The sequence below is a fragment of the Diadema setosum genome, chromosome 3 (assembly GCF_964275005.1).
Source record: "Diadema setosum chromosome 3, eeDiaSeto1, whole genome shotgun sequence".
Lineage (NCBI taxonomy): Eukaryota > Metazoa > Echinodermata > Echinoidea > Diadematoida > Diadematidae > Diadema > Diadema setosum.
In genome coordinates, this window is record NC_092687.1 from 31,026,207 (window position 1) to 31,098,295 (window position 72,089).

The 72,089-nt window shown below is 39.0% G+C and overlaps 1 long non-coding RNA gene across 1 annotated transcript; it reads left to right on the top strand.

Moving 5' to 3' along the window:
• The first annotated feature begins 30,938 nt into the window (after nucleotides 1–30,938).
• LOC140226513 (uncharacterized) lies at nucleotides 30,939–31,849 on the top strand. Its single transcript, XR_011900974.1, has 3 exons — nucleotides 30,939–30,993; nucleotides 31,527–31,587; nucleotides 31,829–31,849. It is a non-coding gene; the product is annotated as an uncharacterized lncRNA (long non-coding RNA).
• Nucleotides 31,850–72,089: the final 40,240 nt, after the last annotated feature.

Sequence of the window (72,089 nt, forward strand, 5' to 3'; positions counted from 1 at the left end):
ACAAGTTCGAAAATAGCAAATTATTGCCAACCTGATGTACTAAAAACTTTCTTAAACACGACAGATTTTTTCTTTTTTCATCCAGATTAGGAGTGATCTTCATAATTATTATTCCATTGAATTTAAATCTGAATTATGAATATCTATTGTGATTGAGGATCTCTGAACTGCAACAGAGAAATAAAAACACTTGTCTTTTTAGTGACAAAGTCAAGGACGCTGGTAATATAGAGAGTACCCCCCCCCCCTTATTGCTAAACTATTAATATACTAGGTAGCAATAGGATTCTATTTCTCATATATGTATGTTTTTATTTCATTCCTTGCAGATGAAGATGAATATAATAATCCAATAATCAAATCTTGAAAACTCTTTTGAAGGGCATTACCCGTAATTCTAACTAGCTCTTTTGGCTGCCATTAAAGCAAATGCAAATATATTGAATTCCGAAAATATGACCAGTCGGTAAGAACATTTCCTCTTAGCGCCTGTAGTGTAAAAATGATTAATGGAATGATTGTGACATGAACTATGATATTCCATAGCTTTGGACAGAACCTCACTTAAAGGACAAGTTCACTTTCATAAACATAAGAATTGAGAAAATGCAACAATATTAGTAGAACACATCAGTGAAAGTTTGAGGAAAATTGGACAATCGATGCAAAAGTTATGATTTTTTAAATTTTTGTGTTGGAACTGCTGGATGAGGAGACTACTACAGCTTGTGAGTCATATGCGTACAACAGTATAAAGAAAATGTAAAAGAAAATTCAACATATTTTCACTTTTTTCGTACAATAAAAGAGCACTTGACTTGCCTCTTTCCAAAGGCAGGGGGGATAATATTACCCATAACATTTGTCGGTAACGAGTCAGGGGAATGTGTACTTTTTTCAAAAGATGGAATTTTGTGAAATTCTCTTTATATTTCCTTATATTGTTGTACGCATGTGACATCTAAGTTATTCATACACTGCAGTAGTCTTCTCATCCAGCGGGTACTGCACAAAAACTTCAAAAATTCATAACTTTGAACGGATTGTCTGATTTTCCTCAAACTTTCAATGATGTGTTCTACTAACATTGCTACATTCTCTCAATCCTTATGTTTATGAAGGTGAACTTGTCCTTTAAAAGCTTGTGTAGCCATATCATAACAGGCCTTCTCAATCAGCAGTGACTGTGCAGATACTTTAAAAATTCATAACTTTTGAACGAATTGCCCGATTTTCCCCATACTTTCACTGGTGTGTTCCACTAATATTGCGGTATTCACTCAATCCACATGAATATGAAAGTGGACTTGCCCTTTAAAACCCCATATTGAGAGGATTCCCAGGATAGATGTTAATCTTTTTATTCTAAAAGATAATCTCAAATTGTGAAGAATTATCAGATACCAGCTGTTTATGTCAGGGCGAGGTTTCCCCTCCACGCCTCTGCTATCCGACCTCTTCGTTGATCCACTGTGAATCAATGTATATTATAGAGATTCACTTCATAAATTATTATATTTAAAGAAATCACATTGTATTGTAAAGATTTTGATCACCGGTAATGTGAAAAACCTAACGAGAAAAAAAGGGAAATAAGTTTTTGTCATCACTGTAGGGTTACACAGTTCAAATCGGCAAGGTTATGTTCATCCGCCACCAGCCTGCGAGCTGAATGGTGACAATTAGTACCTTATGTTCTCACGTATTAATTGTAAAGCCAGAAATGTTCACCCGCCTGTTTCGCTTTAAGTTTCAAAACTTTTTTGAACCCATATCTCCAACTTTCTGAATGAAAGTTACTAATCAATTTTAAGTTTACTGATAACTGGTACACGGTTTTTACAAACCTCCATACTTCCTGTTATTGAACCTCGATTTTCTCAATATAGTATCCCCTGCACTGCTTTGGCAGGCATTTATCCCTGTACTTGACAGACAAAATTATTTTGTTTTGCAAATCATCTTTGTGAAAGTCAGAGGTGTTCCCACTGACGTGACGTTCTTATTCTATGCATGTGTACTATCAGAATTTTGCAAGAATGTGTAATCGTTCACATGTTTAGTGTAGACACTGAGCGTGGCTACTCTTTCACACCACGACCTACTTATATGTCTGTATGTTAATCAAGCCACTGCAAGTGGCACCTGTGTTTGACGCATGTTGAACGGGTTCCTGTTTGTACACCCTGATTTCCATTCAATATTTGTACTGTATTTTTTTTTCTTCGACGCGTCTTTTAATGGGTACATGGTTAAAAGTCTCGTATTTGATAGTCAATACAGAGGTTGCAAGAAATGTACCTTCACTCCCCCTTTACTCCCCCCCCCCCCTCCCTAACTGGACAAGGGTCACGGTTTTTTGGTTTTCATATAAAGAGACTCTAAAGTTTGTAATGAATTTGTATAATGAATTTGTGTCAACCAATGATTTTATTCAGTTATTTCTGCAACGTAACCATAATTATATATAAAAAACAAACAAATATGTAGTCTTTATAAGTAGTTGTCCACACACGTCTAAAATATAGACACAGGGCGTGGCTCCCCTTCCTCACCACGGTAAAAATATATCCAATATCTTATATCGGTCTTTTGAGCCATCTTTCCTGTTCGTATGGAGGGGTCAAATACTTCGACACTTTGACTCTCATGATCAACTTGTATTGGTTTTATTGTGGCTAAGGATCATGTAAGGCACAATGGCGTTGGTTGAGTAAAAAAAAATAACAAGAAAAAAAAATCATTTAACACATTAGCCACGAAAAGAATGTATGTTTGTCACTACCTTCCAGGAGCCATTAAAAAGCTACCATTCATGAAGATTTATTTACCCTGTTGGATTTATTGACGGGCATCGCCCTTTGACTCGTAAAAAAAGTTACGTAATCTTTGATTGAAAATGGTTGCCTTCAATTGCCAAGTCCACCATTACTGGGAATGGGAATGTCAAAGCACATTCCCATCCGGAGCTCTTTGGTTGACAGTTTTCCTTTTTCTTACAACTTATTGTTATTGAGCAAGAACATCTAAAGTCAACCAATTGTCAACTAAGCTTCCACACATTTTTCCTCTTTCGATATCTAACCGTAGAACTCAATTGTACCTTGTAACATCACTACAAATATATGTGTTGTTAATTACGTGTCTTGTGCGTAAACCAATGTCAGGGCGAGGTTTCCCCTCCACGCCTCTGCTATCTGACCTCCTTGTTGATCCACTGTGACTCCCAACGCTGAGTGTATTGAATGATAGAACCATGGCTTGTTACAACCATTTTTATTTCCTATTATATACATTCATATGTATATATATATATTTTTTTTAATTATTATAATTATTTATTTATTTTTTTTTTTATGGCGGTTATCAAAAAAGTTTAACGGGAAAAAAAGAAAACCTTTTCCGGTCATCATTTTAGGGATACACGGTTCAATTTTGCAAGGTTATGCTCATCCACCACCTGGTCATTCTCCACAGTATGGTGACAGTTTATAGTACCTCATTTTTTCACGTATTGATTGAAGCCAGACATTTCTACCCACATATTTCACTTCATAGTTTCAAAGTGTTTTTGAATATACATTCATGGGTGTCGCATCGCAGGGTCATACACTGCTTGTTGCTTCACTAAAATTACTGTTTTCTCTCTGACAACGTGGCTGAAATGACATCTGAGAAATAATTTTCAGCCTGACGTCGACGATGTCGAGCTCAAGAAACATTGGATAAGCTCTGTTACCACCAACTCCGTTCAAATAACTGAATTTTGTGACAACTTTGAAGTGGTGACGATGCCTGTGACACGACAAGGCAAGGAAGCACGACATCGGACAACAACTGGCCCCGGCAACTCTGCGGTAGATTCCACTCCCACCGGTCCTGAAGGGAGTTCAGCTGGTCACCCAACCGACACCACGAACAATCAGTCAACAGACAAAGGAGACAATGACCTTGATTGTCTCCTATCTGAAAAGATACGGCGTGCCCTCCTTTCTCAACCTGTCATGGCGGCCCTCATTCAAGCCGTGAAAGAAGCCATCTTGGAGGACGTCACTCAACAGGTATACGAGTCCCTCCGCTTGGACATGGAACGACAAGAGAAAGAAGTTCAGGCTCTTTCCAACCAGCTAAAACAACTTCATCGCAGACTTGATGAAGTCAACGAGGAAATCGATCAGGAGCAATATAGTCGTCGAAACTGCTTAGTCATCCATGGTCTCCCCAAGAACGAGAACGACAGCACAGACACCGTCATCTCGCAGTTCGCCAAGACTGAATTGGGCATCGACCTCCACGCCAAGGCCATCGACCGCAGCCATAGACTTACACAGCGACCTCGACAACAAGCCGACAACGCGCGAACAAGTCGACCTCCGAAACCGAGAGCCGTCATTGTCCGCTTCGCCACGTACAACGCGAGGCAACTCGTCTACAAGTCCAAAGCGAAGCTGAAAGGGAAGGGAATCTACATCAACGAATCTCTGACTTCCTACAGGCAGCGGCAGCGCGGCAGCGACTCTTGAGGCAAGCAAAACGTCGCAAGAACGTACAAAGAACGTGGACCCAAGACGGACGAATCACAGTTCTAACCACAGACAACAGGAAAATACCAATAAACACTGTAAACGAGCTCGAAAACCTCGGAAACGTAAAAGTCTGAGACTTCTTTTTCCCTCTCTACCTTCTTCTACTTCTCTCACTCTCTCTATATTTGCAACTGTACATACACATTTTGTAGTTACATTCTCGTCTCATTGGTTTCAATTTCATAAGTGCCTCCGAAATACCCGTGTATCGTTTGTAATGCCTCCGTGCGAAACAATCAAAACGCACTCCTCTGTGTCTCGTGTAAGTCATGGTGCCATTTGAAATGTACACCCTCAAGCATAGCCATTTTTAATGAAACATGTGATTGGATATGTGACAAATGTTTGTTTTGTGAACCTACTTCCACTGCTGAGCGAAATCCTGGTATTGTCAAATCGAATCCGTTATACCCTTGTATATATTGTTCCAAACAGAACTGTTTACGTTATAATTCATTCTGTTGTACATGTAATTCGAATTGTTTCCATTTAATCACTACGATAGTAATGATCAATTTCTGTGGTCATTATTCTCATATTTTAAGTTAAATGAAATTGTTGATGAAGAAAGATTCTCCTCCCTCTCTGTGAATCCAATGAGCATGAACAAGTTTAATCCGATAACCAACGATTTTAATGATGCATTGAGTGCCTACGACAGTGTCAATGACTCCAATTTTTGTAATTATTTGTTCTGTGAAGATTTCCTTCATAAGACCAAGGCAACTTCTGATGATTTTGCATTATTACACGTAAATGCAAGAAGTCTTGTCCGAAACCTTGAAGAATTGGAACTACTCTTATTTGCTGTAGACTACAAATTTACTGTCATTGGTATTTCAGAAACCTGGTTTCGTAATGATACATCAATTGAGTTTTTCTCTCTCAATGGCTATACACTCGTTCATGTTGTCAGACCGAACAGGCAAGGTGGCGGCGTCGCCCTCTATGTAAAAAACGGTGTGGAATTCACACTCTGTTCTAGAATGCCAGCCAGTAGTTGTGCTTGTGATTCACTGTTTATTGAAATACCCCAAACGAATAAATCCATTGTAGTAGGTTGTTGCTATAGAGTACCCAATACTGACATCTCTATTTTCACGCAGATTCTCTCCGACTACCTAAGAGATACCAATATTGGCAATAAAGATTTTTATTTGATGGGCGACTTCAATATTAACTTACTCAATTATGAAAGAGATAACAAAAAAAAAATAGTTTTCTTGAATCACTCTTTCAGTTTGGTTTGTTTCCCTCTATTACAAAACCTACAAGAATTACGCCCCATACAGCTACTCTGATTGATAATATATTTTGTAATTGTATTGATATAAATTACAAGAGTGGTCTTATCTATTCTGATATTTCAGATCATTTTCCTATATTCATGTCAGTAACCGAAACAAACCCCAAATGTCCAACAAAAAATGGACAAAGACAAGATTAATAACCGTGAATAAGATAAATCATTTTATCCAGCAGCTCCAGTCGGTTGATTTGTCTGATATCTATGACATTGACAATGTTAACAAGTCGTATAATACGTTTATTCAAAAATTCTGTCATTTATATGAAATGTGTTTTCCGTTAGTTCGAGTTGCCATAAAGAATATGTCAAAGCCTTGGATAACTCCGGGAATTTTGAAATCAATAAAACGGAAGAAGAGATTGTATAGAACTTATATCAGAAACCCAACTGATAAAACACGCACGGTTTATGTCATGTATAAAAACAGTTTGACGAATATTATTAGAATATCAAAAAAAGAGTATTTTCACAATAAGTTTATCTCTGTAAAAGGTGACATGAATAAGACGTGGAGATACATAAACAATCTGCTTGGCAAAAAGAGTAATAATCTTCCTACAACTATGTATCATCATCAAGATGAACTGAACACCAAAAAGTCTATTTCCGAAGCGTTTAATACTTTTTTAATACTGGAAAACGTATCCGTCAGCATATCCCAATGACATTTAAGAATTTTGATAAATTTCTCCCAAAACAATTCTTCTCTTCTCTTTTTTTGAAACCCACAACAATCTCCGAAATAATAGATATTGCTCGCTGTATGAAATCATCAGCATCGTCTGGACTTGACGAAATCAGCAGTCAAGTTATTAAGAAGTGTATCCATTATATTGCTGATCCTCTTTGTTTTATTTTTAATCAATCCATGACTCAAGGTACGATTCCAGATAGTTTGAAAACAGCCAAAGTAGTTCCCATTTTCAAGAAAGGAGACAAAAACAGTATAGAAAACTACAGACCTATTGCCATTTTACCCGTTTTTTCCAAGCGCCTTGAAAAAGTACTCCACGCCAGACTACACGGTCACCTTGTTCGCAATGACGTGTTGAAATCACAACAATTCGGCTTTAGGAAAAACTACTCAACCGAACTCGGTGTACTGAACTTGGTGAACTCAGTATCTCGCGAAATAGATGCTGGTAACTATTGTGTTGGGGTCTTTATGGATCTTTCAAAAGCGTTCGACACCCTCGACCACCACATACTGTTACGTAAACTGGAATGTTATGGTGTACGTGATATTGCTCTTGATTGGTTCACCAATTACTTGACGAATAGAAAACAGTACGTTGCGGTGGACGGTGTTAAATCCAGTTTTGGTAATCTTTGTTGTGGTGTCCCACAAGGATCAGTTCTGGGACCCCTTTTCTTTCTTGTTTATATTAATGACATTGTATCTTCTTCTAATATAGTCAAGTTTTTATTATTTGCCGATGACACAACAATTCTCGTATCCCACAAAAATCTGAATGATCTGATAACAATAGTTAACGCAGAACTGGTTAATTTATATGAGTGGTTTAATTGTAACAAATTATTTTTGAATCTTGATAAGACCAAATATGTTTTGTTTAGAACAAGAAGCAGAAAAATACCATGTAACCACCCAAATGTATGTATAGGAAGTCACGCTGTGTCAATGGTGGATAATATAAGATTTCTTGGTGTTGTATTAAACGAATATCTTTCCTGGAGGCCTCACATCAGTGACATTTCACTCAAGATAGCAAAAAGCCTTGGTGTTCTTAGAAGATTGAAGCACACTTTACCCCAAACTGTATTAAAAATATTGTATAATAGTATCATAATGCCACATTTGAATTATTGTAATATTATCTGGGGTCATACATACAAAAGTCAACTTCGAAAAATAGAAATACTCCAAAAAAGGACAGTCAGAGTTATAACTCATTCTTGCATTTATGCCCACACCAGCAACCTGTTTTCTCAGCTTCGTGTATTACCTATTACTGATTCGATATCATTTTATTCTTTAGTCTTTATGTATAAGATTCACGCTGGTTTATTACCAAATGTGTTTAATGATTTATTCGTATTAAATAGTTCTGTTCATTTGTATGATACCCGTCAGAGAAACTCACTGCGACAACCAAAGGTACGCACAACATTAGCCCTGTACTCATTCCAAGTAAAATTCCCAAAACTATGGAATGCTCTTCCAGAAGATATAAAGCATAGTTCTACTTTATCACGATTTAAGAGATTGTCCTTGAATTTACTCCTTCCGAGGGAAAATTGAAAAAAAAATATTGTTATCCTATTCACACTTGTACTCACATGAATGAAAATCATTGCTTGCGAGCACTACGTCTATTGTCTATAGTCCATCTATCGCTTATATACTCCCACCTTTCCAATCATACTCACATTGTTTTCTACTCTTCTTTCATCTCTCCTGGATTTTCGCTGTTGTTTTCGATGGTATCTGTGCATATATATGTATTTATATATTATGCATGCCGTTTTTCCCCTTCCCATTCCCACCAAACCAAATGTACAACCTTGAAATGTATATTAATTCTTTTGCTGGTTTGTTTTACATGTATATTGATATTTAAGCATTACTGGGGCCCCTATTTATAAGCACTGCTTCTCCTGGGGTTCCCAAAATCAAGTTTAATTGTTTTCTGCTTTGTTTTTGTTTGCTTTGTATATAGTTATGTATCTTTGTGTATGTTTTTTATTGTATACTCCTAAATTGATGGTGAATAAAACTGAACTGAACTGAACTGAACCCATAGCTTTAAATTTTTAAAGAAAGTCACTAATCTCTTTTAATCTATAACTGGTAAATGGTTCTTTTAAACCTCCCACACTTTTTGGTATTGAACTCCGATTTTTTATTATTATTATTATTTTTAATACAGCACATCCCTCACTGCTTTGGCAGATATTTATCCTACTGTGAACTGTCCGAAAAAAAAATCCCTTTGTTCTACGAATAACCTGTTGAAACTTCGAACCCATTGATAAGACGTCCTTATTATACATGTACAGTAAGCAGTTTCCATGAATGTACAATCGTTCACATGTTGTGTGTCGACACGAGGCGTGGCTGCTTTTTCGCGCCACGGCCGACTGATCTCCAATGGTAATTAAGCCACTGCAAGTAGCATCTGCGTTTGACGCATGTTAAACGGGTTGCTATTAACACCCTGATTTCCATTCAGTATTTCTACTGGTTTTTTTTTTCTCTCTGATACGTGTGTGTGTTAATGGGTGCATGGTTAAAAGTCCCACATTCAATAGCCAATGCAGATGTTGCAAGAAATGTACCTTTACTGTTTACTCCCCTTTACTCCCCCCCCCCCCCCCCCGTATACGGGAAAGTCTCCCTGAACTGTAACTGGGCAAGTGTCACGGTCCTTGAATTCTCTGTCTGTACGTGTTTTAAAACACAACACCTTATACTGAGTGGTCCGGCTATCCCCTGGTGATCTGTTGTAATTGAGTAATTATTGTATCTGTGACCAGGATGGATCTAATTGTACCAAATTTTGTATTGAATATTGAAACCCCACACACATTTGCACTTTGTACACACACCTGCACAGTAGTATGCACTTGCAAAATGCAAATTAGCACCTATGCAGTTGTTGTCTCTCAAATCTCCGGTAATTTACATTTCTGTATTACAATATGGCGTCACAGGTGAATACCCCCGATATTCTTGCTGACGTTATGTCCATGCGCGACAGTAAATATTACACACCCCTTGAATTCAAGGATATTGTACCATATAGTTCAGATAATATTTCACTTCTTCATATAAACTCTATGAGTTTGAATAAAAATTTTGAATATTTGGAAAATATTTTGCACTCTTTAAACAATTTTGAATTTTCTGTTATTGGAATAAGTGAAACTTGGTTACATCAAAACTCCCCAGATATCTTTAATTTACCCAATCATAAATTAGTTAGGGCTGATCGTCAAGGAAAAAGGGGTGGCGGTGTTGTGATTTATATTGCGCAAAATTTACAGTTCAAAATCCGTTCTGAAATCACGTTAAGATATGCAGAAACGTTATTTATTGAAATTGAGAACCCAATCTCTAAAAACGTTATTATAGGTTTAATTTATCGACCCCCTGATCTGAATTGTGAATTATTTTGTGATGAATTGGATTTATATCTCCATAAGATAGGTAATGAAAGTAAACATGTTTTTATTTTTGGTGATTTCAGCATTAACTTTTTCCCCACATCCGATAACAATAATTCCCTTAATTTTATGCATTTAATTTATTCATATGGTTTTATGTCGATCATCAATAAACACACCACGATAAATCCACACTCATCAACTCAGATTGATAATATATTTTCGAATGTGTATAATAATACAATTATGGGGGGGGGGGGGTATATTATGTTCTGAAGTTTCTGATCATTTACCAATATTTTCAATTTGTGAATGTAAATTGGTTCGTAATGAATTACATGATAAAATATGGTATTATAAAGAGTCAAAACGTAATGTGGAATTATTGAAACATAATTTATTTTTAGAGGAATGGACAGATACTTATAGTATTAACAATATTAATTTGGCATATAAATGTTTTAATGATAAATTATTGTATTATTATGGAAACAATATTCCTTTATGTAGAATAAAAAGTAACCGAAGTAAACCAAGAAATCCTTGGATTACAAAAGGTATTTAGAAATCCATAAACACTCGTAATTTTTTGTATAAGTTACATATTTGTAACCCAACTGAATTTAATTTGAATATGTACAAAGTTTATCGAAATAAATTGACAAAATTGATTCGTTTATCCCGCAGATTATATTTTTCTGATAGAATGAAAAAGGTTTCTTCGAATATTAATGCAACATGGAAAATTATTAAAGAGGTAATAGGTAAAAAGCCTGATTCTCCGCCAACGGATGATATCACATTAAACGGTATTAAAACAAATGATCTCAATATGTATGCCAATTCATTTAACTCATTTTTCGTTAACATCGGTCCGGAACTTGCTACTGAAATTAGCAATACTTCTGCTCAAATTACAGATTATCTTTTTGACCAAAATCAAGAGTCTATTCATTTTAATCCAACAAGTCCAAGTGAAATCATTAGTATCATTAAATCTTTAAATAGCTCTAAATCTTGTGGTTCTGATAAAATAAGTATGATGTTATTGAAAGAAATAGTTTATCCAGTCGCAGAACCGTTAAGTTATATATTTAATCTTTCTTTATCACAAGGTATTTTCCCTGATCTGCTGAAAATAGCGAAAGTTAATCCTGTTCATAAAAAAGATGATCCTCATGAAATTAGCAAATATCGTCCTATTTCTTTATTGCCTAGTATATCCAAAATCTTAGAAAAAATTGTTTATAATAGACTTCTGAAATTTATTAATAAGTATGATTTACTTATTCCCAATCAATATGGTTTCAGAAAAAAAATTATTCAACTGATTTAGCACTAATACAAATTTATGACAAAATTACGAGTGCTTTTGCAAACAAAGAACATGTTGCAGGTATATTTTGTGATTTGAGTAAAGCATTCGATACTCTTGATCATTCTATTTTACTCACCAAACTTAGTCATTATGGTATTCGAGGACAAACAATTTTATGGTTTAAAGATTAACTAATAGAAGACAATATGTTATTTTTAATGGTTGTGAATCTGACCCCCTTTTAATTAAATGTGGTGTTCCTCAACGCTCAATTCTGGCCCATTATTATTCCTTCTTTATGTTAATGATATCATAAATACATCCTCTCTTCTGTCTTTTATTCTATTTGCTAATGATACGAATATATTTTATTCTCATAAAGATCTTAAAAATTTAACTAAAGATTTTAAATGATACTTTAAATATTGAAATTAGTAAAGTATCAAATTGGTTTAAGTCTAATAAACTTTCTTTGAATATGAAAAAGACTCATTTTATTCATTTCAAACTTCATTCTCATAATGAAGATACGTTGATACATATTAACATTGATGATATCCCATTAGAAAGGAAAATGAATTCAAAATTTCTAGGAGTATATGTGACCCTGCACCTCAAAACAAACAAAAAGTCGCCAGACATTAATTTTTAGTTAAGACCATATTCTGAAAGAGCAGACTTTAAGCGTTAATATGATGTATAACTCAAATCAAATTCACTCTCCTAACCTATCTAAATATTGGAAAGAAAGCACGAACTCAGGAAAAGTGTGAACTGAGAAAAGAGGATCCGAATTACAGTGTCTATTCAAGCGCTTAATCTTTACTACACCGTGCTGGCTGTGCGATGAATGGGACAAAAAACAGGAAGTAAACCACCAGAGTAACAACAATGAAGGGATTATCAGATTGAACTGAAATTAAGCATGCCTGATTAACACATTCTGTCCATAATTAATGCCAACTTTCAAAGCAGTAGCACTATCCTTTCAAAAGTTATTAGAGTTGAAAGTGAAGAGTGTGGACAAGGTTTTTCAGAAATGAAAAAGGGATTCTAAAGACACACCTAATCACACTATTCTACCAAAAATGTTCGAGATAAACTGCTAAAAAAACACACTTTCCTGCCCGTTTTATGATACCAAATTTTAGTATAATGTAAGAGAAAACCCGCTCTTTCAGAAAATATGAAAAAGTCACGTTCGGCTAGGTTGACCCATTTCACTTATTTTCAGTCCTCACGCAAAATCAGTGTGTGCGACTTTATGTTCGTTTTGAGGTGCACTGTCAGATATATAGATGAAAGTTTCACTTGGAATGAGCATTTACACCATGTTACAACGTGTATTTCTAGAAATATAGGGATAATTTCCAAGCTGAAGTTCTTTCTTCCTCGTTCAACTTTATTTCTATTATATAATTCCTTAATTCTCCCATATATAAGTTATTGCAATGTTGTATGGGGTACTTGCGGCTCTACCAAAATAAATTCTATATTTAAATTACAAAAGAAAGTTATACGTATTTGTACAGGATCGCATTTTCTGGCTCATACTGATTCTTTATTTCATGAGCTTAAAACATTGAAGGTTTTTGATTTGAATATTATTCAAGTAGCAGTAATTATGTTTAAATATGTACATCATCAACTTCCATCATCGTTTGATAACATGTTTAGGTTCAATACTTCTGTCCATTCGTACCCTACTCGTATATGTAGAAATTTCCACCTTTTGAATGCCAAATTATTAGTGACACATAAATCTATAAGACATTCGGGTCCGGATATTTGGAATAATCTCCCGGATAATATAAAGTCTTGTTCAAGTATTTATTCTTTGAAAGCTTCACTTAAAACGATATTTGATACAATTATATTCTCCAAACCAATTGAGCTAACAAATATTCATAGTATAGATTGTCAGCTTATTGTCAATCTCTATTTTCTTCCTTCAACTGCATCTTGCACTCTCACCTGCAACTGCACTGCACTCACCTGATCACCTTCCTCCAAGAGAGTTATGTTGTTGGATAGTCATTTTATGAGGCCTCCATCCATTTCAAGCTTAATCGCTTATGATGGTGGTCTCCTGCATTCAATTATCTCTGTTGTTTACTGAAAAATAGTGTATATTTTATTCTATGTTTCTGTGTATCTACATTGCTCAATGCAATCACCTATGTGTATCTATTTATGTACTGTTATCGATTTATTTCACTGCACTTGTCATTCTTTGTCTTTGTACTTTTTGAAGTTTGCATTTAAATTGCATCTGATTGAATGCAGAAATAAAAGCAAACAAACAAAACAAAACAAATTTACTTGTAACAAGACCAGAGCAAAAATTATTAAGTTCTCCCTGAAATACATGTTAAATCAACATTATACATATGACTGATTTCAAGAATTGCATCTCTTGTTTCTCTTATTGACTTGTGGAAATTCTTACCTGGAGCCTGACAGGAAGAAAGTGCTGCATCAAGGACAAACAATATTCTTCGAATCTTCCACCAAAGAGTGTTCGAGAAAAAACTGCCATAAACACAAATTCACTTCTTCGTTTTAAGATCCCGAACATCATGATAATGTAGAGATTTTAGTGTTTGCTCTCTCAGAAAACATAAAAGACCCAGGGGTGGCTGGGTTGACCCATCTTACCTATTTTCAAACACAAAATCATTGCGTGCAATTTTTTGTTCGTTTTGTGATGAACGGTCACATTTGTAAGCACATTGAAGTACCGAGTGTCTCTTCAGGAAGGTGATCAGATTTTTTTTTTTTCTCCAGCTTCCTCAGTGGAGGTATACCTTATACGTAGCATAAGGCTGTAAACAAATCATGGACAGGGCAATAGGTGTTGAAAAACACACAAAACTTAAGCTTTGATTATATAAGAAGCTAGCTGCTAGACAATGAATATTTTCCCCTGTGATGTGCATTCCGTGCGTACATTAATTTCATGAAAACCCATATTGAAAAACAGAACACCCAACAATTTGAAATCCACCAGGTAAACGTGGAATAACGTAAACAGTGGACGAAATGTACATGATATTTTGACAAATTGGGCATCAAGATGTAAGTAGACATTAGAACCACTGGTTCGGAAACTAATTTATAAGCCCAACTTTCTGTGGAAATAGTGCTAATAAGTGTTATCTCCCAAACAATTGCCTTAAAACGAACTTCAACACTGAAGGTCATATTATTTCAACACAACGATACGGGGGGGGGGGTGACACAATCAAGACATAGGAACGCATTGGGTGTAACCACTCTTGCTCTCTCCCTGCTCCTATTCCCTTCGATAAAGTAAAATAAGATGTAGTCATGACTGCTTAAAGATTTATATATTTTAGGACAACTTCCTAACACTGATATCAAGTTTGGTTTCATCGCCGGTGCTAGTGCAATTGCTTGTTGCCCCTTCTCAAAATCACCAAAAGTGAATATTACATTCTTTTTCCTACATTATAATCGCGTAAGGATCGCCCCATGCCTTCCCGTGCTTTGTGTGTGTGTGTGTGTGTGTGTGTACGGCTATCTCCTCGGAAGCCGTCAGCTCCGGGCCCCCGAGACCGTTGCCGTCGGCAGCAAAAGGGTGTCTTCCATTCCCCGACCGGGTTTCGTCCACGCTTCGCCTCCGTGTCGACGTCGAGAGCGGCACAAAAAACAAAGAAAAACAAAACATGCGCTGGACCCCTGTTTCAGAGGGATAATAGGGTGCAGCGAAAGCTCTAGATCATCTTTCGTGGACACACACCACTGTTGGTGTAGGTCGGTGCCACACACAGGCGCATACGATGTATACGGGTTATTATACAGCTCGCGCCAGCTCAGGCTCAGGTCGCACACACTTAAAGGAGACCTCAGATTTTTGTCATTTGAACAACTATAAATCAGTTATACTGAGGACAGAGTTTCAGAATTTGTGATAATTTGGATGAAGAATAAGAATATTTTCAAAATTTAGAACAAATTGCAATGAACAAGGATGATGACATGGCAGAGTCACCATAGGAATGCATGAGTTGGGGCTCAAGGAAGTAGAACAAAAGAAGAAGGCATGCATAGATTATACCCAGGTGAACTAGCAAGCAAGCGGTATTGTAATGGAATTACACTGCCACATTTCTGAAATACGTGAACCTCTTATGTCATCATCCTTGTTCAGTGTAATTTGTTTACGGTTTTACAAAGTATTGTTTCTCTGCTAAAGAACCACAATAAATTCCACAAGACTGTACATAGAGGTGTCGATTTATGTACTACATGATGTGAAATTATGGAAATCTTCTGGAAAGTCCCTTTAACTCTATGCAATATGTAGCACACGTGGGCGTTCTTTCCCTTGCCCAGCTGATCGCCTGATCGCGGCGACAATGGATATGATACACGCACTATGGGAACGGGCGATATATCGCGGAGCATACGGAGAGTGGCGTGTATGTAGGCCTTTTGAGCCAGTCGCTGTGTTGCATTGCATATCACGATACGTTCTCCGTATATGGGGCGCCAAGTGTTCGCTTGAAAATTCCGTCCAAAAAGACACGAAATTACCTTAAAACTACAGAAATCATACACTGAAATCCATTTCGTTACAAAATGAAATTGTACAGACAATTTCGTAACAAAACAATTTCATTTTGTAACGAAATCTGGTTTAATTCCAAATTAGGAAGTCAGTTATCCATTTTGTTACAAAATGAAACAACAAATTTTATTTTGTAAACAAAATCTCATTTTGTTACAAAAAAGACTTGTGCTTTTTCATTTTGTGACAGAATGGCATGGCAAATATAATTTCGTAACAGAATCTTATTTTGTTCAAAAAAAAAATTCATTTCGTGTACGGTATTGAACTACAAAACAATTTCGTGCATGGAATGGTTCTACAAACTGCATTTCGTGTAGAGGGTCTAACTGAACTGAACTACACTCCCTTTTGTGTACGGAATTGAACAACAAAAGTCATTTCCCTGCAAGGTACCATACGAAATGGATTTCGTTGCACACGGAATGCATTTCGTTCCATATCAAATGGTTCTATGGTCCATCAAACCAGGTTTGGGTGATTAAAATAAAATTGAGGGAGCAAATGAAGGCAAAAATATTTTTGTTTCTCCCATAACGTGGGAAAAGAAATGAAGGGTTTGTGTGCAAAAACCGATAAGTCCATTTTTGAAGATTTTGAAGTACGATCTCTGTCATAAAGTACAAAATAATACCTTTTAAATGATATATTGGTCACTACATAAAAAGGTATATTTTCTAAGTTAAGGTTAAAAGAAGCAAAAATTTTCTTATTATTCTCTTTATTTTTCTTGACCTTTAATCGCAAATATCTCCATTTGGCAAATATGGACTTATCGGTTTCTGCAAACAAACTCTTCAAATATTAAAAAAAAAAAATACGAGGCTCTGAGTCTCATGGATTCCTACGGGTGCGTACTTATTAAGCCTAATGACTATATGATCTCCCCTCCCCAAATAACATGACTATAATGATGATATAATATTATCATTATTATTATTTTCACTAATAACAGTAATAATAATAATGATAAAATATCAACTATAACAATAACAATTATAATGATAATGTCTGAAGCACATAAACGGGTGAGGATAAGTATACATTCAATTCATAAGACGTGCGGACGTGGGGGAAAGAGGGGGGGGGGTTCTATGATCTATGAAACCAAGGTTTGGTGATAAAAGCAAAAAGGAGAGAGCAAATGAGGACTAAAATATTTTATTTCTCAGCACAATATAGCAACAAAAAAATTAGGGGTCTATATAGGAAGTAGTCCTGCTCAGCTATACCGTATTGCTTTTCCAGTTTTCGATTAATTTTTCCCTCAATGTTTGTTTTTGTGTGGGGGTGGTGGTCTTGAGTAGAAGAGAGCACAATTAACTAAATAATGAGAAAACTTTTCTTTTCATTTCAGCAATGATAATGTGCAAGATCGTATATATGAGAAAAAAAGTTAACCCCTCGACCCGTGGATTTCCACGGGTGCTGCTCGTTCTTTTATAATCGGACAAGTCTAATATGAGACGAACAGGTGATTGGAAAATGTGGTCTACAGACCACATGGTTATACCCCACAGGCATTAGACGAAATGGGCATAGCCCATTTGGTAAACTGGACGAACTGATCACGAGGCTAAGTGGATATAGAACTGGTTGGAGACGAAACAGAATTAGACCATGTTGGTTGAGACTAAACGGGCCTAAGACAAAATGGGAGTAGACCAAGTAATCTATCACAGAACGTCAGTACTTCATAGAAATAAAGTTCTGTATCAAGCCATTGCAAATTGAAATGCTTCTGTCAAAGTGGCAAGTTTGGTAAATTTGACACATTTTAAAATGTGAAATATTCACGAGAGGAATGAACTATGGAGTGTTTGATGTCAAATTTGTTAAACCGTTTTACACTGAATTCTAAAATCTCCATAGAGTTAACACAGACCACCTGGTTCCCGTATGGAACGGGTTAAAAGCTAATCCACATACCTTACAGTATTTTCCAAAGCGGGCGGCTTCTGAGAAGAATTGGGCGTTTAAATAGTAGCTCTCCACACTGAAGCTTGAAAGCTGCGGCATATTACACACCCATTTGGCCAAATCTCCTATTGCAGGTTGATGTTTAGTACTCTCACCCGCATCGACGATAACCAATATCAGATGTCGTATCTGCACACAAAAGAATAAGCCAAAATGTCAGTCAAGTTAGAAATTAAACCATGTCTGCCTATCTACATAAAACAATTAGTCCACGCGAACGCTGTGATATCTGATATACCGAGTTATCTTTAGCACAAATCAATTGGATAAATAATTGATTTTATATTAAGTAGGACCTACACTGTAAATTGGATTCCTTTTACTATTCTGATATGGAGGTTTTCTTTGATATCTGCTTGTAAGAGATAGTAGTAACTGATGTATGTACAAGTATATGAATGTAAATGGGTGAGAATTCTGAACGATATACAATTGCCATTGACTGTGATGCTTCCATCTCCAATATCGCTGTTGTAAATTCTACTCTGTTTTCCCAACTGTAAGTATACGAAAATACGAAAATTTGGCGATCCAACTAACGCACATACCCTACAAATTGTATAGGTCTGCTGGCGGTACATGGGACGTAACACTTATGCGAGATTATTGCCGGTTTACTTCAAGCAAGTGCGTCTACTATTTACTCAGAAAGGACAGAGCCCATTAATATATTGGCGATACATGTATTGTTCTCAGTTGTAATAAACTAAGATCTAAAGCAACATGTAGTTTTACTTTCTGTCCATTCCTTATCAAATGCGAACCAAAATTACATGTATACTCTTTTGGACGAACCTCCGAAAAAGAGCACGTCCATGATTATTAAAAACTCATCGAGCGGGGGAAACATCTTGCTCTGATGGCGCAGGTACATCTTATTTTTGGCTCTATATAGCGTCTAGTATCTTTGGCTCCATCTCTCTTCAAAAAAAAAAAAAAGTTTAAAAAATACTATAATACACAAGTCTCGTGTATAAGAGTTTGCTCCCATGCATGCACCTCTTTCAGACGTACGCGAAAAAGTGAAAACTTTAAAAAGAGAAATTATTTCTCCGAAGACAGAAGTCGGCAGTAGCACCACTAAAGTGGAAATATGAAGAACTAATGGTCGTGTCCGTAGTCATTTGGGCTCAATTAAATGTGACATGCCTGACATGATATCGCTGAACTGGCGGCCCGTGTGAAGACAGGATTAGGCAGGTAGAAGCACTGCAAATGGAATATCGACAGACACGGCATAGAGCACATCCATACGGCCAAATCTTCTACCTCAGCGGACTGATAATGAAAATTGTCATCCAAGTCGAGAATCGTCAAGTAAAGCTCTTGAATCTGCAGAAAGATAAACGAACGAGGACCATTCTCGGAAAAAAGGTGTGCAATTACCGTGGTGCAAGCGACAAAAATTCAACGTCAAAGATTTCTTTCATTTTTCATCAACTTAAAAACTTCAATTCCTTAGGAATATAAATTAGAGGGTGATTTTTGAAAGCTAATATATTTTCTAGAAACATTAAAAAAAAGAGTCCTTTTTTGTGCATGTTCAAACCAAATATCAGATACGTTACCGATGGCTGCATCTTTAAAAAAAAAAAAAAAAAAACCGTGATGATTGTCAAGCTTAAACAGAAACAAACATTATGGAAACATTTTTGAGTCAGTCTTGACCTAATCTGTAATAAAAATGATCATAATCTATAAAGTGAAGGCTTATTGAAAATCAAGTACACATGCATATTTTGGCTTAAGATATGTTACCCTAATTTAACTTTTTACCTGCATTATAAGAGAGTTATGTATGGAACCTTATGAACAAGTACTAAACTTCTCGTAAATAGAAAACGCCAGGTAACATCTCTGACAGATTAAATACATTTTGGATCGAAAGAAGAACGGTGTGTGGTAACGCATCTGACGCTTCAGACGTTCGGTTAGTATATACTTTTAAAGGGGATGGCTAGTACCTGATCAGTTGGAATCAGTGGGATTGCTGGTGGATGATTGTTCCAATCATTGTGGATTTATAAGAGTACATTATACATCATTTTACTGTTGTGTGAAAATTTTACGAGACCATTTTGAGTGGTCAAGAAAATGAGCGTTTGGAGAAAACCACTTTCAATGTTTTCTTTCTGACGCAATCGTCATTGAAGGGAGGTGAGGCAGTCTTCACATTTTGACGATGGAAGGTATATGATGTACTGCCTTTTCTACTAATCTATAACCCTATTCAGCTTACTTTGTAAAGCATAACAACTTGCTTGGAAATTATCGAGAGGAGCCTTACCTGACAGTTTGAAGCGTTTGCGCCAAGGGTCTTGTAAAACTCCGTCGGAAATTGTGTCGAAATTATTTCAACTCTCTCCAGCTTACTGTCGGTGCACATTCCCTCCGCCAAGGTACATGACATAGTTCTTCCACACTTGAAACGGTCAATTGATAACGATCTCTAATATAAACGAGTATAAATCGAGAGAAAATTATCAACGAGAGACGAGAGAAGCATTTATTTTCATGATATTTATTTTAGTAAACCACGGCACCGTAGTTTCCATCGCATTAAAAAAAAAAAAAAAAATACCACAACACCTGTGTGTGTGTACCAAAGATTGTGAACATTTTGGTTGAAAAAAAAAATGAGGAAATGTAGCCATCCACAATATCTTCCCGACTTATCGCCATAATATGCCGTTTACATATCCAAGGTGTTGTCACCATGGCAGTGCATTTTCCAAAAACATTCGAAAAATGTCTTGCACATCATCCACATCCTGACACTAATTATTGTGTGAAAGCTTCGTAAGCTTCGTTGAACTTTTTCGATCCCAGTGTTTTCCAAATCAACCGCCGTAATATGGTGTTACATGGCAATGAAGCTTGTGAGTCATGAAAGAATGTGACATGTACATTTACCAAAGGCCAATGTGCGCGAAAACATTTCATGATCATTGCTTAAAAAGCGGAAGTCCTCGATTACCAAAAGTTTTTCCATTATTTATGGCCATGATTATGCCGTCACCATGGCAAGGCGGCAGTTTCCAATACATTCGAAGAAAAAAAAAATAAATACAATGTCTTCCACATCTCTATCCCAAAACCAATGTGTGTGTGCCAAACTTCATGAGCCTTGCTAAAAACTTGAGAAGACTTGCAATGCACGGATTTCATCCCGCAAGCCATGGACTTATCGGATTTTGCAACAAAAAGAATTGTGGACTTAATCGGCCTTTGTCGCAAAACACATTGAAAAGTTTTAAAAAAAATCCTCTTTTATACATATATTTCTAAAAATGAACTACGTACGGCGAGATACGAAATGGATTTCCCGATGTTGATAAGGCAGAACAAGGAAAGTCGACTTTAAAGGTGCATGGTCCCGGTGGTTTAGTCAAATGCATACGCGGGCGCACGGCGCAAGTTTCTTATAGAGACCTACGCTATCGACTCCTCTTTAGCGCTTACGCTGTGGCCCACTTCCCCGAATCCGAAGAAGTCCGATTCACTGTAGTCGATTTTTATCGCGCGCCTTCGTATCTTGTTGTCTACTATCTTTGCTTCGTTGACTTCTCTGCGCATCGCAGATCGCAAATGAAAACGTCATTCTATTTTCTGTGAAAAGCCGATCCCAGTTCGGCTCATGCTTCGGCTGAGGGGGATGACAGCTTCAGCAAACTTCTTTTGTGATGTCATAATTAAAAGCACATATGCGCGCACTCTGGCATTACTACAGACTGCGCGATGCCCAGAGAAGACAACGAAGGAAAGATAGTAGATAACAAGATACGAAGGCGTGCGATAAAAATGGACTCAAAATTGCAACCCTACATGACGATACAAAAGAGAGCTAAGTACAAACTCAGTACACCTAGAAATATCTTTCATTTCCAAAGGTAGTGGTATTTTTATTATCTTAAAAAGATTTAAAAATTATACTCGTAGTTTTTTTTTTTTTTTTTTCGATTGAGGGGATTATTTTGAAGAACGAGATTTTAGAGTACTAAGGATTATTTCGTGGAGGTACACAAAAAAAAAAATTCTGGCTCCAATTCTTTGCAATATATTCCGGTTGTCATATGAATTAAGTGAAATACCAAATGATTGGCGTGAAGCAAATGTTGTACCAGTCTACAAGAAAGGTAATCGATCTACTCCTGTAAACCACCGCCCCATTTCGCTGACATGTATTTGCTGCAAACTAATGGAAAACGTTTTAGCCAGGAAAATTATGAAGCACAGGGACGAAAATAACATCATTTTCCCCCTGCAATATGGCTTCCGTAAGAACATGTCATGTGAACAACAATTACTTGGTTTCACAAGCGATTTACACAGGAACTTGGATGCAGGGCGCCAAACGGATGTTATAATCATGGATTTTTCAAAAGCTTTTGACAAGGTTGGACATGAGCGGCTTTTACGTAAACTGGACTACTACGGTATCAAGGGGAAAACTCTGAAATGGATTCAAAGTGTTCTCAATGGAAGAAGTCAGAGGGTGGTTTTGGATGGTATTAAATCTTCTTCAGTAGCGGTAGGATCTGGAGTGCCTCAGGGGTCGGTTCTTGGGCCTTGCCTCTTTCTGCTTTACATCAATGACTTGCCTGATGGTCTCGCGTCAAAGGTTCGCCTTTTTGCCGATGATGCAATTTCTTACATGACCATCGACAATCAACATCATACGCAAAATCTTCAAGAGGACCTAAACAAAATCGGTGACTGGGCGAAAAAATGGATGATGGATTTGAACACAGATAAGTGTAAGGTTTTGACGATATCCAGGAAAAGAAGTAAGGTGCAACACGTGTATCATCTAAATAACGCCCCTCTTGAATCTGTTGAATCCGTGAAGTACTTGGGTGTAACCATCACTTCCGATTTTAAGTGGACCCAACACATCAACAATACTGTCAATAAAGCCAATAACGTGCTTGCATTTCTAAAACGCAATCTTCGCATAAAATCTTCTGATGTTAAAGCCACAGCTGTCAAAACGTTGGTTCGACTAATTGTTGAGTATGCTTCCACAGTTTGGGACCCATCTACCAAGAACCTAATCCATCAAGTGGAAATGGTCCAGAGAAGAGCTGCGTGATTCACTTTAAATCGCTACCATAACACATCGAGTGTCACCAAAATGCTACAAGAACTTGATTGGACCACTCTGGAACAGCGCAGAGAAAATGACAGGCTAATTGATGTACAAAATACACAATAATCTTACTCCTCTTTCAGCACAGGAGTATATTATCAAACAGGCTACTCAGTTAACGAGAGCCTCGCAACCACACTCCTATCAGGTAACATTTTCGAGAACTGAATCGCATCGCCATTCGTTCTTCCTAAGAACTGTAAGGAACTGGTCCAATTCCCTGTCGTCCGAAATCGTTTCAGCGCCATCTGTTAGTAGAGCGGTTAAGCCCTCAAAATCATGAGAATTGTGCAAAATTTGGCTAAAGCGTGAAACTTTCACCAGTGTTAGTACATGCCATAAAATTTTTTTAAAGATCGGGAGGTAAGTCTGATTTGACCTCTGATGACCTCCAGAGGTCAATGAACTTTAGATATCAGGCTATTGATGTTTGGAGACATTTGTGAATGATAGATGTGGTTATTTTGCACTAAACATGCAATTATACTACCGATGAATCATTTTCTGATTCAACAGAGCATTGACAGGTTTTTACCTTTGACCTCTGATAAACTCTAGAGGTCAATGAACTTTGAATATCAAAATATCGATGTTTTGAGACATTTGTGAATGATATACTGTATGTGGTTATGATGCACTAAACATGCATTTATACTTCAGGGAAACTATTTTCTGATTCCACAGAGCATTGACAGGTTTTTACCTTTGACCTATGTTGACCTTTAGAGGTCAATGACCTCAACATATCATAATATTGATCTGTGATGTCATTGGTTAATGGTAAACATTGTTAAGATGTACAAAACAAGCATAATCTGTCTTACAATGAAATTGTCTTCATATTCTAAAGAACAGACAGGTTTCTACCTTTGACCTCTGATGACCTTGAGAGGTCAATGACCTAAGAATATCGGTATATTGAATTATGACATCATTGGTTGGTGATAAACATGGTAAAGATGTACAAAACAAGCATATTTGTTTTACAGTGACATTGCCTTCATATTCCAAGGCACACAGACAAGTTTCTGCCTTTTTCCTCTGATGATCTCGAGAGGTTAATAACGTGAAAGTATCAGAATAATTTGGCATCATTAATGGTAAACATGATGATGTTCTAGAGAGCATTCGTAGGCCCTGCTTATTAATGAACCATTACCTTTCACCTATGAAAATCACACAAGGTCAAAGACCTCCAATGAAATGCGATGATATTAATATTGATATTGCGATATTTAATAGTTAATTGTTTGAAATGTAGGGCTTACAAACCATGCATTTCTGTTACAAAAAAGTGGCTACTCATTCCGCAGAACTTTTCATGTAATTATCTACATCGGGTATGTGCACAGAGCAAGGGGTGTCAATATGTTTTCACGTGGGGGGGGGGAATTGAAAATATGTGTAAGCATACTGTAAGTTCATGGTGCAAAGAAGTGGAACGCAGGGGAGGGTGGGGGTGGGGGATTGGATTTTTGTAGTTTTCGAACTGAAATCAGTGATTTAGTGCAGCTCTTGTGTAACGTGTGCGTCATCACTTATATGGAAGTTGATGGGATGTGGGCGCATCTCACCCTCCCTCCCCCTCCCGAAGACGAAGTTTTTCAATTTTTTTGAATCTGATGCATACGTTTTGTGGAATATTTGGAAAATTATGGATCGCCAAAGTGTACCAAGTCTATATGGATGGGAACCCAGCAAGGGCAGCGTTGGAGAGGGTAGGGTATTCCACTCCCATTCGAGAGTGCTCTTTTTGAGAAATGAGATTCAACGATCTGGCACACATGCACTTTGAAGGAATATCTCGAAATTTGTATCAGAGAGGTGTAAGTCAGTCATCTATGGAGGAAAGCCAATCCAGGGAAGGATGTGGGTGGAGGTATCCCCCTCCCACATTATGGAGCTTTTGCATTCTTTTGTTTGTAATTCAATGTGCCGCTCTTGGTTGAACTACCATTTTGAAGAAAAAAAAATGTCCATCACCAAATGTGTAGCCATAATCAATGCATGGAGGGGAGTTTGATATAGACAGAGGAGAAAAGCGATAGCGAGAAATTTTGCCTGTTAATCTGGTACATACTGCAGGTGAAATGTTCAGAAAATTTTCTATCAAAAAAGTTTTAAAAAGTCCGCATCTCAGGAAATACTTGGAGGCAAAGTTTTATGACCCGGGCCCACCACTTCCCCTCCCACATTTTCTCGGGAAGCGGGGCAACTGCCTCTTGCCCTCCAAGATGAACTCTCACGCATATATAAGAAAGCCTTTTCATATTTAGAACTCAAATCAAAATATCTCTTAAAAACATTTTTCATAGAATTAGGGAAATTACCAATCTCCAAAGTATGCTACATCTGTGGAAGGAACCAAGCAGGGGAAGGAGTCCATTGGAAGGAGATATTCCCTCTCACAGAAGGGAGATTTTGCATTTCAGAATTATATTTCAACAATCTAATGGACACTCAAAGTGAAAAACTTGAGCAGTTCACTGTCTAAAAAGCTAAAAACAAAACAAAGTCCACATCTCAGAATTTATTGGGGTGGGGGTCAACTACCCCTACCACTACCCCACCCCTCCTCGAAACTGATGCCCCGGTATGTGCATGTGTTTTATTCCACTTGTTGAAAAGAAGAGAGAATTGTAAGAAACGACATTGTTCAGTGGTTGCTATCCCTGTCAAGTATTGTTTATCAATAAGGTGATTTCCTTCCTTGTATACCTTAAGATGATGTAGGCCTGATATTTGCTTTGCACATTATTACATCTATATCTTTTTTAGTATTCTCGCTTATATTTTGATGTGAAAGTTGTTCATTTTGCCATGTGTTTATTTGTACATGTAAAAAAAATATAATCCAAGACTGAAAATGAAACTGATGCATTACTTAATGACTGACATGATGCACATATTGTGTATTTCTATAGCAATGAAAGTGAGCAACTCAAAGGCGTGTACTCATTTCACATGAACATTAGCGATTATCCTCTGACATCAGGAGGATATTGAAAGATATGCATAGAAATGTAAGAATATGGATGTCTCATTGTCTCATTGTTTGCAATGGCCAGCTGTTTATGAAATAATATATATAAAGTATTTTGTGTGTGTGTGTGTGTGTGTGTGTGTGTCCAAAATTAACTTTTAACGTGACGGCTACTACGATAGCCGATCGTTGGTGTTTTTGCAGTCAAGTTTGATGTCAAGTTTGTGACTTCAGATAAAACACATCAGACTCATCATACTCTCTGTTACAACTATAATACTCTTATAACTACTGCCTACGGAGCTCGTGTTACTACCAACTGTCAGGCGTTATCTCGCCGAGTGCGATGTCCTATGACAACGCGACCGGAGCAGGAGGGCGCCCTTATGTGTCCTCTGCTAATATACGGCACTGTCCTCTGCCAGTGCCGTATATTAAGAGAGTCTGGCCAACTCGGTTTTTGGCTTACGTGTTTTGAAACCTGTGATTGGTCAAAAGCTGGTCCCGTGATCTACAGGCGCCATGTCGTTACTGAAGTGCGCTCATATGCAATGCCCATTGTTAACTGTTCCTTATTTGGCTTGGTTATTTTGTTACGTCTGAGCGTACACGCTAATCCTGTGACGCGTAATACGCGCGGTAACGACATGGCATCCAAATTAGCAGTTGGCCAGACTCTCTTAAAAAGGTGCATGGTCCCCGTGTTTTAGTCAAATGCGTACGCGGGCGCACGGCGCAAGTTTCCTATAGAGACGCTATCGACTTCTCTTTGGCGCTTACGCTTTGGCCCACTTTCCCGAGTCCGAAGAAGTCCGATTCACTGTAGTCAGTGGTCCGATCACAGTTCAGCTCATGATTCGGCTGAGGGGGATGACAGCTTTAGCAAACTTCTTTTGTGATGTCATAATAACAAGCACATATGCACGCACCCTGGCATTACTACAGACTGCGCGATGCGCAGAGAAGACAACAAAGGCAAGGTTACCTAGCATCACCTACGCACTTTACTCTTGATGGCAGCTCAACTTCGGTAATCTTCGTATCAATGCTAACGGTGATCGGCAGTGTCATCAACAGCGCCATCTACACTACCGGGACTATGCCCCTTTAAGAGAGTCTGGCCAACTCATAAATTGCACGCCATGTCGTTACCCAGCGTACAGTGCGCTTATGGTTTTAGCGTGTGCGCTTTGGGGTTAGCGCTGGCGTCCCAAAGGCGCAAGGCACTGTGTTTTTGACTTTTTTTTTTTTAGAGAGAGAGAGAGAGAGAGAGAGAGAGAAAGGGTGTAAGTTGGAGGAGGGATATTCATTCATTCCATCCATGTTGAACAAAGCCAACAATCAATCATTTTTACACATTCAAATAGACACAATCACACAGGTATATAAACAATAGGGAAGCTGGTTAAAGGACATTCCTGAATATAAATAATGAAGTAAATTATTGCTGTATAAATAAAAGAAGAATTCACAGTATGTCGTGTCGTAAACTTTCACTAGACTGTAGGCCCCTATGCTATATTGTATATTTAGCAAGTTGTCCAGGGAACAAGAATATTGTATAACAAAATGATACAATGTATATTATTTACAGCTGTACTGTGCACAGACGATAGACGAATTTCACAGTTTTACTGTTTTGCACATAAATAACCATCAATTACCATCATATTTAGTACCATAAACTGACATGAAGGCCTACTAGTATAAGTAGGCCCTAATTCAAGAGGAATACACCTATGTACAATGTATATACAACATGAAACGTCATCGGCGAGTGCATATAAGGGTATGTAAAATGATCTCAAATTGTTTAAAAATAATTAAAAAAAAAGACCTGTAATTGAACAATAATATGAACAAGCACAATTACCTGGATATTGAGTTAATCATGAGGGATATCCTCAGTGACATCAGGGGCGTCACCAGCTTTTTCTCAAGGGGGGTGCGTTTTGACACTAAGGCCCGAATTCACGAAGGTGGTACAAATGAAACCATGGTTTAAACCATGGACAAAAACCATGGAGCGCCAAGTGTCGCACGGAATATTTCGTTACAAAATTGGTCATTTCGTCGACAAAATGACCGTTTCGTTAACGAAATTATCATTTCGTGGACGAAATGTTCATTAAGTTACAAAATGTTGTCATTTCGTTACAAAATAATCATTTCATCGACGAAATGACTGATTTCATAACGAAATATTCCATGTGGCACTTGGCGCTCCATGGTTTTTGTCCATGGTTTAAACCATGCTTTCATTTGTACCACCTTCGTGAATTCGGGCCTAAATGTTTACGAGATTTTTGGACAGACATTTAGAATATTGGAAGCTCTCAATCCCTAGACTTTTACTGTTTTTTTTTCCTCTCACCTCCCTGGAGCGAGCGAGCTTGAAAATTTTGACATTTTACAGTCCAAAAACTGCCATTTGGAGCCATATTTTTTCGGTTTGGAAATACAGGAGGGGTGGGGGCGCAACGGGCGCAACTGCCGGTAATTACTGGCAGCAACATCAGGAGAATTGCATAACAGTTAAATGCGAGCGAGCGAAGAGAGCGAGCTTGAAAATTGTGACATTTTACAGTCCAAACACTGCCATTTGGCATGTTTGGAGCTATTTTTTTTTTTTTTGCTTTGGAAATAAAGGAGGGGTGGGGCGCAACGGGCGCAACTGCCGGTAATTACTGGCAGCAACATCAGGAGAATCGCATAACAGTTAAATGCGAGCGAGCTTGAAAATTTTGACATTTTACAGTCCAAAAACTGCCGTTTGTAGCCATATTTTTTCGCTTTGGAAATAAAGGAGATGGGGGCGCACCGGGCGCAACTGCCGGCAATTACTGGCAGCAACATCAGGAGAATTGCGTAACAATTAAATGCGAGCGAGCGAGCGAGCGAGCTCGAAAATTTTGACATTTTACAGTAAAAAACAAACAAACTGCCGTTTGTATACACACACAACCTAAATGGGTCAATTCCTGGCCTGACTAGCATTAAACTAGTCGAGCACGGTTAGTAAAAATTGCTATACGAACATTATGATAGTAAAATGCGGCAATGCAGCTAGTAATGCTCTGCTGGATTAAATCAGGACATGGTTTACTAACCCAAAGCTAGTCAATCAAGTCTGACTAGCATAAAATTGTATGCTGTACTAGTTTGCAGTGTATACGCCAAGAATTAGTCAAAGTGGAGGAACTAGTGTAAAGCTAGTCGAAGTGGAGAAACTATCATAAACTCGTTGATCTTACGAAAACAGCGCATGTTAGTAAAACTGAAGGAACTACCGTGAACTAGTAAGTCAAGCTGGCAGAACTAGGGTGAATTCCAGTGAATACATATTTGAATGCATTTGGTTAGGCCAATAGAAATTGAGAATTCCCCTGTCATGTGTTTACTTTAAGCCAATCACCAGCCGCAATTTCCCCTGGTTTTGGCGCGGGAAGGTTTACCTGAGCGACGCGTCGCCTGTGCGTGGACGTACTTGTGTGCATATGTGTATACGTACGATGTGCTGTGCGTCTATTTATATATGCATAGGATTTACGTGCGTGTGCAATTGTGAGAATCAGAGCCTGGATGTAATGGACGTGAGAAAATTTCTGTCTTCAAATGGAGTGGGGCGGAGATATTATTCACATTTTTGAAGGTAAGCAAACCATATAGATCGATCTAAGTATAACTTGTTGAGTTTTCGTATTATGGGCTAGTCTACCTCTCCGTAAACGACCATCTAAGTTACCTTACGAATACTAGTAACCCCGGGCCCGTGACGCTCCGTAACGTTAGTGTACACAGTTAGCTACTACTCATTAGTATGGGGCTGGTCGCAGTTACCTTACGATCTAACACCTAGGCGCCTAACAGTTAGAATCCGAGGCCGAAACTCAACTGTTGTTAGGTGTTAGGATCTAGACTAATACTACAGTAATACTTTGAGTCTTTGTGCATGTTGGGATGGAACTCGGCCTATTCGCGGACTATAAAGTCTTTAACTTTTTAACGTTAGAAACGCATTTTTCAAACAAAATAGAGTCTAAGCCTAGACCAGGTTATGATTTCCAAAATTAACAAAAATGAGTGACGAATGTAACCGTCATTGACATTGTACATCTGACATTGTAACTGTGTTAGGGGGCTACTTGTACTTTTGTAGGCACCTATAGGTTATCCTAGAGCGAAGTTGAAAAAATGCCTCTCATGATACATCGATCATCAGGAGCTATCGACTAATAGAGTTCTAAAACTTCTAACGTTAACATTATGCGTTTCAGAAAATATTGGGACACACTGAGTCTAAATTCTCCAGAACGTTAGTCGTAGGCCTAACGTTAACTACTAACAGTGTAATGTTAGATCTTAGAGAAACTAATAGAACTAGACACGGTCTAGTCTACATGTACTTAAGTTGGGGTTCTACCGAGGTAGGGCTTACGCTAAGTCTAACGTGTGTAAAAGTCTAACCGTTAGTCTAAACAAGTCTCACAACCGTTGGCGTTAATTGTAGGCCCTACTCATTTATTCTATTCCAACTAGAACAGCATTAACGTGAAATAGGCCTACTATTACTAACGGGTTAGGCCCAACTAGTATTAGTAGGTAGTCTAGAACTCCGGTTAGGTCCCCACTCACCCTTCACCGCTATAGCTGGGGACTTCTTTCAACCTCCATAGACTTTGCGCATTAGTGGAGACACTCACGCAGAATGAGAGGGGACCGATATCACGATTTAGCCCTAGAACGTAGTAGAAGCATAACCTACACCACTGTTAAACATCTAGGGCCTACATTGAACGGTTTTCCACGATAAGCTATATCCTAGGGCCTAGGTCCGGTTCTCATTGCGGTATTATAGACCTAACGTTAGGCCTACAGTGCAGTGGTATGAACTCTACATGGACTACAAGCATAGCATCATGCACACAGAGATGATCAACTGTAAAGTATGTAGAGGGAGAAGTCTAGTCGAGTTTAGACCACAGTTAGAGATCGACGTATATAAAGCTGTGCTATAATTAACCCTATTTTAACTGGGGGGGGGGGGTCAAATTGACCCCCTTCTCGACATTTCACGCCACAATTCCGCAACGCGCAAAGATTTTGCCGCGTCATTTCATGACTTTTTTTCATTGAAGTCTCCCGCATATTTTGAGACCATTTAAATTTGCGACGTCCGGGTACACCGTTTTGAAGTTACGCAATGTTTTGCATAATTATGCATGTCAACCTGAAAACAGCTCAAATTCATGATTTCTGTGCAAATCCTATGCAAATTGTGGTTTGTTTGTTTGTTTATATAATTGTGATGACCTATGTAGTAAAAAGGACTTTTATTTGCCACCACATTCGAGCATCCACACAGCTGGGAGAATACCATGTGCTATTGCACTCCCACGCCATGTGTGGCAATCATCTAAGTAAGAAATACGATGCATGCACTGTTAAGTGTTAGTCCACTGTGACATCACACTTCTAGCTGAAGATCAACGTGCTCACACATCATGGAGATCGATCCCCCTTTTGGCAGACGACAACGGGTACTATATTTGAACACTGTTTTTTATGAAAGTTACAGGTGACCTTAGGCATTGAAATTTGGCAGAAATCATTTAGTTGGGTCTTTCTAAATATGCTGATCGATGTAGCTAAAAAGTAATTTCTAGCTTTTCTATTGATGCACACTTAGTATTTGTGTGGACAAAACGGAACTGCATATTGTCTTGTGGAGATGAGTTCTAAATCCATTTCTGAACATTGTGTTTTCATGCTTTCCTCCAGATAAAAAGACGTAACATGACAGTTCTTCGGGAGTGATGGTGATTTAAAGGAACTCGGTATAGGGGTCATCATTTGGAGAACGAAGACAGATTGATAGCTGTACAGTCTCTGTCACACCACGAGGGTGCAGATCACCAGATTGAAGAAGTACATGTAACAGATGTGGCCAACGACTAGCCATTGAATGCAGGGTTGACGAATGCTGGAAACACCGGGCCAACATCAGCGAAGGAGCCTCTGAGATATGGACTTCCATTGCGCTAACCCTGCTGTAAGCTATTCTGTTGTTTTCCACGATGATTAGTGAAGGGAGACTAGTTTGAAATTGATTCACATTTATTTTACATTCTTAAGTCTCAGTAATTACATAAGAGGCTACATTAAGAGACTGAAAGCTTTGTTGGTTTTGTTTTGTTTGAAGAAATGATTTTCAAGTATTAATTATTCTTCATGGAGCAGTTTTGGAGCTGCCCTTCTCTCTGAAAATGAAAGCCTTGAGAGGTTAGTACTCGTATTTAAGAAAAATGTGTACTTGCTGTATCGACAGAAGTGAAAACCATGTTATGGTCAGTATTGAGTTGTGTAAGTAGAGCTGAACGTTGCTTATGGCAAATATGTATATTAAATGATTTTGCACTTCAAGTTTATAATGTAAACTGGAGGGACCTATTATCCTCATGCCATGATTTGTATGATTTGTAAAACCTTTAAATTTTACTTATTTGCCCAGGAATTCAACACACACATCACTCCAAGGGGGAGGAGATACTTCAATAGCTGATGGAAGGAGTTCTGACTGCTCCAAGGAGACACCTGCTTATCCAGATCATCGTAGCATATTTCTTGTTGATAATGGAAGCAGAAAACTGTACAGCGTAAGTTCAATTGTTTGAATACTGGTCTGGAAAACCAGTTTCCCATTGTCATGTCTTGTACTATACATTTCCATGCAATATAGCACCATCTAATTTGCCTGTTCACTTTTGTTTTTGTTTTCTCAAATATAGAGAATAACAGTCTAAAATGTGCCCCCCCCCCAAAAAAAAAAAAAAAAAATGAAGGGAACGGTAAGTATAACGTTGTAAATGAAGTGATGGTTATAGATTTAAAAATAAGGACTGATATACTTGTATGAAACATGTAAACAGAGTGTACCTACAAGACTCCGCGCTGACTTATTTTCTTGGTAGCCCCATTGGGCCACATGTAAATGATAATAGTCCTAATACTTATGATATAATTATAATAATGATGAATAAAAAAAAAATGGAAATTGATTTGCCATAAAGTTCGATGGATAATCACATCTTGTATTTTTCTACTAACTGTGCACATCCACACTTAACCCATCTGCATGAAATTTTCATTTGTATTAACTGATATTTGGTGTAAGAAGCACATGAATAAATGTACTTAAAACAGCGGTACTGAATAGCAATAGAAATTAATGCCAAGGAAAAAAAAGCATGAAAATAGTTCAGCCCCTTAAAAGATGGGAATGAGGGTCAATTTTTTGATGTTATATATTTGCTTCGTAGAATATGATTAACATTCTTCTTACTTCCTTTTTAAATTCAGATACCCAAGTAGTGAGCAAAAGACGCATTGAAGCCAAGGCAGTTGCGATGCAGTACTCCACTTTGTGAGACACCACACAAGGTGCACAAGGATATGTAAGTTTATACTCATAAGTTTATGTGATCTACAACTTTGTAGCCCTCTTTAGCAGAAAGCTTAAGTGACATACATGGTATCTTATTCATCTAGCTTGCAAAAACTTTAACATTTTCAACTTTTCTCCAGAGATAGTGGACAGAATTCAACCATACTAGGAGTTGATCATCCTTGTTTAGTTAGGGGGCAAGGACCCAAAGTTATTCAGGATATGGTCATGAGCCCCCCCCCCCCCCCCCCAAAAAAAAAAAAAAAAAAAAAATGGCCTTTACAGGGAAATTAATTGCATCTATGTCTTAATTAAATCATTGGGCAAATATACAGGCAATGTGGGGGCTTTTGATAATCTTTGATGTACATGTTCATAGATGTATACAAGTGTAATAAATTTTGTGTGCAGATTGGTCTGATTCCATGACTTAGGTTGGATGTACGTAAACTCCAACGTAACGTAATGTAACGTAAGCTCCAACATGCCAGTTGCGCCGTTCATTTATTATAAACCTATTCTCGTTTTCTTCCATAAGAATGCCACTACATGTATTTCTACTGCTATCAGATCTTCATCAGTTATAGTCAACTCTGTGCCAAACTGAAATTTGTTGAGACTCGAGAAAAAGCTTTGACCTACAATGCATTCTTATATTTCAGGAGTACCTGTATGACAAGGATCTCGGGATTCATTGAGTATCGTTTGGAGACCTTGAGGAGCGATGACACCACTCATCAACTCAGGCAGAGAGAGAGAGTATTTGCAGCTCCCACCAAGCCCCTGACTGAACACAATTCCAACGTTAGATTAGAAGCCCAACGAGAAGAGACAGCTACCATCGGTGTATAGGCCTACGTACATATCCTTGCTTTTTCCTCTTTTGAGATACATTAAATGCTCCTGTGAAGTTGGAACTTACATTCTTGTTGAAGAGTCAGCCTCATCAGGCTCAGCGGTAGTTTAGCATGAAGCTGTTACCAGGACGTACTGCAGCACTTCAACACTAAAAGTAGAACAGGGCTCGTCGATGAAAAGAGTTTGTTTTGAAACTTCAAGCTGCCCTGAAAACAACCTTATTATAGGGAAGATTTTATTTTCCCAAACAACTGGCAGTATTCACCAAATATTGTGATGACACAAAACGATCCAAATTCTGTATGTTCATCCATGCTTCCTTCCATGTGTCCATCTGTTACAGTTTCAGTAACTTTTTTGAACTTCAATCGTAACCAAACTTGGATAATAGGTGCACTATGGTAACTTTCCCCTTATGACACACTTTGAAGTCACATGACAGGGTCAAAGCCTCAAAAGTCAAAAAACAAGGTCATTTGAGGTATAATTGTTAGTTTATTTTGGTTAACTGTTTCAAATTGCTCCCATTTGAAGAAGTTTTTTGTCAATTAGTGCTAGTTGATATTTAATTTGAATATTAGGTGATCAAATATCAGTAACACAATAAACTGCCTTTAGTCAGAAACTGGCTTTCTGGTGAAAAAAAAAAAAAATTGATCTATTTTTAGGACAGAGACTGGTCGATCCATGTACTGTTTTCAAAATGTGGTCTTAACAACTGCTAGTGAAGTGGGTAATGTTCATTGTGTCTATTTTAAACTCAACTGAGCCAAAGGCTTGAGTGAGCTAATGCGATCGATCGCTTTTTGTTCGTCATGCGTCGTGCATAGACTTTTACATTTTCATCTTCTTCTCAAGAACTGGTGGGCGGATATCAACCAAACTTGGTGGGGATCATTCTTAGGGGGTAGGGACCAAAAGTTGTTCATGTGGAGCATGTGGCCCAGGGGGACGGCCCCAAGGGGAAAAAGGGGGTAATCTTTAAAAATCTTCTTCTCCAGACCCCAAAACAATGCAATTAATATGTTATTTGTACCTATAAAGAATATAGTTTGTTCATGGAAAGACCCAAGTTTCGGTGGTGGGGGCCAAGGGGAAAAAACACATGTCCATCTTCTTCAAACCGGAGTCCAGATTTCAGTCAAACTTGGTTGGGATCATCCTTAGTGGGTAGGGTCCCAAGGTTGTTCATGTTGAGCATGTGGTCGAGGGGGGGGGGGGGGGGCAAGGGAAGATGAAAGAAACTTTTGTGCTCCAGATCCAAAAGCATTATAGGCTAGATATGGTGTATGTGGATATCTTTATAGGTGAAGAATATACGTTCATGACAATACCTCAATACCTATGATAACTCCTTGGAGCTCGGGGGGGGGGGGGGGGGGGGCAGAGGATAGGGCCTGCAAGAGAGGAAAAAAAAATCTTGCTCTCCAGACCCGAAAGCATTACAGTCAAGATACGTTTTAAGTAGATACCTAAAGATGAAGAATATTCATGAAATGTTGTTCATGACAATACCTCGGAAAACCCCTTTGGACAGACTGTTTTGTGTACTAACATCGGTCTTGTACTAGTCTGATTTCATACCTTGATACCACCTTCAGAAATGCATCCTTTCTGTACAAAATGGCATGATATAAAAAGAAAGTCAAAATCTGAAATTTTTAGAGAATTTGTTCCGTTTGTTGTATTTTTAGATCAGATTAATACATTACATGTACCTACATTTGTATTGGATGTTACATCACTGCAAGCCTCATTACATCTTATTCTTATGGACAGTAATGTGTTTGTATGTGAAAGTTTATGAAATATACTCTGTAATAACGAAATTGTATAGGAGCCACACACATTATCTCAATGAGTTATTACTATATGCCTATGTTATAATCATTTGTAAGAAAGCAACCAGAGTCAGATTTCTCTAATTAAATTCCAAAATACATGTACTGTACATTTAGTACACAATCCTTGGGAATGAATTTCTGCTTTAGTTTCAGACTTTGCCTTGCGGCTACTCCTTGACACAGATTTCGAGTTGTATAGCCACATATAATTTATAGTTCTTAATACACTGTACAATAAAACATGCGTTATGAAGCTGAAATAATGAGAAGGATGAGAAAGACTCAAATCAAGTTTGTAGCCCATATTATACCAAAATTATGAATTATAATAAATTTGCTCTCATAGTGTTAAGTTGACTTGGTCATATGATTAAAGCTTTTGTGACTTGATTTGAGATAATTATCATTGAGAAATTTATAATGCATTTGGAGTTGGATTATTATACCTGTCCTAGCTGTAAGATAAAACCAAAATCAACTGCCTAGTTCCTAGTATAGCAAAGTTATTCACATAATTAAAAAAATCGCTCCCATAGACTTTATGTGTACCGTTTCTCTCCCCTCTCCCCCTCACCTCCCCCGCACCTTCATCGGGTTTTTTATGCCTCCGCCACGAAGTGGTGCCGGAGGCATTATGTTTTCGGATTGTCCGTCCGTACGTCCGTACGTACGTCCGTCCGCTTTCGTTTACGCGATAACTTGAGTAATATTTACTGGAATTTTACCAAACTTGGTCCAAGTATGAAGTATGATGGGGCAATGATTTGATTAGATTTTGGGTGAAATCGGCTAAAGGTCAAAGGTCAAGGTCAAATCATGAAATTTATCCATTTTGCGATAACTCAAGACTGTATGGAGCAAATTTCACCAAACTTTGTTGGAGGATGCTGTATGATGGGACAATTACTTGACTAGTTTTTCAGTGAAATCGGACAGAGGTCAAAGGTCAAAGATCAAGGTCAAATCCTAAAATTTATCTGTTTACGTGATAACTCAAAACTGGATGACGCAGCTTTCACAAAACTTGGTCCAAGGATGATGTATGATGGGACAATTAGTTGAGTAGATTTTAGTGACATTGACAAGAGGTCAAAGGTCAAAAGGTCAAGGTTAAATGCTAAAAATGTTGCTATTTCCCCCATATCTATGCACTGCCCACAGTTATTTTCTTGAAACTTAGTGTAGACATGTACTACTGCATAAAGATTCTCCAGAGAGAGTTTCATGTCAAAAGGTCAAAAGGTCAAAGGTTAGGTGAAAATGTTGCAATATCACTTTTCTCGCATATGGTTCAATGTATCTTCATGGAACTTGGTACATATGCATGTACTGACTGGCAGGGATTATCTAGGGAATTTAGGGGTCATGGGTCAATAGTCAGGGGGTCAAAGGTCAAGGTCAACTCCTCAAAATGTTACTATTTCCCTCATAGTATATGCAATGATTGCATTATTAGTTTCAAAATTTAATATATGTACATGTATTACTTAATGGAGATTCTCTTGGAAATTTCAAGCCAGAAGGTCAAAGGTCGAAGGTTAAGGGTCAAAGGTTAGGTTTAAGTTAAAAAAAGAGATATTTTGTACTGTAATTACACACTTTCTTCATATCTTGAAAATTATACTCAATGCATAAACTTGTAATAAGGTCGGTCAGAAGTCAAGTAAAAATTTTCAATTCCCCAAATATGTGTACCTGCACTCTCTAATAGACAATTATAGCAAACCCTGTTCGTGGAAAGTGAACATTCAAGATATTTCTGACAAACCTGCTATTTCGATATTTTGCCAGTTATGTGAAACTGTCATCACACATTGTGAAGACATTGTACTATACACCTATTGGGAGAATCATGCATTATGGCGGAGGCATCAGTCGCCGTAGCGACATTACTAGTTTTATTCTATCACTTGCCATGTCACAATTTCATGTGCTTAATGAGCTCATATAACAATGAATCATAATATAATCTTTTTTTTTGGTCCACCCTTTTGGGTGGCAAGTTCACAACACATGGCCATTTACGGGTTCAATTTTATATAAATGTTGTATATAAGGAGATATGCAGTTGTAGAGCTCAACTCTTGATTTATTTCATGCTTCCCATTGTGCATTGAGTGTTTTTATGTAACCCTGTATATTCATTTGTTTATTCAATGCTGCAATGCAATTTCTTTTCAATTATGTAAGATTCATTTGTGATATTCATGATGCCTACATTAATTTGCTGCATTCGTTGGATGAATAAAATTTGAGATCTTTAACCTGATATTATTGCTTTTGGTTTAATGTATTTTCGTCACAGTTACATTATCTGCATACATGTAATTTCATTTCAGATTCATCTCCGAGACCTTGACTAGCTTTCGCTTGTCACGCATGCTGCACTAGGTTTGGTGAAAGCTAGTCAAAAGGGCCAGACCAGCAATAAGCTAGTCTAGCTGTTTGTACTAGCTCTATGTTAGTGTAACTTGACACCGTCTACACTAGTTTAAAGCTAGTCGTTTTCTAGTCAAGCAGCAATGACTAGCCTTACTCAGCATAGTCCAGCATCCATTACAAGTCTCATGCTAGTCCAGCAGTCATGACTAGCATGGAAATCCAAAGCTAGTAACTTAGTTCAGCAGACATGACTAGCTTTGTGGTAGTCCAGCACTCTTTGACTATCTTTTGCCTAACTAGTCCAGCAATCACTACTAACATGATGAGTAGTTTTATGCTCATTACTAGCTTGATTTCCCTAGTCCAGCAGTGTTAACTAACATCATGACTAGCATTATGCAAGTCCAGAAGTCATTACTTGCCTTGGCTTACCAAGTCCAGTAGTCATTACTAACTTCACGGTAGTCCAATAAGCAAGTCAAGCTAGCATTACTAGAATAACACTAGTCCAGGGTGACACCATCTGGACTAGCTTCTTTTTAGTCCTGCCTACCAATTTAGGTTGTGTATATTTCTTCGCTTTAGAATTTAAGGGGGCGCATCGGGCGCAACTGCTGGCAAATACTGGCAGCAATATCAGGAGAGCATAATGATTACATTCGAGCGAGTGGAACGAGCGAGCTTGAAAATATTACATTTTACAGTCCAAAAACTGCCGTTCTTTTCTTAGCCATATTTTTTCGCTTTGGAAATTAAGGGGGAAGGAGCACCGGGCGGAACTGCTGGCAATTACTGGCAGCAACATCAGGTGAATTGCATAGCGATTAAATGCGAGCGAGCGAAGAGAGCGAGCTTAAAAATTTTACATTTTACAGTCCAAAAACTGCCGTTCTTAGCCATATCTTTTCGCTTTGGAAATTAAGGGGCAACTGCCGGCAATTACTGGCAGCAACTTCAGGAGAATGGCATTACGACTAAATGCGAGCGAGAGGAGTGAGCGAGCTTGAAAATTTTGACATTTTACTGTCCAAAAACTGCCGTTTGAAGCTATATTTTTCTTTTTTTTCACTTTGGAAATTAAAGGGGGGGGGGGGGGGACGCCCGGTGCGCCCGGTGCGCCCCTCTCCCAGGATCCGACACTGGTAGGCAAGGGTGTGGGTTTATGTTCCTGACTGGGGGAGGTATGACCAGCGAGGTGGCGTCGAAGTGACTAAGCGGGGAAAGGATGTCCAAAATCTGCACTTTAGAGCATCCCCTAAACTAATTGTGCGTGTTTGTTTGTGTGTGTGTATATTATATGTACATGGAAAAGTTAGGAATTAGCCCAGGTCAAGTCTTTTTATTGGCAATGCAAGACATTTTTTACATAGACTAGTATGTAAAGCAACACTGCAAAATCAATGATCTAGCTTTGATAACGAAGCGTACTTCAGGTACAAAGGTGTACATTCTACATTACATTGCGCAACATTGTAGCGACTCTTCGGACGTACTGAGTACACTGCGCACATCCTGCTTATATGCAGAATGCCAACCAGGAATCACGCTGAATCACAATCTTTTGTCGGGTCCGGGCTTTTTGAACAATGTTTCACACAATATACCTATCTAATCATGGTCAAAAGAAATCATAGAAAAATATCTTATATTTTTGATCACCCTTTCATTCAAAAGCAGATTACTAACACTTGAATTACTATTTCGGTAAGTCTTTTTTTTACAAGCGGATTGGGAGGGGGCGCACCCCCCCCCCCCCTCCGTAGTTACACCACTGCTTTTGGGTGAAATAATTGGACAGATATCTTGAATTCTAACAAGAAGGCAAGAAAATCTTTTCATCGCGGGAATTATGATTATGTGGGGTGGGGCAAATGGTGCGCTTGCCTTCCAATATTTTTATGGGGGCAACATTTTTGTTTTCTTTCAAAAGCAAGAAAATCGTCTCATTTCGGGAATTTATGGGGGGGGGGCAAAATTGAAGTATGCTTGCCCCTCCAATATTTTTATTGGGGTAACTTTTTGTTTTTCTGTCAAAAAAAAGATAAGAAAATCTTCTCGTCTCTGGAATTATGGGGGGGGGGTGGGCAAAATGATATGCTTGCCCCTCCATTTTTTTTTCATATTTTTTTAATGAGGCTAAGGCTCGCTCTTGGGCTGGCAATATGGATTGGTCAGAAGTAACGTACATAGACCCTACATACTTGTAAGTAGCACACGTACATGCAAACGTGTATAAGTGCTCCGTGTCGTACGGATGTACAGTACGGTCGATAAATAGTAAACACTGTAGAATACTAATAGATATGAATAAAATCAGTGCTGCCAGAACCAGGGGTGCGAATTGATTTTTTTTTTGTGTGTGTGTGTGTGGGTGTCCCTGGTGCAAAATAAAAATATTTTTTAAAAAATAGAAAAGAGTAATTATTTAGCGTCATGCGATGAGGTCGCTCGCAGACTGATTTTTTTTTTTAAGGATCTGAAGGGGGGTGCGTTCGCACCCAACGCACCCCCCCCCCCCCCCCCGGTGACGCCCATGGACATCCGTACCAAATATAAACTATGATCATGCAGGACCATTGAATGGATATGAAATGAGTTTTCAAAAAATGAAAATGTCCAAATGGCGACCGGTATACCTTCGCCATATTGTTCTTAGCAGATGTAGAGTACGCCTTGACAATGTTACACGACAGTTTCACATATTATTGGCAAAAAAATTGGTCACAAAATTTAATGCGTCGAGTGTTTACTTTCCTTGAACTAGGTGTAAATGGATAAGTTTTATTTAAAAGAGAAGTATTAAGGAATTTGAGCATTTTTTACTCGTAAGTTGTAAAATTTTTTTCATGGCAATACTTTAAAGCGGTTATTTTACAAATCTGCGGAAATTACTGTCATTTTAGTATTTTCACTTTACCTTTGACCATCATGGCCAAAATCTTTCCCTATGCGTCATTGTGTAGTAATGGTAGCTTGCAAATACCGCGTTTGGTTTTAAGTTTGTGCATTGGGTATAATCTCCAAGGTATGGATGAACTGGGTAATAATATTTCAACAATAGATAGTAGAATTTTAACATTTTACCTGACATCGATCCTTGACCTTTGCCACCTCCCATGACCCCCAACCCCACCCCCCCCCCAAAAAAAAAAAAAAAAAATCACAAGCGAATTACGGTCGGGCAGTAAGTTTCGTCTGGAAATACATGTACTCAGCTTCAGAAATTGTATACAGATATGGGGGAAATGGCAGTATTTTAAGATTTTAATTATTATGATTTTGACCGTTCACTTTGAGCATGTTTGCACAAAACATGTTATATGCTAAAAAAAAAAAAAAAAACTTCGTCCACTCCCACATGCACACAATCATGTCAAGTTTCATGGCCAACGATTTCAACAAAATTGATTGCGAATGAAGGACAGACAAATGCCTCAGGCGACACTTCGTACGTTATAGCGGTGACATACAACCTTAATGTGAATCAAAACTTGGATAGTCTGAAAGACACCGCGAGGAATCCAAAGAAAAAAAATCATATAGTAATATCCCGTCACACTCTAATTTCCCACTTCTTTCCTTCGTTTTGGATCTGTCGGAAAGCGGTGCATCATTACACTTGAGCCAGGTCGGTTAGCCCATGCCATGCTGCGCAGGAAAGGCATGACGAATTTTCAGTTTATCGCAGTAAGATATCAAAATATCTTTTGTATACTTCAATAAAATAGACAACGGCAAGGACACTGCACCGTGACTGATACTCGTATTGGGGATGTCCCAAAGGCAAGCAATAATAACGCGTAGCTGCGCATGTTCAACAATGGGCACTGCGTATGAACTCTGCTCACCGCGTGATTGACCCGCGTGATTGACTTTGGTAACGACATGGCGCCTGTAGATCACGGGACCAGCTTTTGACCAATCACAGGCTTCAAAACACATAAGCCGAAACCCCAGTTGGCCAGACTCTCTTAATATACGGCACTGTCCTCTGCTGTATATCGCTGGGGGGCTGCGTCGGTGTCGACGTCGACTAGTCGGGCCCGGTTCGTCGCCGCGTTAAGAATGATATACCTTCTCTCTGTTGACGGCCGTGACTATTAAAGTGCCGGGCAGCGGCTGGTCCCGGACTCAGCTCGTAGTAATGCGGCTGTCTGAGCTTATAGCACTGCGGCTGTCTCAGCTCGTAGCAATGTGGCTGTCTCAGCTCGTCTGCAATGCGGCTGTCTCAGCTCGTAGCAGTGTAAGGATGCGGAACTATTTCCGCCCTTCACCCGTGCGGAAAGTTGCCGTCTGCCCTCGGAGTTGTCGCCCAGTGCCCCATCTGCCAATTCCGCTCAGCAGCAGGACTACTTTAGCCTCGGAGTATCACAGGTTCAATTCCCTCTCGCTTTCTCTCCCACGGCTTCATAGCTCGGATCTTAGCGGAGTCTCATCCTGGATTCCCTCCTATTTCGACGTGGCTGGACACTTCCCAATGGGCACAAACGGTCTTTCCACTCTCGCGTCGGATTAGCTTAGTCATCTCCTATTACTCCTTCACCGCTATTAACTTCTCTTACGCTCCCTCTCTCGCCCTTAACCTTGCATACCTTCTCACTCTCTAATCAGTGCGATTCCCTTAATTCTAACCTTTCACTTCATATCAATACAATATTAATTAACCCGTTATTTGACTACTCGCTTTCCCTTGCCTTATCCTTACTCAAATACCGGGGTGCGGCCCTTATTTATAACCAAATAAATCGAAACAAAATTCGCGGGAAACCCAGCCAAGCATTTCTTACCATGCTGCGAGCAGGGGGCAGCTTGCAAACCCTCGATCTCGACAGCTGTTGGCCTAAAGATTCTTTCTACCCAGACAGTAGCCCACAGTATATACAAGAGGGTAGGAGAAAAAAAAAAACAACAACCTTCCGTGCCGTTTACCTCTGACAACCTGCTAGATCTGTGAGCAAGGTTTCTATACTACACTAGATCTAGTCTACAGACATAAGGTTAGGTAGGTTAGGCATTCCGTTGTTATTAGATCTACTAACGTTAATTCTACTACACTAGATCCCCAATAGGCAGTCTAGCTCAAATTTACTAGATCCTACCTAGAGGTAGATCTGGAAACTAGACTAGATACTAATATTCATTGATTTTTAGGCTTTTAATGATGCCCCAATATAGACGTCTGGATCTAACATTTATCAGACCTAGTACATTGAGGGCCTACGTAGAGAGTGGATCACTACTACTCTCGTATTATTATGAGTAGGAGCGTACGGTAGATCCAGGACCTATTTTCTCTTTCTAATATAGCTGTAAATAAGCCTTCACGCTTTAAACAGACCTAGTAGTATTCTTTACTTTGAATAAAGTTTAGGCCAACATCCCTCAGAGTCAAGGCCTACGCTTACTTTTGGGCACAATGTAGGAACGATGGGATCTGTATTTTATTCAAATTCCTCTACCTCGATTTTTTTTTTTTTTTTGTTTTTTGGTCTCAATATCTGGTGCAGCGTTTACTCAAGACATTTAGTGTAGAGCTCGACCTAGTTAACTGTCGTCTTGTCTGCATCATGAAACTGTAGATCTTATAACACGCCAAAAAAAAAGAAAGAAAGAAAGAAAAGAATTTGAATTTTACCTGTAGACACAGGTTTCTACTTCTAGAAATTTGAAGAGGTTGAGCTAGCAAATCTTCATTGTTTTACACAATATTTCGTTGATAAAATTGAATTGAATTGAATTTATTTATTTAACCACGGTAAAAAGCCTGCTATCAGCTATAAGCTGTTTTTCAGGAAGGCCCTGAAATGATAACAAAACATAGAAGTCATTCAATGAAGAGAATGCACATAAAAAACACAAAATAATCATTACAAACGAACGCCAGAAGAAAAAAAAAATTAAAGAAATTAGAAATGTTGCTATGGCGACCGGTATGCCTCCGCCATAATGCATGATTCTTCTAATAGGTCTATAGTACATGTGGACTATGTGTGATTACAAATGTGTTGAATGTTCACCTTCCTTGACCTATGTTTAATTGGATGAATAGGAGAGCATGTATTTGGGGATTTAAGAACTTTAACTTGACTTTGACCCTTTCATAAGTTTATGCATTGAGTAATTTTCAAGGTATGGAGAAAAAAGTGCAATTTCTGTACATGTATTGAACAGTAAATTGTTATCATTTTCATCTGGCCTTTGACCCTAAGATTTATAAGAGAATCACTGTCAGGCAGAACATACATAAATACGTACTAAGTTTCAAGATAACTTGAGCCACTTCCGAGATATGGAGAAAGAAGTAAGTTCAGCACTTTCACTTGATCTTTGACCTTTTGACCTTTGACCTTCTTGGCAAAAAAAAAAATAAAAATCCCAGAGAATCTCTATTTGGTTAAACATGCATACACCAAGTTTTAAAATAATGATCCTGCTGGCATTGCATACATAAGGGAAATAGTAAAATGTTGAAGTATTGCCCTTGACCTTTGACCCCTGACCTTTGACCCCATGAACCCCAAATTCCCTAGATTTACTACTGCCCGTCAGTACATGCTTATATACTATGTTCCATACCTTGAACAATTTCCAAGATACGGAGAAAAAAGTGAAATTTCAACATTTTTACTTGACCTTTTGACCTTTTACCTTTGACCTCATGACCCAAACTTTCACCACAGAATCTTAATTGGGTAATACATGTATACACTAAGTTTAAAGAAAATATCTTCTGGCATTGCATAGATATGGGGGAAATAGTGAAATTTTTAGCATTTGACCTTGCCCTTTTGACCTTTGGCCTTAAGCATGTGCACCCAAAAGTTGATAGGTACAATTTCACCCCTTAATACACATACATGCCAAGTTTCATTAGGACACCTCAAAAGGTTTTTTAGGTACGCTGTCCACAAAATTCATTACGGACGGAAGGACGGACGGACGGACGGACAACCCGAAAACATAATGCCTCCGGCACCACTTCGTGGCGGAGGCATAAAAAAGTCACAGAGTATACATTGTGTAAGTACAGACAAAAAACAAAGAAGAAGGGAAAATCAAACATGTAACAACTTATTGGGAGATAGTAATTACATAAGAATTGTGTACTTTGATAAATTTAATATAATAAAATTGCGGCAATCCAACAGAGTTTCCCAAATCTGTTGGGAACAGCAAGATGACATTGTCTATTAGAATTGGGTGAGATGGGTGAGTTTCAGTCTGTCACTCTTAATGGGATAGAAAAGCTCATTAAGAACTCACCAAACAAAATCGTGTGAATTTGAGCAAATCCCAACAGATTTGGTTAAGAAGTGTAGCAGAGTTTTAGCACCCGTTATCACAAGAATCATAAATGCTAGCGTAAGATTAGGAATAGTTCCACAGGTATGTAAAAAAAAGCTATTCACCAAACTTTGAAAAAGGCAGGATTAGATCAAGAGTGTCTCAAAAATTACCACCCAGTTTCAAATTTACCCTATCCGAATAAATTGCTTAAGAAGGTTGCTTTCTCACAATAGACAACATATCTACAATATGATGATTTTTAAGAATTATTTTAAATTGCTTGCAAGCCTGGTCATAGTGTAGAAACACTGTTAGTCAACTTAACAGATAATGTGTTCGGAGAATTAGATAGTGGTAACATCATTGCTTTTATCATGCTTGAGATTAGCTCAGCTTTTGACAAAGTCAATCATGCTATTCTGATTCAAAGGTTTAAGTTATTAGGGCATCTAAGGAACTGTCATCGATTGGTTTGTTTCCTACTTATCTGAACGATCTCATTATGTGAGAATTGCTGATTTTACCTCTTGTAAAAATGTTACAAAGTTTGGTGTACCCCAGGGTTCTGCCGAAGACTTGCAGCTTTTTTTTCTCTTCATATGCAATCACCCAGTAAAGTATTTTGCAGCATTGTATTGGTTATCATTTTAATGCGGATGACATGCAACTTTATTTGTCTTTTAATCCCACTGTATCTTCATTGTCATCCGCCATTGCAAACTTGAAGCATGTTTGCAAAACCTATAAATCTGGCTAACATCCAATGGCCTTAAAGTGAGGCAGTCCTCAAGAATAAAATATGTTGTTGGTACCTCTAATGAACTACTTTCATTAAAAACAAACTTCATATCACCAAATAAGCTCGTAAATGTCGGTTGAAAACTGTGAATCTGCGTGGTAAATAAGCTAATGAGCGAGTCTTGGCGAAGAGTCAGATGTCACCGAGATACAACAAAATCTCTTTCTTCCCAGCCGTCGCGTGTTCTGCTCGTTATGCGTACGCTCACTAGTTGGATGCATGAAGAAGGCGATGGCTATTGGTATTTGACATTGTTTTCAAGAACTGTGCGTGTGTGTGTGTGTGTGTGTGTGTGTGTGTGTGTTTGTGTGTTTGTGTGTTATTATGTATTGTATATCTGTACAGTACACATGTGGACGGTACTACTAGATCTACGATAGATAGATTTGCCTTTCGCGCGTTTTCAGTCTATCACTGCGCATCTATATAGGTTATAAACCGGGAAAATCCCAACTCCTGAAGACAGATGCAATCCCCACCATATCTGCTCGTATGAGTTATAGAACAGAAACACTTCGAGCATGAACTTCGAAGAGAACCGTGGAAAGGACGCGTGAAGGGGTAAGGAAAGTAGCTAGCTTTGTTTCATTTACGGTTGGGCTTCAGCCGGGATTGGACTGCACTGCCACTGCAAGTGCCGACTGGACCTGCACAATCAGCGAAATCATATCCCTGCGGCCCCCTTTTTACCCTGCCCGGTAGAAGTCATATTCGTTTGATATCTGAGTACTTTGCATGCAGAAATATCGAGATAGAAATAACATTTCCTTTGAAAAATTCGAGTCTCTTATGGCAATGCTCAGGTAGCCTTCGGTTTGAACGCCAAACTCAATTAGATGGAGTATGATAAGAATGCGCGCGAGAGTGGTTTGTACGCAAAACAGTATGCAACACGGACGGAAGCTCAAAAAGGACCATACCTATTTGATGGTATATTTAATTATTCTTTAATTATATGTAAATAATCTTGGTGTGTTTTGTTTGAAATAATAAAAAAAAAGCATATTGTCACATTTTTATGACAAAATTATATGATCATTTTGAGCGCTTAATTGGTTTTCTGACGCACGGCTGTCAACTTTGTGAGTTGAGCATCACTGACGTTGCACCTTTTTGCAAGCTCTTACACGATTGCTAGCATGAATTATTTTTCAAAAATCGCTTACGCAGACAGTGTTTAATTTCAACGCGTATAAACTGGTGAACAAAAGGTGAAAGGATATGTTTTTTACTCTTCTTAATTATCAGTACAGTGAAAATTCTCAGGACTGCCTCCCTTCAAACTGAATGATGCTAAATCTGTTTTCTTTTTGTCATGAGGTTCAAAGCATATGTTAAAGGTCCTCTTTACCTTTGAGAGCAGTGATTAAGAGAATTTCAAGATATCCCAATCGATGCATATCGTAGGTTTATTATCTCACAAAACAACCTATATACCATATGAAGAGTATGCTCGCAAAAACCGATAAGTCCATATTTAAAGATTTTGAAGTACGGTCTCTGTCACAAAGTACAAAATAATACCTTTTAAATGATTTATTGGTCACTACATATAAAGGTACATTTTTGAAGTTACGGTCAAAAGAAGCAAAAATCTTATTATTCTCTTTATATTTCTTGACCTTTAATCGCAAATATCTCCATTTGGCAAATATGGACTTATCGGTTTTTGCGAACAAACTCTTCATATAATTTTATTTTCATAAATTTGTAATAAGTTTTCGCAATGAAGCCTAAAGTATAAGGAGACATTGGTAATTTTTTTCGATAAACCATAACTGTAGACCGTAGTTACTCTGGAAACATATTTGTTATACCATTTTTTTTCACATTCTGTGTATTTGACGATACTTAACATCGATTATACGCATTCATTTTTGTTACAGTGGTTGTTTCTAACCCTAACTCACATTTTAAAACTAAATTCATTTCAAAGCATTAATGCTGCGTTTTTTGTTTCATTTGCAAATTGTAAATTGTACCTCTAAGTAATACCAACCATGACATGTAAACATTGGTAGTACCATGGACCTGTTAGGTCCATGGTAGTACCTCTATTATTCCATAAAAAAAGCCCGTAATTTAGGTGTTATAATATAAAGAGCTTGCTTCCAAAAGGCGCTAAATCCGTCATTTTTCAAAGGATTTAGCTCCTTTTGGTTGCAAGCTCTTGGTCACGATGTGACTGAGAGTGCAAGTGTGGAATGTGTGAGCCTTCTTTGTTCAGGCATGCCATCAGGTAGGAAATGGGGACAGCATCACGCGTACACAACATAGAAATTCAGAATCGGGCAAGCCAGGTGGAGAGAAGTGATTAGGGAAAAAGGACAATGTGGAAAAAAGAGGGAGGTTCAGTGGAGCCAGGGTAGAATAGCTAACTGAGAAAGGGAGAGTTGGTAGGACAGAATAGGTATTTATCTAGGAGGAGATAGATGGGATAGATAGGTTTAAAGCAAAAAGGGGGAATTAGTTGAAAGAAAAGGGACATCTAATAAAAAGGGGAAAGCTAGTTGGAACCAGTTCAAGCACTGTAGATGGTGAAGCTATACTAGAGGCGTCAAGGAAAGTAAGTTTAGAGGGGAAAATCAGTTGGATCTGAACATCTGTCAGAGCAGGAGACGCTCTTCTAACTCACTGGTGATAGAGTAGAGAGGTAGCTGATCGGCCTACAACGCAGCGCTGCATTTCAAGCAGGAGAGTCAGCAGCCCCAAGCATAAGGTCAGGGCACGCGCAAGGCATGCTGCAGGCACTGACAACAGCTGAAGTCTCCTCCTCACCATTACTTCAGGGTCTCAATACCACATCTGACGTAAGCAGTCATGTAGCTGTATTAAGTTTGTTTTTGTAATATTTTGATTTTGTCATTATTGTCACATATGTTTTTGTATATAGAGATTCATGTTATGCTCGCTGGCTCACGATAATATGTGAATTAATAATGTGAGAGTATAGAGTATGCTGTATGTCAGATTGGATAATAATGTTGAATAATGATGAAATAGGATTTTGTTTCAGTTTGGCAGGAAGGCAGGCCAAGTCAGCAGGCGAATGCTACAATGATGTGGAACGTTTAAATTTACAGCGATATTTGTGGAAACAGTATATTTTTTTTCTATGGTTTTATCAGGAATATACAACCCAGGTTATGTTGTTCATAGTAAAAGTGAATTAAGTTAGAAGTTTGGTAAATAATAAGTTATACTGCAAAAAATTGGTTGCTTAAGGACTATAATGACGAGTGGATAATATGTTAAGAGAATCTTATACAGTTTTAGTTGGTTTTTGGTTGTAAGATAGTTGATATGAAATGATCTGTCATGTTTATATCTTAAGGAGTTATGATTATATACATGGCGATGTTTTTTTTCTGCAGTAGGTATATATAGGTATCTGCGATGGTGTAAGAATTGATTATGGTGTTATACAGGAGCATTATTGATTAGGTGTAAGGAAATATTGAAGTGTGGTTCATGACTGATACTACCCTGTGACTGAGTAATGTCATAATTATGAAAGGTGGTTATAATATTCCCATATAGATCGACACTGACGAGCTGGGCTCGACGGAATCATCGTTATCTCGACGGAATCGCTAATACACTCGACGGCATCACCGTCAGGACGGCATCACCGTCAGGTAACTCGGCGGCATCATATTGACGGCATCACCATTATCTCGACGGCATCGCTAGTATCTCAACGGCATATCGGTTAGCGAGAGGGCAATTCCCGCTACCTGGACAGAATTCCCGTAACTCGGTAGTCTTCCGGTGCAAGCGGTGGCATCTCTGTTGACACGACGATGATTCCCGCCAGCCGGACGACATCCTCGACATAGCGATTATCTTGGCAACCCCGGCAAATACCTAAGGGACTACCTCATCACCCACTCCCCTTCCCCCTTTCCCGTCGGACAGTATATTCTGAAACCACACGTGCGCACAGTAAATCATTGAACCACAGGTATTTTATTTAACCCGGGTCTACGATGTGTTTATATGACTTTATGATGTGTTTATATGAGTTTAGAATTTTGTAGTATAATCATTTCATTGATTTGCTCCTGAACGTTTCTATGTTTTGTGTGTGTGTGTGTAAATACGAACCAAATCGTCATACCTAGGTTTTTTTTTTTTTTGTGGGAAAATACTGTATATATATATATATATATATATGAAGAGTTTGTTTGCAAAAACCGATAAGTCCATATTTGCCAAATGGAGATAATTGCGATTAAAGGTCAAGAAAAATAACGAGAATAATAAGAAAATTTTTGCTTCTTTTGACCATAACTTCAAAAATATACCTCTATAGTAGTGACCAATATATCATTTAAAAGGTATTATTTTGTACTTTATGACAGAGATTGTACTTCAAAATCTTCAAAAATGGACTTATCGGTTTTTGCAAACAAACCCTTCATATATATATATATATATATATATATGAAGAGTTTGTTTGAAAAAAAAAACCGATAAGTCCATATTTGCCAAATGGAGATATTTGCGGTTAAAGGTCGAGAAAAATAAAGAGAATAATAAGAAAATTTTTGCTTCTTTTGACCATAACTTCAAAAATGTACCTTTGTTTGTAGTGACCAATATATCATTTAAAAGGTATTATTTTGTACTTTACAATAGAGACCGTACTTCAAAATCTTCAAAAATGAACTTATTGGTTTTTGCAAACAAACTCTTCATATATATATTTGTTATTGAATTTTGATGGCAAAATAAATAGCATAAGAAGCTGCATTTTTGTTCACTAAACTCACGAAGTGTTTAAATCTTTATGTGCCATGTTCGCACGTCCCACTCAGTCGACGGCGTGCCAACTTCGCATATTCCGCTCAAACGCACCAATCCGCTTAAACCGATCGATTAATCGCCTAATCCCTTGGTACAATGAAAGCTTTTCTCGGGCTTTTGTTCCTTTTACATACAGCTTGCATTCTATGTAGTGATCGACTTTCAAGTAGTGTTCCTAGCTAAAGTTTTTCCAACGGTTTCATGCACAAAAGGCATGCCTTTACAGTAATGTAGCAGCTAGTCATTAAAAATAAGAAATAGAAGGGCAATTCCGTAAATGTGACAACCTCAGGGTGAAATTTCAAAACTCATAGGCTAAGCCTAAATTGCACCTCATTTGAAAGCTGAGACAATGAATTGTCTAAATTTGTGACTTTCAATTAGGTATGACCAAGGTCAAGGTCATCATGCCTCAGTTTATTGAGATATTTCAGATAATTGTATTTTTTTAAACACATGGTATACCTGACATTTTTTCTGTATTTCCAGAACTGACTTCATGGAATTGTTTCTTTCTTTATGGTAAAAGTAGTTTGTATCCAGCACTTATAAATGCAATATTTTGTTTTTGATTTAATTTTTCTTTGAATGACTAATTGCCACTTAATTGCATTACACATACGGTCGTGTACGTCCGTCACAAAAAAACTATTTTTTTTTTAAGATTTCAGAAAAACAAAGCATTCAACTGATGTTATAATGTCAATCCTAAATAAGCTTTAGGGTATCTACATACTTGTCACAAAGTTTTGTTTTCACTCCTGCTAATTCAGTTTTTAATGAGCGGTTGGACGTACACTTTTTTTGTACGTCCAACCGCACCTAATTTATACGTCCATCACGGTGTCATATAGCTCTCATTTCCCCATTTCAATTTGCCTATTAGCATCTTGTATAATTGTTCTCCTTTGTTGACAATGACTGGAGAGATGGTCAAAATTGTTACAGGGCAGATTAATTAGTTAATTAGTCACTAATTAGAATGGACCTGGAATTTAGCTGTCTAAACTGTCTTCATTCATAAAAGTTTGGGCTTTAGTGAAAAAAGTTTTTTTTTTCAAGTAATGTATGTGACATTGTTTGGGATTGTGGGAAATAAATTGTTATGAAAGGTGTTGGGTGTTGTTGGTTGAATTGTGTTTGAATGATGATGTTATGATAATTAAGTCGAGATATTCTAAGAAAAATGACACTCCAGTTAATCTGGTGGAGTTTGGTGGTCAAAAAGGTTTAAAAACCTTTGGTAGAAGGGATGATCGTATCTCATTCAATGAAGGGACAAAGGAGACGTTTGTAGGGTTTCACAAAATACACTAAGGAATTTGAATAGACATAAAAAAGTCAAGTAAAAACTAAACACATGTATGGCCAAATGAATGGGCCACTACAGGATGATGGACTGTCTAAAAGAAGTTATTTGACATTTCATTTGCTCGTCAGCGAAGTTTCAGGCGCGCAAGACTACAGACATGTGCGAATAAGAGAAGAGACCGAGCAAGATGATTCGCTTGACAGCATAGATGATATGAATCTGTCTGAAACATCAGACGAGGAGAGCGAAGACCTAGAAATAAACATTGGAGACTGGGTGTTGGTAGATTACCAAGGCGAATCCTTCCCTGGAGAAGTCATGGAATTTGGGGCAAACAATGCTGATGTAAAGGTCAATGTCATGCACCCAGCAGGGGGATTGTGGAGATGGCCAGAGCCACCAGATCAGATATTCTACCTCAAAAAAGATGTTATGTAATAGCAGCACCTGTAGTTGCTGGAAATAGGGGTCAATTGAGTTTCACATTCTAGGCATACTGTTTCCAATTACAGGAGGAAGTCAAATATATACTGTAACACTTTGCTGGATGATGGCTATTTCAACCACTTTATTTCTTTTAATTTTGCAAGGGGAAAATAGCATTTATATGTATGTAAGTAAGAGGCAAATTATCTCAACTCCACAAATGTTCAAACATTGGACTACAAGTGTATGTATGAATCCATTCAACTTCTTATGGTTTGGTGTTTCCTCCCCAGACTTTGCAATTGTTGGTATTAAAATTAACAGACTATTTTATGCATTCATTCAATCGTGATTATCCATAGTATTAGTAATCATACAGAGTCAATACACAGTTCCATTCATGTAAAAGAAAACTGCTCTTAAACTACAATCATGCATGGCTGTAATTCCAAAATTTAAGAAACAAGGTATGTTTTGCTTAAACTGTGTTTTTTTCTGAAACATTGTCTTAATTTTTATCATATGAAATGCTCTTTTTGTTTGTTATACATGTGATAATAATTACATGAACTTTACTTTTGTATAATAACCCGTCACAGGATACTTATATACTAGTTCTAACTGTAGTTTAAGACTTTTTTATAGTAGTATTTCAACTTTCTGTAGTTTCCAGGTTTAACCTATTACATTGTATACTCGTTTTACCTCTTATTTTGTGCTTACTTACTGTATACATCAATCCTACCATAGTTTTTCATTACATACATGTACACATCATGACTTAGTTTTCTCTTTGTTTAGAATTAAAACTATTGTATATGAAAGTATTAATCTTAAGTCACACTGTCAGTCCTTTTTACATTATGTAGGTATACATGTACATTTACCTATTCTTTTTCATTTTTTGCAACCACTTGTTCAGTGTTTGATGTCATGTCAACGCAATGTAGTATGTACATGATGTGGTCGAAGATATCCATATATCATGATAACTTGTTTGTCTTAACCCCCCCCCCATTTTAATATAGATATTGCCTTAAATGAGTTACTATATGAGGAGTATTGTTAAAATTTTTACTCTGGCTTAGTTTACTTTGGTATGTTAAGGACATATTGAGCAATGGCTCCTAAAATTTATAGCAATACAAAAAAAAAGTATGATCATATGGAAAAACAATGAAATACAAAGAACAAATGAACTTGGCTTGTATTTTTCTTTTTGATAAATGCCAGCACATATTAAAGAGAGTGATAGTTAATTGTGGTTACAAATATGATAAAAATGCTCAATTTCCATATGTATAATACATGTACGTCCATCACGGACAAATTGTACGTCCAACCGTGTACGTCCGTCACGATAATAAAACGTAGAATATCTCCATATAAATGAATAAACAAAGCTTGATTTTAGTACTTTACTATCATTTGACATCTCCTTCTTACAGTCATACCTGAGTTTGAAGAAAAAATCGGAATAAATCACAGACATTTTTATTTGATATCAAGAGATTGGAAAACAGCGTCCATTTTTGTACATCCAACCAGAGAGTGTTTTCCCACTTTTTGAAGGTCACAGGAAGGGTGTTGCCCCAAAATTTTATGTGAATGTTTTCTTTGCATAGAGGTACATCTTTTGGTAGGAAAAAACTTGTCTTAATAATATTTGGGTTTTTTTTCAAATGAAATTAAAGGCTGTGAAATGTACGTCCGTATTTACGGAATTGCCCAGAAATAGATTTGTAATACAATCTATATCAGAGCAAAGCTTGGCATTCCTCTTCAACTTTGCTCACTATTATGTCCAGCTAACAGAAATTTGTAGAAGTTATATAGATTGGAAAAAACAGAATTCTTTCTCAAAGCATGGCTACCTTCGTGTCTCAGAATAATATGGCACACAGGGGGTTTTCACCATGGCACATAAAGAGTTAAGCGTACCTCATAGCAGAATCTGACTTATCGTCAATCGTAGATAAATTCAGATCGTAGAGCTGACACTCTTCATTTGATCAGGAAATGTCATTTCAATTTCATTTCACTCAAATTGAACGGAATATTAGATATTAGTTGCATAATCTAAGGTTTCTAAGGAAATATTTGTCTAAATCTGCAGCTGAGATACTTAATCATGATTTGATTTTTACTCGGTTGGATGTTTCGAATTCATTGTTGTGTAATCTCCCCCCCCCCCCAAAAAAAAAAAAAAAAAATGTCATGAAACTTCAAAGGCTGCAAAATTGTGCTGCCCGGTTGTTAACTTTGACTAATAAGTTTGATTCCATATCACCGATTCTTCATTGCTGACATTGATAACCTGTAGAAAGAAAATATTCTGTTATCAGGGAAGGGCAGGGGGAAAAGGGAAAATTACAGCGTGTATGTTTACTACTCCAACTATACAATGATAGTAATGATAATAAATGAGTCTGCTGTTAAAAGTTAATAACACGTTCATGGGTCTTTGCCGTAGTAATGTCCAAATTTGTACTATGAAAATAGTATACAAATATACCAGGCCTGAGAGGCTCTGGTTGAAACTATGTGCATGAGGTGACTTCAGTAGCACTATTTTCTGAGGGGCGCAGCCCCGAAGAAAATAGTGCTACTGAAGTCATCGAAGGCACATAGTTTCAACCGGTGCCTCGAAAAATTGGCCTGGTATATTTGTTTTATATCCCTCCCAATGAATTTAAGAGTAGTCGACTGCTGGTATTCTGTAATTTACCCCTTTTTAAAGGGCATCTTGCTTTACTTTTTAAGAAGATTGACAAGTCATTCACGCTCGGGAAAGCAGCTCAGCAGGAAGGCAGCGCGTACGCGTACTATGAAGAGACAACTGCGCGCTCAGCCGCTGAAGTGTACTCGGTGCATTGCTGTACAACGTACTGGTAAACATGCGCAAACTGCAAACTCACTACGCGCTTCATACAGGCAATACACTGCCTATCCGATCTGTCAACAAGTACGTTCGGTTGCCAGTGCGGTGATGTGCGTGCTCGAGCTGATCAACGATGTGACTGTGAGCTGCAGTTGATTGTGTTTTCTGTCGTCTTTCTACCTAGCTGTGTGTACATGAATATGGGCTATCATTTCCTGTTAAAAATACAAGTATACATTGTAAATTTGGATAGCATTCAGTAAGTAATTGGTCGTATAAGGTTAGATTATATAGGCACTGGAAAAATTCTAGCAATTAAAGCATCGAGTGCCACTGTAAATTCGTGTGATTCGTACGGTGTTCTAGATAAACGTAAACAGTTAACAAGTTAGACTCTAACTCGTTAGACACTCTAAAAAATAAATTTTAGGAACGAGATTACGGAACTAGGGCCTACTGTTAGAAGGTAGAACTAACGTTAGGCTTAACTAGCGCTAACGTTAAGCAGGCCTACTATCTACTGCAGTTTCGTTTGTCAACATCTTTTGGGTGGGTCGCTCGAGTTAGTGAACTGCGAGACCAACTTTCAAACGGCGAAGCATGAACTCCCCAAAGGCCTACGGTATGTTGAAGAACCCTAGCTTGCTTATTGTTGTCTAATTATAGATCTACGATATCGCCTACTCTGTTGTAACGTAATACATTTTTTTTTTTTTTTTTTTAGGTAGAATGAGGGCTTTATAAGAGTCTCTCTGAGTCTCTCTAACGTAACCCGTGTCGCATTGAGTGTATGCGTGCCTTGTGGTTCTCGCGAAGTGATCTAAATCGCCGCGCGCGATACCCATTCATTTGTACATGAAATCTCTCGCGAAGAAAAGGTGCTGCGATACCCATTCATTTACACGTGAAATCTTTCGCGTCGCGACGCGAAGCAAAAAAGGCGCGAAAATCACCAGCGGGATATAGTATACAAATATACCAGGCCTGAGAGGCTCTGGTTGAAACTATGCGCATGAGGTGACTTCAGTAGCACTATTTTCTGAGGGGCGCAGCCCCGAAGAAAATAGTGCTACTGAAGTCACCGAAGGCACATAGTTTCAACCGGTGCCTCGAAAAATTGGCCTGGTATATTTGTTTTATATCCCTCCCAATGAATTTAAGAGTATTCGACTGCTGGTATTCTTTAATTTACCCCCTTTTTTAGGGCATCTTGCTTTACTCTTTTCAAGAAGATTGACAAGTCATTCACGCTCGGGAAGAAAGCAGCTCAGCAGGAGGGCAGCGCGTACGCGTACTATGAAGAGACAACTGCGCGCTCAGCCGCTCGGTGCATTGCTGTACAACGTACATGTACTAGTACTGGTAAACATGCGCAAACTGCAAACTCACTACGCGCTTCATGCAATACGCCTACTAGTATCCGATCTGTCAACAAGTACGTACAAGTACGTTGGTGCCGGTGATGTGCGTGCTCGAGCTGATCAACGATGTGACCGTGACTGTGAGCTGCAGTTGATTGTGTTTTCTGTCTTCTTTCTAGCTGTCTGTACATAAATATGGACTATCATTTCCTGTTAAAAATGCAAGTATACATTGTAAATTTGGATAGCATTCCCCAGCGAGTCTAAGGTTAGATTAGGCACTTGAAAAATTCTAGCAGTTAAAAGCATCGAGTGCCACTGTAAATTCGTGTGATTCGTGTTCTATCGTACAGTACGGCAAACAGCTAACATTAGACTCTAACTCGTTTATAGACACTCTATAAAATAATTATTAGGATGAGATTACGGTAACTAGGGTCTACTGTTAAACAGGTAGAACTAACGACCATAACGCTAGGCTTAACTAGATCTAACTTGCGCTAACGTTAGAAATAATGGCATAAGCAGGCCTAGGCCTACTATCTAGGCCTACTGCAGTTTGTCAACATCTTTTGGGTGGGTCACTCCCCAAAATTAGACAGTCCTACACTGGGATATAGGCATAGACACTACCCCAAATCTAGCATACCGTAGTTAGGGGATCATACTTTCTCATACATTGCACCAAATCCTTTGAACGATCCTCTATTGTATAATCTCTACGAGTCACGACATGCATCTTCAAAACCAGGGCCAAATGAGGCCTAACCAACAATAAAAGATCTAGGCCTACGGTACGTCGAAGAGCCCTAGCTTGCTTATTGTTGTTGTCTAATTATAGATCTACGATATCACCTACTCTGTTGTAACGTAATACAATGCCATGATCATTTTTTTAGGTAGAATGAGGGCTTTATAAGAGTCTCTCTGAGTCTCTACGTTACACGTATTGAGCGTATGCGTGCCTTGTGGTTCTCGCGAAGTGAAGGCGCCGCGATACCCATTCATTTGTACATGAAATCTCTCGCGAAGCGAAGGTGCTGCGATACCCATTCATTTACACGTGAAGTATTTCGCGTCGCGACGCGAAGCAAAAGCGCGAAAATCACCAGCGTGGTATAGTTTTTACCATTTCCCTAGGGAATATAGTCTTTTTCGCGCACTTGTATGGTAGAATTATGTTTTGTTGTTTACAGTGCTCTCGACCAATCAGAGGACGAGATGCATTTTGTGAGGGATATAATATACAAATATCGACTGCTGCAGAGGGAGATGGTAAAACTATTTGCACCGAGGTGATGTCTCAACAGTGCTGTGTCCCGAGACGAAGTCGAGGGACATGGCACTGTTGAGACATCACCGAGGTCAAATAGTTTTACCATGGCCCGAAAGAAAGCAGTCGATATTTGTTTTATATCCCTCTCGAGCATTTTACTAGAGTAAAAAGGTAAAGTGTAGAGGAAAAGTGTGCAGGTTTCGTGAACGATAAAAATCTAACGGTGGGCCGCGCTGTGCAGCAGCAGTGCATGCGTGCAGAGCGTGTAGCGAACGACACCACTGCGCTGTTGTTGATTCCTACACACGAGCTACACTGCACTACAGCGTGCAAAATTCCGAAAGATCGAGGTCCACGACTACGTTAGAAGTAGGCCTAAAGCGCTTCGTTACCCAGATCATCTTCAAAATCGGTTTTAGTTTATTCCTAATTCGTACCTGATAATATGGTGTCCTCCTGCGATCATTCCTCCGTTACTTGAAGCAGTCACTTTGTCAATTAAGCCGAATGCATTGATCACACTAACGTTTACACACCCACACCATCGCACCACAGATTTCTGTAATGCTGTCGCACACCGCAAGGTACCGCGCGCTGCTAGCACTACTATAGACTACATGCCACAGGACTGTCGCTCAAAAATATCGCTACTACGCGCACTGCGTACATTCTAAAGTGGGAAATGTAGATATCGATCACACGATCGCGATTGGGTGCAGATTGTGGATTCCCAAAAGTACTATATCACGCTGGCTAGTAACCAATTGCACTGCATCCAGCTGCTCGTAGCTAGCTAGTAAAACTACACCATGTTCGTGCTCTGTACAATCCTATGGCAAGAAGCTTTACGTGAGGGATATAATTTTTACCATTTTCCCTAGGGAGTATAGTCATACGCGGATTTGTATGGTAGAATTATGTTTTGTCGTTTACAGTGCTCTCGACCAATCAGAGGAGGAGAAGCAATTTGTGAGGGGTATAATATACAAATATACTTGGCCTTGAGAGTTTCTTGCTAAAACTATGGGCAGAGGTGACTCCAAACTAGTACTATTCACTGAGGGGCTGCGCCCCTCAGTGAATAGTACTAGTTTGGAGTCACCTCTGCCCATAGTTTTCACAAGAAACTCGAAACTAGGCGAAGTATATTTGTTTTATATTTTGGATCAAAAATTTGAATAAAAAGTGAAAATCATTTTATATAGGCCCTAGGCTTAGCCGCACTGCGGCGGCAGCGCAGCGCCTGCAATACGCAACAGTGCGAGAGATCGGAAATTGAAAAACGTAGTAGCCGTGGCACCGCCAGAGTTGCCCGTCGCATGTATCCAAGCGCTCGTATGGCCGCTGCAAACCTGAACACTAGAATTCGGGACCGGACGCTGACGGGTACACTAACACTTGATTGTAAAGAAGGGTGATTGTGACATCATTTTGCAAATAGTACTTCATGGAGTGTCAAACACACCAACACTCTAAAATAGTTCAAAATACCTATAATCAGGTGAAGCTCTTTTAACCAATCAATGGAAGACAAATTTTTGATCCAAAATATAATGATAAATGAATACAGAGCATTCTACATGTGGTTATCTGACATGAAACAACGATATGTTACCCTTGGGACAAAAAGTCTGTTATTAGACTGTTGCTGCCGGAGCTGTTGGAGGCTATCGGAGTGATGGCCTGTGACCGGCACCACGTCCATAGCTGAGCTGCTAGCGTTCAGCTGGATGGAGCATGTGCCCCCATGTCAGTTGAGGACAAGGACACTGCACACGATGGTGGAAGTGGTGGAGGGCAAGCCGTACCACCCACAGTTCTAGTTTATTGATGTGTTGGTGAGCAAAGGGGGGGGGGCGGGGTGGGACTATTGCAATGGGCATAACCGTGACAGACAGTGAGGTCGTGCGAATGGGCTTGCCCTGTCGGAGTGAGGCAGTGACACTCTACTTTCGAAGCGGTAAATGAGTGTGTGGGATGACCGGGATGAACTTGATCATGGAGCCGCAGGCAGTGCATGGTGGTGTAGTTCCGCAGTAAGCGAAGTTGCAGGGGGCGCATGCATAGCCTTCAGTCAGTAGGGACGTTGACTAGGCTGGTCAGATATCGGAGAAAGAGGAGCTATTGCCTGGCTAGGGCGCTATTTCTGGCGCAGAGTGGTATCGCAGTGTTCACAACAGCGTCGATATGTGTGGGGAGGGGGGGGGGGTTGAAGGGCCAGACCCCGAGGTATGTCTATCACTGCGCCGAGAAAGGGGGGGGGGAACTACGTGCAAGTGAGTTCTGACTTTTCCCTGTACACTAGCCAGCGCAGTCACTGCACTATGTCGAGTAAGTACCGCAGGTAACGATCGACTAGTTTTGCAAAGGTCACATTGGTAGACATGCATCGAGGTAACAATACACGTCTATCCCACGTTGTCGGATAACTGTGGTAGGGATGTGTAGCTGTAGGTCTCGCCTCCGTGATAAAGTCTAGCAGGCCTAGAGACCATGGGGCAATCGGCATGTGTAAATACGCGTCCTTGAGGGCAATCGAGACGGTCTAGTAGCCCGGTCGGAGGAGGGAGAGGATCGTTGCTAGTGTCTCCATCCGAAATCGCCCGAGCGGGACGAGAGAGATGGAGGGTAAGGATGTGCGTCGATGGTCTATATTTTCGTCTACTTCCCCGCTTTTATAGCAGGGAGGCAGTCTTCCTGGCCAGGGCCTGGGGCTCTGCTGGCAGGGGGGGGGGGGGGGGGGGCTAGACGGACAGCCCTATCGGGTAGGTCGGGGATGAGGTCCACGGAGTAGCCTGATCTCCGTACCACCAACAACACGAAGGCGTCATCAGTAATAGCATGCCAGGTGTGAGTAAGCGGCCACATAAGCGGCTGCCCCAAGCGCTCGGGCATGACGTTCAAAAGCCGCCCCGCTGCTTTGTGGTTGGGCAGGTGCCGAGGTGGGAAGAGCCACGCCAACGGCCCCTGCCCCGTGGGGCATTGCACCGTCGCCCGATTGGTGGGTCTGCCTAGAGAAAAACTGGGGTCCCTCAAAGGGAACCCTTAGGGTGGTCTGAGCATTATGGCACTCAGTGAAACCGAGCGCCCAAAGGGTTAAATTGTGGTAGTTCTGGGTCAGGCTCCGAGCTCTCTATGGAATTGGGTAGGGTAATTTCCCTTCCTCACTTGGTGTGCCTACCCAGGAGCACTGGCGGTCTGGCCAGCCAGTAGTGGGGTAGGCGGGAGAGCGCCCAAGCATTCTAACCCTGGACCCCGGCGACGGGAGGGGAGAGTCGGGGGCGCAGGGTTGGCCGAGTGGGGGTACCGTCAGGTGCTCTGTCCTTTTACCGAGTTCGCCGTGGGTATCCACGGCAGCGAGGGTTTATTTGGGATCTGTGTCGGATGCCGATGGGGGGGGGGGGGGGTTGGGAGGAGCGGCAGCAGGGAGTGAGTCGGTTCGGGGTGGGACCACCGAGCCTGCAGCTCCGTGGGGGGCGGAAAGGGGGGGGGGAGCGGACTTGACAGCAAGCCAGGCTTCCCTTGCCGCCCAGTCCGCTGACGTCCACCTTGCGTAGGTCTTGCACGGCGCTGCGCGATTGCATACTGGGAGATGCGTCAACGGGCAACGGGCGTGAGAGTCCCTTTCACGGAGGGGGCGGCGACAGATTTTGCAGCATGGCATGGCGTGACTATAAAGGAGAACAACATGTAAACGACTGTGATACTTACCTATCTTAAAGAAGAGGGTTCGGGCACGACAATCATTGCTTGAAGGATTAGCTGTTCTTCTACGAGATGTTGAAATTCAGGGGAGGGGTACTCTAATACTAGGAAACGAGAGAGTGGCTCATTTCTACAAAGATCAAAGAATTCAGTACGGAAGATGTTCATCATCGTGGTAGAATCTGAAAGAATAACGTTGATCGTTTGTCACACGAAGCGAGGTAAACACAAATGTATGCGGACGACGTTTCGGCCGCGAATTCTGCTGGCCTTCGTCTGGCAGAGTTGACCGAGCGCTGTTGTTGTTGTTCTTTTGGATTGTGGAGCTCTCTGCCGGGTGGGCAATTTGCTCCAAAAAATATAATTATTCAGATATGCCTTCAATTTAATTATAAAAACCTAAAATACTTTAAATTATTTACAAAAGACCTAATTACATTTATTTTTATATTTACAATGATATATATACATCGGAAGGAAAGGGGACAGAGGAAAGAGGAAAGGGGAAAGGGGACATCGGAAGGAAAGGGGACCGAGTGCTGCAGCGTATGCCTATTTATAAGGCTGGTGGAAGAGAGCATTGTGCTCAAGGGCACGCCATTGTTCCGCTTCGCCGGAGCGTAAGGTGCGCTATTATTCGACAATGCAATAACGGTCAGCCAATCAGGATGCTTCCCGCCGCCGGTGTTCTTTTGTCACATGTTAAGTTGTGGCGAGAATTACCAATTGCGGACGTCGTAGCTAGAAACAAGGCGGAGTAAACAACAGGGCAATTCCGCGGTAACGGAATTACAAATCAGAGAATTTTGGCTCATATTCTTTCACCCTGTATACTGGATTGATTACTTTGCCTTGCCTTGATACATTTAAAAGATGCAGAGATACTCACACTGTCACCCCAAATACAAATTTGTTAAATGTTCTCACTTGGTTGGTTACAAAGGAGGTCTATGTGCGATGGTAACGGAATTACCAGAAAATTGAGTCACAACTTCAACTCTGACTTTGGGAGTTGTTTCTATGAAATCTATAACACATACACTATAGGTTGTTGTCTGATTTCATCTTTGATTGTGCAACTTCAATTTAGTTGTATTGTTTTTGAAATATTTCATCACATTTTCCCAGCAGCAGGCTTTTTACCTGTAAAGTCAGTGGTAACGGATTACACAAATGGTAACGGAATTACGCCTTCTAAAATACACTGGAAAAATACACATTGTTGGTACTCATGCATTCTGAAATGTCTTGATAAAGCTTGTTTATGCCTTTAGCTATAATAATAACCACTGAATAAGACAGTACTCTCTAGCCTTTGACCTTGAACTGCTACAAGTGTACAGGTGCCAAATGAGATTTTATTGTCAAAAAAACATAAAATTTTCATGCTAACGACTGTGATTTCTTTGTCAATCAAGATCTCGTAACTTGTAATTACCACATCCATCAAAATTTGTCTACTTTCAAGTTAAGAATTTAACACTCTGCAGGTAAATGACATCTAAGACACATGGTAACGGAATTACGGTAGAATAGCCCTACACAAGTACAATTCTATAAATCCAGTCAACAATACTCAAATTTCTTGTATTTCTTTTGTTGATATCATGCAAGACAGATTTTTCCGTTTTCTTCTTCCTAAATATGCCAATAATTGATAATATGTGTGAATTACTTACAAGTATTGTACATAACATTATGTGCACATGCACAAGAAAATGATAAAAAAAAAAACTGTCCGGATTGACACTGAATATAAATCTAAATCATAAAGTGCCAATTGAGTATCTGAATATAAGAACGACCCAAGTCCATGGAACACTATTTCGAGTAAACTAAAAAAACTTCATATCTTTTTTATTTGTCCAATAATATCCTATTTAACTGTGATGGGTAGGCAACATTGTATATACAATTTAGAACATATATTATTATGACAATTAACATTTACATTAATTGTGGAGAGGCCATTTTGTGTGATGGAGTTGGGTCGTTCTTTGAATCATATGGACTTGGGTCGTTCTTTGATTCATATACATGATATTCTGCTATAGAGATGAGAGAAGGATGAGAGAGGGCGCTATAATATGAATGTAAGAATGACCCAAGTCCTTCATTCCTACATTCATATAAGATTTGTCTCATTCATTTCAAGCACCTCCGGGGGTAATTAGGATTTATCATTTATACAGAAGATGAGTCCATGCATAAGCTACAATTTCCCATGTCAAACTGAATTTGGCCAAAAACTGGACTTGGGTCGTTTTTATTTTCAGGTCTTCAATTTACAGTGCAAGAGCACAGTGTGCAGCCCCATCATTGAACACAATGTTTAATATTAAGGATGAACACAAAGGATGCTTGAAACTTTTAATTTGTTAAGTGAAAAGATTCAGTTGTGGTTCAATGAAAAAAAAAGCAAATTATAATTCAATCATAAATTGAAAAGAAAACTGTCTTATATGATTATGGTACTGCACCAGTACTCAATCATCATTCATTTATATGTTGTGGCTTATAGTAATCACTAAAAACTTATGACAGTTTACTAATTGCTTAAGTTGCCCCTGGTATATAATGTAGGGCATAATTTGATAATTCCCTTACAGTGTAAGTCCTACTTAAGCCCATCAAAACAAAATTAACTAAACTCAAGTGAAATAGAGTACAGCAAAATAACTTTAACAGACTAAGAGTGAGCTCACCTAATTCTGTTAATTCATAGAAAGGTAAGAGGGCCTCTTTTAACCATCTACAGCTCTCTGAGTTACAGTCAGATTAATCAACCTGTGAATAATGTTAGTATTTACTTCTGACCACATAAAATTTCCAAATGACGTCTTCAGAAGCACGACAGTGATTTGATCATTGACTGTAATCATGACTTGGCCTATAAATTTCCTACAAGTTTCCTGTCTCTGCCTTCTTCTTTGACTTTATCTATTTTCTCATCCTGAGTGCTGCCATATATTTACTCACAAGAAGCGTGCATCTTCTCTTTTGCAGTAAGTTGTATTTTGACTGCCTGAAAGCAATTGATAAAATACACTGTAATGGCACTTGTATGAAAGGAAACTGGATTGTACAGCAAATGGTTACACGAAGAATAAAGGTAGAAGCAGAAGCACATTGACTTAAATATCTAAAATCTTCTTAGGACGGGAAAGTATAGGCCTAAATGTTTTATTTTAGAGCTGTATCACAATTACTGACTGGGTAAATGTTCATCACAAATGGTGTTTTTTTCTTTATTCCTTTTAAAAAGAAATGATTAAAGAAAAAATTCAAAGGGTAAGAGATGCTTTGTATCAAATGGGCATGACAATGAAAATACATGTCTCTGTGGAGGAAAGATCAAGGAAACAGATGAAAGAAGGTCATAGTTATACACTTACCATTTAAGATAAAGGACTTGTGGATGAAAACAGGACATGTTCAATAAAAGGTCAGACTATCGACTTGGTGATAATAAAGCCTTTAGCATACAGAAAGATCAAAGGTGTCACATTCAGTGGGCATCTCGTGTTAAATAATGACTTTTATCACATTGTGTATGATCCTTCTTTAAAATTCTTGATCTTTCCTTACAAAAATTATTCTGTTCATTTCTCTCTGTGAGTAGCAGTACTCACTTTCCCCTTTTACAGAAATTTTATGTCCTTCCTCTTCTTTCTAACCTTTGTTCAATTTATGCTGCATCACACCCATTCAATAGTCCCTCATTACGATACTTAGATTTTGTATGAAACCATGAGACTTTTTAGCAAGAAAATATACATTGATATCTCAGAAATCAGTATGATTTTTAACATTTGAGAATGAGTATCTGTAGCAAACCTTATGAAGTTATCAGTTAGCACAGTCTCCATGTAGTTCTTGTACATGAGAAAAGGTGAAAGAAGGGAGGAGACTTTCAGCACAAGAAGTCTTGTCAAGCGTGTACCCTGATGTCAGGACTCACTGTCAGAAGCATCCAGCTATGCTGAGTTATGTCAGTTATATATTTCAACATTCACTCCTTTACTGCCAATCACTAACACTGTTCAGCTCAATAATAATGCCCTGAATCTAGTTCATGAACAGTTCACATACATATTGGTACGAAAGTAGGTTATGTCATTCTCTTCCATATTAGATGTGCGTGTAATTCCGTTACCATGCAATTCCATTACCACAATTACAGAAGAACTGAAGGAAATATTTTAAATAACTAAATGTTTCGTGAGTTTTCAGGGAGTCACATGTAGAGAAAAAAAAATTACAAGGGGAGAAAAAAAATCAGTGATTGGTTTGTTCAGGAGAAAACTTTTTTCAATTTTATGGTGACGGAATTACGTCAATTTGTCAGAAGATTTTGAAAATTTCTCAAAAAAATATCATAATGAGAGTGACTGAATACTTCATTAAATTTGATTGTTGAAGCATAGGAAGAAAGATGTGGAAGTATGGATAAAGCAGAGAGATATTTAAGTTGTTTCATTTTAAATTTTCATTTAATGTTGTAAAATTTTAGATAAATACAATAAATAGTTTTCCAACTTTAAAAGTGTGTACAACAACAAGAGACCCGCGGGTCTAGCGCTCACCTGAGTATCGCAAGTTCACCTTTCACGCAGTCACTAATCTAAATTATTCACAGCTCTACCAAAATTTGACCAGGCGTTCTCAAGTAGAAGATGAAAATGTACAATAAGGGCCCAAATGTTTTAAGATTCCTTAATTTGGGAGGATGGGGGCTCCCTGGGGCCCTCTGGGTGGGGCATGGTGCAATTTTTTTTATTAAATTGAGATCCTGACCCCCTAGGGATGCTACCTGCCAAGTTTGACGAAAATACATCATGAGGTTTTAAAGAAGAAGATTAAAATGTACAATTCAGGCCCCCATTTGGACCTTCCCAACCAACCCCCCCCCCCCTGCCCCCAAAAGGAGCACCCCTGGATCTCCTATGAACAAACTTGAAACTACAGTCTAAATGTACTCACTCATAGTATCATCTTAGCTCTATAACTTCTGATTCTAGAGAAGATTTTTAAAGATTCCTTCATTTTGGGGGTTTGGGCCCCCTGGGGGCCCCCTGGGTGGGGCATGGTGTCCATTTTAACAAATTGAGATCCTAACCCCCTAGGGATGCCACCTGCCAAGTTTGGTGAAAATGGGTCATGGGATTCTCAAGAAGAAGATAAAAATGTACAATTTAGGCCCCATTAGGACCCTTCCTCACCCCCCTCCCCTGAGTCCCAAGGGGGGCACCCCTGATTGTGCCATGAACAAACTTGAAACTACAGTCATCAATGTACTAACTCATAGTATTAACTTAGCTCTATCACTTCTGGTTCTAGAGAAGAAGATTTTTAGATTCCCTAATTTTGGGGGGTTTGGGCCCCCCTGGGGGCCCCCTGGGTGGGGCATGGTGCCCATTTTAACAAATTGAGTTTCTAACCCCCTAGGGATGCTACCTGCCAAGTTTGATGAAAATCTGTCTTGGGGTTTTCAAGAAGAAGATGAAAATGTAAAAAGTTTACGCACGACGCACGACGCACTACGGACGACGGACGACGGACGACGGACGACGCACGACGCACGACGGACGCCGGACGAAGGGCGATCGCAATAGCTCACTTGAGCCTTTGGCTCAGGTGAGCTAAAAACGAGGAGAGTTATTGGAAAAGGTTTTTTGTTTCCGTAAAAACAGCAATCCGACTGTACGGGAAACTTAAATTTCTGAGCATTTACTAAACTTTGAATTTTGCTGTTTTTGCCCTTCCCATACGAAATTGCCCATCAGCGTACGATGCGGTGATGCGTAAGCACTGAATTCAGCCTGTACGGGGGCTAAACGTCGGCTGCGGAGGGGAGAGCATTGTGGCTGATGACAGGTAACCATTCATCCGTAATATCAATTCCGCTGTCCCTGTTTATGCTGTTAGGGTGCAAGCGGATCTGAATAGCTTCTTTAACGCGCCGCCCGTACCAGTGTTTGTCTTGTGCTATGCACCTGACCTCTTCCCAATTCGGTGGGTCCCAATCACGTTCTGCAACAGCAGAATATTCAGTGCGTTGGAGCCTGACATCTCTGCGATGTTCCAGCATTCTCTCACCGACGGGTCTACCCGTTTCACCGATGTAGACCTTGTCACAAGCCCCACACGGGATCTTGTAAACAACATCATCTCGCCTATTCGGGAGGGCGTGGTCTTTTGGGTGGCCAAGCTGGTTACGGATAGTAGTATCGGATTTGAAGATGACGCGTATGCTATGTTTCTCTAGCTGTCGCCGGAGCTGGCTCGAGATACTATCGACAAATGGAGGTACTACGCTAGATTTGTAGTGCACAGGGACCTTAGTAAGTGTCAATGGACTTTCTCTTGGAAACCCTGTTAACTATCTATGTGCCACGTTCGCACGTCCGACTCAGTCGACGGCGTGCCAACTTCGCATATTCTGCTCAACAAACAAAGCCGCCAAAACCGATTGGTAAATCGCTAATCCCGCGGTACTATCAAAGCGTTTCTCGTGCTTTTGTTCCTCTCACATACGGCTTGCATTCGATGTGGTGATTGACTATCAAGAGGTGTTCCAAAATAAATTTGCGTGTACATTCTAAGTTTCTGTCACTATTTTATGTTCAAAAGTCATGCCTTTACAGTAATGTAGCAACTGCTAATTCAAAAGAAAAAAGGAAAATAGAATTGTCATACATTGTATATGGAAGCAAAGCTTGGCATTCCTCTGTAACTTTGCTCATTATTATGTCCAGCTTGACAGAAATTTGTAGAAGTTATACAAATTGGAAAACAGAATTCTTTCTAAAAGCATAACTACCTTCGTGTCTCAGAATAACGTGGCACACAGGGGGTTTCCATCATGGCACATAAAGAGTTAACAAAGGAACGTGGATAACCATAGCATCTATTTATCTATTTTTTATTTATTTACAAGCTGGGAGAGCAGATGTTCAGTACTGAGGGGCAGGGTGAGTAGGCATCCCCCTGTGGAGGAGGCAGGCTGGGTTGGAGCGGCTCCAAATGGGAGAGCGGCTACGCATCGGAACTCGTTACCAAAAAGCCAGGGTTCCGTTGAGACTAATGGCCTGGGTTGCCGGTCATAGCTATGCGCCTGGAAGGCGAACGCAATTGAGAGCCGAGTGGCCCCCGCCATAGAAAGCATGATGAAAAAAGTAATTGACCTCGCTCTCGCCGCTCCGTGGTTTGGAGTGTGGTTATAAAACTAAGATTTCCGGCGGCGGGAAATTCAAATACAGGTTTCCTAAGCTTAGCAAAACTCCAGGGATTATAGGGAAGCGTGGTACAAAGGGTACCGATAGTCTCATAAAAACAGACGTCCTCGACCGGCGGAGAAACCATTGCGGAGGCCGTGGTTTCTCTGTACAATAAAAACAAAGGACAGACAAATGAATAAGCTCTTATTAAAATAACACTGAGGTATACCAAATAAAGAGGGTGGGTCTGACCTTTGCTTCGTTCTTGCCAATATGTGAGGATGAGGCTTTTGGTGAACCACAAAGTTGCTGGAGAGCATGGGAGAAATTTGCAGGTACGTCCTAGCTCTGCGGGTTGCTAGCATAAAAACCAGGACGAACAAACGGTGGACTTTTGCTCGACGGAGGATGTACGCGGTAGGTGACTGTTTGTTTTTTTCTGTACCCTGCTTTTATGCTTCTGGGTTTCTCGGCGTAGCCAGAAGAATAGCAAAGTCTTGAGAGTCAGCCGGCCAGTTGATTTGACTATAGATAATCGTATTTCCTATCCTTAAAACTGTTACTTTTATTTTAAAAAAGAGAATTTATGTCTTTAGAAAACAAATAACGTTAGACAACAATAGATTCTACGTCTTCTTTGGACAACTGCATAAAACTATGCTTAAACTCATACTGATTAGTAACCAACCGATCGGTATCTATAGACCCTAGATCTAGGCATACGTTTGAACGAATTCTAAACGTATAAGGGGCTTGACTGTACAGTAGTACCTATATAATTATCACACACCTTGTCGCTAAATGACACTGAAACATGAATGCAGACTGACAGTATTTGGGAAAACAAGTTATTTTCCACATAGGAATGAATGGGTAAAATGAAATTGAATGTGAATCAATGATGCCATTATACAATGTGAACAAATAATTTACAAATTTGGACTCGATCTAAAATAATGATTGTGTTGGCACTCTCTCTCCTTCTTTCTTGAGCCTTTATGCAAACGAGATGATTTCTGGGGTACCATAATGCTTAGCAATTTCCAGGAGTTTTGATTGACTCTAACATTCATTTAGATTCATCATTACACTGTCTTGACCTGTGGCCAGCTTCTTCATTTGATTTTCCACGAATGTATATCCAAAATGTGCTAGTGCATGCACAATTTACAAATTTCCTTTGCGGCATCATTGCAGTTATGGGACTTAACACCTCCCATGTTGTTTTGGTATGCTACAATTGTAGCGTTATCTACACGCAACAAGACGTGCACATCTCTTAAAAATTTGCAGTTGGACGATGTCGTGAAACCATGTGCATATGCAGCTGCAACTAATACAAGGTAATAATACTGATGCCACTCTGCTTTGCCTTACACTCTGAAAGAAAATAACACACAAAAACCCTAATCAGTTTGTTAACTTTCAGACAATGCGCAGCGCATTCGGCGTCACCACGGCCGCTCAAGCACGTTTTAGGATATGGGTCAATATTCTGAAAGTGTATATTTTCGTGTCCCTACAGTTCCGTGTAATATAATTCATCAGATATTGAGCATTTAACTTTGAATTTTCTGTATTTATAGTCTTGAACATGTATTAAATAAAATTATATTGTGCAATTGTGAAATTATCTTCTTTTTTTAAAGGAATTTCATTAGTCTTATATCCAGACCCCCCCAAAACCCCATGTCCCGATGCAAAAAATTAAAATACATGACAGCATTTCTAATATATGCTGGAAAGAATTTTTAATTCTTTTAATGCGTGAATGATGTAAATTGTATAATCTCATGAAACTAATACCTTCGAACTCGAATGCAGGGTGAAAATTGACATTTTTAATATGGTTCTTTCCTGTCCCGATGTTTGGCATCAGCTCCGTCACGTTATGTTATTGCGCCATCTGCGATTATCAATAATCGAGTTATTCGAGAAAAACTATCATGGCGGGTCCGCGCAGTCCTCGCGGAGCGGAGTTTTCTTCAAGGTTCCTGTAATATTTACAGCTAGGTGTGAAAAATACCAAATTTCTTTCAAAAGTCTGTGCGTACCTTTATTCAGCGTCATCTCCGAACATGTATTTTGACATATTAAATTATGCTTATTGTATTTAACTTTGATTTATTCCGAAACCGATCAATTCCCACTGCAACCACACACAGCCGCTTCGCAGCTGCTATATGCTAACCCGTGCTTTTCTCCCCGCGAGTCGCTCGGGCATCAGCTCCGTAACGGTCAGCTCCGTCACACTCCACAATCTCCGTCGTGTGACGGAGATGACGATTGTGTGACGGAGATGACAATTGTGTGACGGAGCTGATGAGATATATTTGTTAAATTTCATAGATTGTTAATTGTTATTCTGTAGGTATGACTTATGAATAAAAGTTTGACTAGAAAAAAAGTAGAAGACATACCTTGAGGTGAACTGAATT